Below are 72089 nucleotides of genomic sequence, written 5' to 3' on the forward strand. Positions count from 1 at the left end.
ATGATAAGAAATCAATAAATCAAAATTTTTTTGAGTCAATAAACAAATAAGAAAAGAAAATTCATCAATTCCAATAATGTCCTCATTTTGAAATATTCAATGGAAAGCTCAATGTCAAAACAAATAGTAAAGCAAAATCTTTCCCGAAAGTCAACATCGAAATGAATCACAAATAATATCCGAAATCATCATTAAAAAAAAATCCACGAGGTGAATTGAAATTAAATTTCGAAATCGAATCATATGCTCAAATTATAGTCCAAAACAAAATAACAAGCTCGATAAATAATACGATAATTAATTAAAGCACTGATTCGAGAAGTAATGCAGGCATCATTATTTAAAACAAAAGCCACTCACAGTATACGGCTAACGTGGCACCCAAGCATATGGATCCTCGTCAAGCGATGGGTTGGCACCTCGTTCTGTACAAAATTATATTTTGTAAACAACGATTCGCAAAATAATACCAATTCTAAAATGAAACCCGAAAACCCCTCGTAAACCAACATCTCCATTTCTTCTCGGATTCAACCCAAACTTCACCACTACAATCGATTCGTCAATTTAAAGACTCTAGGGCAGAATCGAGAGAAATCCAACTGTTGGATTCTCGTAAATCAACAACCGAAATATTAAACTTCGGAAATCCATAATCGATATCAAACTTTATCCGATTTTCACCAAATTTGTGCCAACAAGTTCTATACATTACAACCAATCCAACTAGCTAAAACAGAAGGCTAGAATCGGCCCTATGCGCCCCCACGCGTCACCAACAGTGGCCCACACTCCACCAGCCAACCCCCGAACCAGGTATCAACACCTATGCCAAAATATTCCTCTCTTCAAGCCCAACAACTTTCACAACTACAACAAAGCCTAATTTGAAGCCAAAAGTCAAAAATTTACCTCGAAAGCAAAGAGGGCTGATTTGGAACCCTAGAATTTCAAGGCTTTGATTCGTGCTCCACACTTCAAATTGGATCAAGAGGCTTGGAAGGATTGATGTGTGTTGCGAGAGTTCCAAGACCCACTAAGTATTGTTGGTAGAGGTGGCCGGAAACTCCAGTTCCGACCAAAACTCAAGAAAGAAGGTGCTAGCACTTTTTATCTTCCTTGCTGCACCTTCCACAGTTCAAACCGAGCCACAAAACACACTAGAATTTAAGAGTACGACGAGAGCTTTCCAACAGTACCTGTGGTGCCAAAATCCGTCGCCGGATGGAGGAGAAGTCACTGGAAGAAGATAACAGGGTCGGGGAGAGAGAGAGAAAAGAGAGAGAGAAATTGTCGGGGTAAAGTTTCCGAAAATGAAAACATACCATAGTAACTCCTCCTTTTATAGAAAAATTATCATGAACAGTTAAATTTACATTTTTCATCATAAGTTTCGTATACGAACTCCGATTTAAGCGTGTCATATGTCCACAGACTCGGTTTAATGTCCTCTACAACTTTCATGAAGAAAACTTTCTCAAATTGTTATCTCATAAAAAGTCAACTCTTAGGACTCCTAAAAAGTCCGAAACGAAGGTAAAAGTAAAAATAGTTCTCGTTTACCATCCAAATGACCAGTAAACGGGTATCTTAAGATCCAGGACGTATCAATTCTCCCCTCCTTATAAAAATTTCGCCCTCAAAATGTCACACTGTCAAAGTAGAGATGGGGTGTACACGTCAATCCGCAGTAAAGATTCACGAGGAAGATAGCATATCGATCATACAACCGTGGTGATGATAAGGCACAGAAAAGATGTGCAAGTCTGCTCAAAACATGTAAAAATTAGCTTTAAAAATAATCTCTAAGATCCGGCCAATTAGAACAAGGAGATCGACAAAAGGAACAATTCTCAAGCTGAAATCTGGCCAGTCACTATAATCTGATAGATTCCCACAGCTTTCGCGCTGCATTCACCGTCTTAAGAGATAGATTTAATTCCAATCGTTATTGAAAGTCCTTATTGACTAAAGAAGAAAATTGTCAAACCCATATGTTCGAAGCAACTTGTAAATGGTTCGAATATGTGAGCAGAAACACATTGTAGAATTTCGAGAATAAAGACTCAAGGTTAAATCGAAGTCGGTTACTTGAACGAATTACACATTGAATACCGCATAACGGAAAATCAACTCGCAAGTCAAGGAAAACGAGATTTTGAAGCAACGACATAATCCACAAGCAGGAAGAATTTCTTTCATAGCCCCCAAAAGACTTATCGAAGTAAGACCTCATTCGATGCTGCCAGAATCCCGAAACTTGTCGACTCTTCCTTGGGTTAAGTTTTCTTTTACGACCTCAAGTTAACTACTAGCTCAGATGACACAAGGTATTGACATCACAAACCATTCGGTTGGAATAGTCACACGGTGAAGATACAACCCGTTCACCAACAACATTGTGATAATACATCGATCCACACTTAATACATTTTTGATTCGTACACGCGTTTATGGGGAAGTCCAACCGCTATTAAAACACCACAAGATGGTCACTGTTAACCAACAAGTCCAAAACAAGTAGTTTCCTTAGCTACCAGAAAACAACACTTTCTTTTTTGTCTATTTATGCTTAGATTTTTGGTCAAATGTCATTCATGTAAAGGTCCCACAGTTGCCAAGTGTATCATAGGATAGTCTCGATCAAACCGATAAGTTCTTAATCACGTAGCGTCTTTGGCTGCCACAAGGCAACAGTACCCTCCGGGTACCAGGTGCCTTCCAAAAATTTCCCAAACTTACCCAAAAGTTTCTTTGGTAAAAATTAGGTTTTGGACTAACAATCCTCTCGGTGCATCGTTGTCCAGCGAAAAGTGGAACTATTTTGACACTGTCACAAACCCGAAGCAGTTATAAATTTGACCCTTTGCAGAGATGAATTTAAGTTTCAGCTCCCAGGCTCCCAGAATATCTTCGATGGCACTATTCTTCTAGCTTTCACCGTTGGCAAAGGCATGGACTTACACCCCAAACTAGGGCACCTTTACTCTTCTCTTACTTTGATTCCTCAGGTATTTTTCTCCTACTAAGCGATTCTTGTTTAGGTTAAGCATTCTTGTTATTCTTCTTAAGGTCAATTAAATTATTAGACCCAAGTCTCCTCACCGACTGAGTATTACTGAATATATACACTGAATACCACAAAGTCAAGTAGTTCAGAATTGTTGGTTGCACTTGTTTAATCACTAGCTTTAAGGACTAACTTAACCAAGTAAGAGCTTCTGTCTTTGTCAGTATTAAAAACTGTTATTGGGTGCTTTCAAATGTACCGTAGTTTGACGGATTCTTTCCCCTTAGGACTTTGGAATTCCACCATCTTCATACTATTATAAGTTTATTTTTCAGATCAATGCTTTCTAATATATGATATAAGAAGATTCTTACCATTTTATATATTAGATTGATATGTCAGTGTAGACTAACAAAATTGTTCCAAAAAGTTGATATGGAAAAGAGAATGGCTTTGAGATTAACACAGTACAGGTTCATTTTATAAGCACAAGTTGTTTGGTTTTGGTCAAGCCACGGGGAGATGAAATGTGAGAAAGTTAGAAGTTCTCTCAGTTTACAAGAAAAAGACTAGTAGAAGCGAATAAGGGACAAGTTTATAATTCTATATCATACAAGTTGTTTGGCTCCAATTTTGTTGCAGCTGGTCAACAGTCTCTTTTCTGCTCGGGAGTGCCAGCACCGTTCGGGTGCGGTCGTCGGGGGTGTCCCTTGACCTGACTTCTTTCAAGCAATTGTAGACGAGGAGAGCACCAACCTCGTCGTGGGATTCTTTATGCCTCGTGGTGAGGACTTTTGCTAATCTTCTTGAAAATCACAATCGATACTCGATGTTGTAGATCGAGCAGAGCGAGAACCACTGGGAAGTAGAGAGAACTTGCTAAAGCGTGACTTTAGCTTGGCTGGTTTGCGAGGGCGTTACCCTTTCTTGGATGGTTCCGTAACCGTTGTGGTCGTGGTACTACAATCGGCTCCCGAGGAGATTAGGACCAAAGTACGTTGACAGAGGGTTTGGTGGCACTGAAAGTCGGCTTCTGAGAAGACTAGGACTAGGAGTGTGATCACCGGTAAGAGAAAGAGAAGGAGAGGAGTTGCTCTTAGAGAGGTTTGCTCTATAGAGACTTAGATCATCTTAGAGATGTATTGATGAGTGAATTGTGTGTCTAAGTGTTTCATTGTAACCTCTATTTATAGGCTACCATGCCAAGGTGTTTAGCATTAAACAAATGATAGTGGAGCATTAATTAGAGATAAGAAATGATGAATTTTGGAGATAAGGAAGCATAATTGGAGGTAAAGCATGATGAATTTAGAAGATAAGGAGATAAGGAGGCATAATTGGAGATAAGGAATGATGAATTTTGGAGATAAGGAAGCACTTTCTGCTCCTTTATTCCTTCAATTTTATCTCCATCAAGCACTCAGATTTTGACCATGACTTCTTCATAAGAAATGTTCCACTATGAGTTTAGATCACCCTGGTAAAATGTGAGAGCTTTTGATATAGTGGTTGGGCCGAAAACGCTGCTGGACCTCTTACAGGTCCAGTTTTCCAAGCCTCTCTAGACAAGGAAATTGGACTGATTTTTTGAAGGCCTTCCACTCAAAACTAGCTCTGGAACTCTTCATAATAAATGATCCTTGGGATTTCTAGATTTAATCTGGAAAGTTTCAGCTCATTTGAATTTCGTTTGGTTGGTCTGTCGCCCCTCCTTCCTTGTTTAGCTCGGTTTCTCCTAGCCGAAGTAGGAAAATGTGCTAAAGTTGACTTTTCATGCTTTCATGCTTCCATGCTTCCATAGTAGGCTTTATTTAGCCTCTAAATATATATTTTGAACTTGTCGACAATATATAGCTTGAGCCACTGACATTGGCTCAATTTCTCCAAGACGTGCCTTGTCAGGCCAAAATGCTCATTTTGGGTCCAAACATTGCCCCCCAGACCTCGAAGTCAAAGGTCTTCGTCTTGACTGAAGAGGTCTTGAATCAGCACTACTCTTATAATGTTGTCGCTCCAAAACCACTTGTATTGGCTTGACTGTTTCCATATAGGCCTCTAAATAGGCCATAAAGCTTGAATGCCGTAATCTGAAATGCCTTTGTCATGAACTGACGCTTCCTTTGCCAACTTTATTGCCCCCATGGATCTAGCGAAACTTAGGCAGGTTGTAGGCAATCAAAACTTTTGCGTGCCCCCCATGCGAAGGAGACTGCTTTTGATCGCGAATGAGGATCCTTCTCTTCCTTGGTGGTAGCTTCGCCATGTGTATAGCAACAAGTATCTGCCTTGTTTGCTGGCTCTCTGTTGATTTTCTCAAATGTAGGTGTTGGAGCCGCTTTCCTGGCTAGATCAAGGCCTATAGTACTTGGCGAAATAAGATGCAAAATAGCAAACTGTTTGCTTTCATTTAATCCTTCGCGAGTCTTATGCCAAAGAGGATGATTGGATCATGGCTATCGTCATCATGATGTGTGACCAAGTGAAAACACCATATTTTGCTGCAACTTTAGCATTTAAAACCTCATCGGTTTTAATCATGTTTTATTTAAAAAACATCAGGCCACTATGCTGGCCCTGCGGTGGTAGGAAAAGGTGGAATATCTTCACTGTCGCCTTAGATGCGATTCTCAAGATGGAATAATGACTCATTAATTATCAACTAGGGCCACTCACTGGCCCAGCTAATAAATTAATCTCCAAACATATTTGAGCTATAAATCAAGGTGTATTAGAGAAGTATCTTCACTGTCGCCTTAGATGCGATTCTCAAGATGGAATAAAGACTCACTAATTATCAACTAGGGCCACTTACTGGCCCAGCTAATAAATTAATCTCCAAACATATTTGAGCTATAAATCAAGGTGTAATGGAGAAGTATTCCTTGCGACCTAGATGACAGGACCCGCCCCAGATTTCACCCTGAAATCCGAAGAGGCCCTGCGGGGCCCACTTTAGAAGAAATTCTACCAACAATTTGACAGAACTTCCCCTAAAAATGGACAACCCAAAACCTGTAGAAAAACATCCACAATTCTAAATCATCCATCCTTATTCTCCTGGAGCCACCCTGCTCCCTATATCACAACATCTCACATCTCTCATTTCATAAACAATTCTGAATTTAAGAATATTAATCTCATAGGTTATCAGAGCAATCTAATGTACAGGCGAACAAGAGAATAGAAAGCAAGATAAATGACCGATACTTTTATAATGCGGAAGCTATGACAGCTATGCCTCAACCCCAAGTACGCTCGACCTCAAGCTAAACTGGCCTGCAAACTGGGCATTTAAAACCGAAGGGCCCAGGGGAAAACATTTAAAATCCGTTAGAGTGAGTGGACAAAAAAATAAGTAATTTCGAATGAATAAGTAAAACTTAATGTTTTCCCAAGTTATTCTCTAAAATCTCGCATGCAGTAACAATCTTGAAAAATACTTTTAATCATCATCTTTACTGCAATCTAATCGCGTAGAAATAAAACATCTTAAAATCTCTTAAAATCTCATCCTCAATCCTTATAAAAACATCCTTTTCAAGAGGCTTGCTTGATAACTCGAAAGGACTGCTGTCTAGTCATCTCATGCCATCTGGGAGGGACTGCCACCCAGATGACGCATCGGAAGGGACTGCCAACCGGAATAGGAGGCGGTAGTAGAAGGGACTGCCAACTAACCACAGGTAGTAGACGGGACTGTCGACTAACTACCTCATGTCATCTGGAAGGGACTGCCACCCAGATAACACATCGGAAGGGACTGCCAACCGGAATAGGAGGCGGTGGATAGAAGGGACTGCTAACTAACCATCTCATGCCATTTGGGAGGGACTGCCACCCAAATGACGCATCGGAAGGGACTGCCAACCGGAATATAGTCTGGAAGGGACTGCCAACTAGATTATTACCTAGAAGGGACTGCCAACTAGGTAATATGCGCATGCGCCGTAAATAACCTCCTCAATAAACTGAATAGCCTCCTCAATAAACTGGAAACAGCCTCTTACAATTACCTGCTTTCGGAAATAAACTCGATAATACTTCAATAAATCATTAATAATCCACTGAAAGCATAACTCAGGATTATCCCGCTAACTCATACCTCAATATCTCAATAAATCCTCGAAAGCATAAATCAAATACTCTGTAAATCAATAAATGCTTTCGGAAAGAAAACTCAATCTTACTTCAAGGCTGAAAAGCTCAAAACTCAATAAATCTCGATAATTCAACTATGCTCAAATATTTACTAAATCCTTCGTACTCGTATATCATCGTATCAACTGATATTCGAAATCAATAATTCTCATAATATTTTCTTAATCAGTCACTTCCCGAAAATCATTTCTCAACTCAATAACTCCTGAATAACTATCTCAAAAATCTACTAAAAGCCCTCGGGAAGGAATTTCAATACTAATCTCGTAATTCATGAATAAATCCCGATAAATCAACGCTCAATAAACCATAAAACCCAATAATTCAAAACATAATTTAAATCTCAATTGGAAGGAAATAATAATACTGCATGCATAATTAATTTAAAAACAAATGTCCACTCACAGTACTATTTAGGCGATCACGCATACGAGTTCCTTCATCGAGCAATAGTTCGGTATATCGCCCTGTACACAATTATAATTCGTGAATAACTATTCAACAATTAAATACGATTCTCAAAATCAAATCCTCATAAATCATCTCGCCACTTCTTCTCTGATTCAACCCAAATTTTACCACTAATACCATTTCGTTAATTTAAAGGTTCCAAGGCAGAACCGAGAGATATCCGACGGCCGGATTCTCATAATTCATAATCGAAACCCTAAACTTCAAAAATTCATAATTAATTCCAAGCTTCTCCAAAATTCACCAAATTTCATATACAAGCTCTACAATATTTATAGGATTTAACTAGCTAAAAAAAACAGAATATAAATCACTGTTCATACACCGCACTATTCATGCAGCTACACTGTTCATGCGGCGGCCAACTCCTCCTCCGGCCACCAAATTTCAACCACAGAATCATCTCAACATTCTAAGCACTTTTCATAACTGTGACCAAGTGAGAAAATACCTTGAAATGCTCCAATTTTGCCGATGAACACAAACCCGGAAATCTCCAAACCCACAAATTTGGAAATCCTTCAAATTCACCTTCCAAACGTGGAAATTCCAACTAGAAGTCTTGAGGGAAGATGATCAGTGACCCGAGGCGCTCCTAATAGAGCCAATTTCACCGCCGAAGATAGCCGGAAACTGGAGAAGTTCGCCGGAGAAGCAAACTGCTACAGTAACAATGCTTGCATAAATTCGGGGTTTGCCGGCCAAATCGCCGATACCCACTGGTACCATCGTGTAGAGGAGGAAGAGACGGTCCAAGGACAACTGGAATCACGTCAATCGGACGCCGGACGGTGAAGAAATCGGAAGAAGAAGTAGAGAGGGCGACGCGGGGGAAGAGGGAGAGAAAATCGGGGAGAGAGAAAATGACGAGTTACCACAGTAACTCGTCCTATTTATAGAAAGTTACCATGAACAGTAATTTTACCTTTTCGTTTATAACTTTCGCATACGAACTCCGATTTTTACGTACCACATATGCACGCGCTCGGTTTAACGTCCTCTACAACTTTCATGAAGAACATTTTCTCAAATTTTGACCCGAACAAAAAGCCAACTTTTAGGGCCCCTAAAATGTCGAAACGGAGCCAAAAAAGTAAATGTAAATGTCGTTTACCCATCGAAAGACTCGTAAACTGGTAAATTTAGGTTCGGGACGTCACAATCTCCCCTCCTTATAAAAATTTCGCCCTCGAAATTCCATACTGTTGAAGTAGAGATGGGTGCACACGTTAATCCATAATAAACAGTCACGAAGATGAATAGCACATCAATCCTACAGCAGTGGCGAAGATAAGGCACAGAAAAGATGTGCAAATCTGCTCAAATCATGTAGAAATTACCTTCAAAACTGATCCAAGACGTGACCAATTAGGACAGGGAGATCAACCCTTATAAGAAACAACCCTCTAGCTGAAATCTAGTCAATTATTGTGATCTGAATAATTCTCATAGTGTTCTTACTAAATTCAGTGTCATAGTAGGTAGATTTACTTCCATTCATTACTGACAGTCCTAACAACTGAGGAAGAACATCGTCAAAGCATTATGTTTGTAGCAACCTGTAAACTGTTCAACTATGTGAGCAGAAACGCCTACTAAAATTTCCAGAATAAAGACTCAAGGCTAAATCAAGGTCGGTTACTTGAACGAACTACACATTGAAACTGCATAACGAAAATCAAATCTTCTTTGGGTTAAGTTTTCCCTTTGCAATCTTAAGTCAACGACTGGAGCAACTGATAATTTCAACAATCTCAATTACACAAGCAACTAAAAACATATACTTAAAACCCCAAATTTATCAATGTTCCAAGTCGGATACCCTTGTCTTACCTAACTATGTAGTAGTACATACTCACAAGTACACAACTCCGGCGTCAAGAAATTTAGGTCAAATACTAGTCCAGATTACTCATGGTATCAATATCACAAACTATTCAGTTTGAATAGTAGCATTCATACTCTTTTTCATATAACTCGTGCAGTGAAGATCCACTTGTTCACCAACAACATGATGATAATACATCTACCCACACTTAATACAATTTCAATTCGTACACGGGTTTATGGAAAGTCCAACAGTTAATAAAACACCACAAGATGTTCACTGATAACCCACATGTCTGAAACAACCAATTTTCTTAGCAACCACAAAACTGCACTTGCTTTTTGTCTGTTTGTGCTTAAATTTCTGATCGAATGTCGTGCACGTAGAGGTCCCATAGTTGTCAAGCATATCAAAGAGTAGCCTCGAATCAATCTATAAATTCTTAATCATGAAGGTTATGGGGCCACTACACTTCATTTGCGCTACTTTGATACCTAACTAAAACATTGATCAAAGCCTTGGGATGACATCTAAGTCAACTAGAGAAACTTCTTTGATATATACCCCGCTGGCCATAAGGCGACACATTTCACACACCTACTCATGTTCAAAATTGCTGTACCAGACTGCTAGCAAAGTAGTCCATTCTTTCTTCTCCGCGTTTCCAAACCATAATATTCCAATAATCAACGTCAAACTTGCAAGTACTTGAGTATAGCCAACTCTCCTTGCATGGCTCATTGCCGATACCCCCAAGCCACACTGTCTTCGCTGAATTGAGGATAAAGTAGCTGAAGATCCACCCTCTAACAACACTTATTCAATAATATTCCAGCTACAACAACAATTTCAAAAACTAATCTGCGCTAACTAAGATTGCACCAAAATTTCTCAATCCTCATCTCGCTAAGCATTAATCCAACAACACATCTCAACCATAGTAGCTCAACAGTTAATACTTCAAGTGTCGGTTGAAACCTTTGATAAAACCCAAGTCCAAACAATTAATTTTCAAACTCAACTCCAACATCTTGCTAAGTCATCGTACCTATAAACCCGTGATGGTGACCGAATATCAATCGTACCAACAACTTTCTATACTTCTCCAATCAAGGCCACCATACGGTAGAAAGATCGATCAAAGTAAAAATTAAATTTCAAACTGTTTAACCCATTACCACCAACAACGGTACCAAGGTAGTAAAACTCACTTAATTCCTCAAAAGCAAACTGTTAATATACGTATTCAACTCAAGCAACAACCAATTTTCCTAGATGATAAAACACCGTTCACAGAATCTTTCCTCGAACAACAACCTTGATGCAAAATAGACACCCGTCCAACATCTCGTATCACACCAAGCAGTACCTGGATCTGAAATTTAATCCAACCACATGGTGATCCAATTCCTCCATTTAATCACTGTTGAAATACGTCACTGCCAAGACAAACCGCATTACGTTTGACCCACATATAACAAGAATTTTGGTCAAACCTTAATTAGAAGTATTTCCGGAGCCAACTAGGAAACTTATTTCCTCAAAGTTATTCCACTAACCACTCTTACAATATCACAATCCAACTGTCTAGCAAAAACTTCACCAAGAATCTATCACAATTAATCTTCAAGGCTCCACAATTTATAACTCGAATCATACTCAATATCACAAGTAAATTCCACTTGCACTATTATGAATACCCAACGATATCACTACCACTATTCTCCGATTTTAGGTACAACCATTACAGCCAAAAACGGATAACCAAGTACACACATCGGTACAATCTCATACACAAAAGTTGTTTCTAATCTTCTCAATTAAATACTGGCAAAGATCGTAACTCGATTGTAAAGCTCTATGCGTCCAACTAAATACTCAAGTTTCAAACATAAAACTATATCAAACTTAAATTCTGTCTATCTTCTTACTCAATACGATCCAAAACTTCAAAAGGATCAATTATAAGTCAATGTATCTAAAATCAATTTCTTCCAATCCGGACAAAATGAAATCCAAATATCATGGTTAGGTCAAAGGCCCAAGATAACCAGTCGTGATTACCAAGTAATCTCCAACAACTGTCAATGATATTCCAAATGTCGCTTATATAACATATCATCTCATGTAACATAACTCCTGAAACTTGGTTCAACGTCAGAACCACTAATATTATTAGTTCCATTTCCATCAACAATTCTGATTCCAAAGCAATTTATAGCAAACAGAGACAGCCCAAAGCTATGTCCACTCATCTCTAACAATCAAACACAAAATCGAACTCCAGTCTTGCACCTTAAACCTTGCCCCAACAAACTTGTTGGCATCGAGGGAGAGATAACCACCACATTCCCTCGGATCACATTTCGGAGCATAACTCAAACCTGTAAGGTAATCTAACATCACAATCACCAGGAAAAGGTGTAAGACACATAATCAACCTGATACGCAGAGAAATCCCTATGAGGTCGGCGTATAAGAGGCATAGCACCTGAAGGAAAATCACTAACCATGTACCTTACACACTTGATGAATACTTCAGCACCGAAGAGTAAACGATGGGGAACCGCTGCAGTCGGGCCATCACTCGGGAGGTACTGAGCAACATCAAGCATATAAGGTAACTAGATCGAAACAAGTCTACAGAATCTTACAACCTAATGCTCTGATACCAACTGACAGGACCCGCCCCAGATTTCACCCTGAAATCCGAAGAGGCCCTGCGGGGCCCACTTTAGAAGAAATTCTACCAACAATTTGACAGAACTTCCCCTAAAAATGGACAACCCAAAACCTGTAGAAAAACATCCACAATTCTAAATCATCCATCCTTATTCTCCTGGAGCCACCCTGCTCCCTATATCACAACATCTCACATCTCTCATTTCATAAACAATTCTGAATTTAAGAATATTAATCTCATAGGTTATCAGAGCAATCTAATGTACAGGCGAACAAGAGAATAGAAAGCAAGATAAATGACCGATACTTTTAGAATGCGGAAGCTATGACAGCTATGCCTCAACCCCAAGTACGCTCGACCTCAAGCTAAACTGGCCTGCAAACTGGGCATTTAAAACCGAAGGGCCCAGGGGAAAACATTTAAAATCCGTTAGAGTGAGTGGACAAAAAAATAAGTAATTTCGAATGAATAAGTAAAACTTAATGTTTTCCCAAGTTATTCTCTAAAATCTCGCATGCAGTAACAATCTTGAAAAATACTTTTAATCATCATCTTTACTGCAATCTAATCGCGTAGAAATAAAACATCTTAAAATCTCATCCTCAATCCTTATAAAAACATCCTTTTCAAGAGGCTTGCTTGATAACTCGAAAGGACTGCTGTCTAGTCATCTCATGCCATCTGGGAGGGACTGCCACCCAGATGACGCATCGGAAGGGACTGCCAACCGGAATAGGAGGCGGTAGTAGAAGGGACTGCCAACTAACCACAGGTAGTAGACGGGACTGTCGACTAACTACCTCATGTCATCTGGAAGGGACTGCCACCCAGATAACACATCGGAAGGGACTGCCAACCGGAATAGGAGGCGGTGGATAGAAGGGACTGCTAACTAACCATCTCATGCCATTTGGGAGGGACTGCCACCCAAATGACGCATCGGAAGGGACTGCCAACCGGAATATAGTCTGGAAGGGACTGCCAACTAGATTATTACCTAGAAGGGACTGCCAACTAGGTAATATGCGCATGCGCCGTAAATAACCTCCTCAATAAACTGAATAGCCTCCTCAATAAACTGGAAACAGCCTCTTACAATTACCTGCTTTCGGAAATAAACTCGATAATACTTCAATAAATCATTAATAATCCACTGAAAGCATAACTCAGGATTATCCCGCTAACTCATACCTCAATATCTCAATAAATCCTCGAAAGCATAAATCAAATACTCTGTAAATCAATAAATGCTTTCGGAAAGAAAACTCAATCTTACTTCAAGGCTGAAAAGCTCAAAACTCAATAAATCTCGATAATTCAACTATGCTCAAATATTTACTAAATCCTTCGTACTCGTATATCATCGTATCAACTGATATTCGAAATCAATAATTCTCATAATATTTTCTTAATCAGTCACTTCCCGAAAATCATTTCTCAACTCAATAACTCCTGAATAACTATCTCAAAAATCTACTAAAAGCCCTCGGGAAGGAATTTCAATACTAATCTCGTAATTCATGAATAAATCCCGATAAATCAACGCTCAATAAACCATAAAACCCAATAATTCAAAACATAATTTAAATCTCAATTGGAAGGAAATAATAATACTGCATGCATAATTAATTTAAAAACAAATGTCCACTCACAGTACTATTTAGGCGATCACGCATACGAGTTCCTTCATCGAGCAATAGTTCGGTATATCGCCCTGTACACAATTATAATTCGTGAATAACTATTCAACAATTAAATACGATTCTCAAAATCAAATCCTCATAAATCATCTCGCCACTTCTTCTCTGATTCAACCCAAATTTTACCACTAATACCATTTCGTTAATTTAAAGGTTCCAAGGCAGAACCGAGAGATATCCGACGGCCGGATTCTCGTAATTCATAATCGAAACCCGAAACTTCAAAAATTCATAATTAATTCCAAGCTTCTCCAAAATTCACCAAATTTCATATACAAGCTCTACAATATTTATAGGATTTAACTAGCTAAAAAAAACAGAATATAAATCACTGTTCATACACCGCACTATTCATGCAGCTACACTGTTCATGCGGCGGCCAACTCCTCCTCCGGCCACCAAATTTCAACCACAGAATCATCTCAACATTCTAAGCACTTTTCATAACTGTGACCAAGTGAGAAAATACCTTGAAATGCTCCAATTTTGCCGATGAACACAAACCCGGAAATCTCCAAACCCACAAATTTGGAAATCCTTCAAATTCACCTTCCAAACGTGGAAATTCCAACTAGAAGTCTTGAGGGAAGATGATCAGTGACCCGAGGCGCTCCTAATAGAGCCAATTTCACCGCCGAAGATAGCCGGAAACTGGAGAAGTTCGCCGGAGAAGCAAACTGCTACAGTAACAATGCTTGCATAAATTCGGGGTTTGCCGGCCAAATCGCCGATACCCACTGGTACCATCGTGTAGAGGAGGAAGAGACGGTCCAAGGACAACTGGAATCACGTCAATCGGACGCCGGACGGTGAAGAAATCGGAAGAAGAAGTAGAGAGGGCGACGCGGGGGAAGAGGGAGAGAAAATCGGGGAGAGAGAAAATGACGAGTTACCACAGTAACTCGTCCTATTTATAGAAAGTTACCATGAACAGTAATTTTACCTTTTCGTTTATAACTTTCGCATACGAACTCCGATTTTTACGTACCACATATGCACGCGCTCGGTTTAACGTCCTCTACAACTTTCATGAAGAACATTTTCTCAAATTTTGACCCGAACAAAAAGCCAACTTTTAGGGCCCCTAAAATGTCGAAACGGAGCCAAAAAAGTAAATGTAAATGTCGTTTACCCATCGAAAGACTCGTAAACTGGTAAATTTAGGTTCGGGACGTCACACTAGAAATGGCATCCAAGAAACCATTCGTTATCGATCAGGCAGATGAAATCACTGAGAAAGCCGCATTCGCCTGGCGAACTAACATGAGTGTTCGATGTTCTACGACCAGAGAGGAGAGAAGTCGACTGATGGGCTTTGGTCAAGCGAGTCTGGGTCCCACACCTCGCGATCGTTTGCCAGATGATGCTATGGCCTATTATGGGTTTCCCATCCGTCGTCCCATAACGGCTCTTCGGCAGGTGCCTGGTGATTTTAGCAGTTGGGGACCAAGGAGGAAAGTGGGCTACTGGCCTACCGTCGCTCCCGAGGAAAATGTTTGGTATCAGGAGGTCCGAGCGAGAGATTTGGCACGATGGGATGCGGTGGGTATCACCCAAACCATCGATCTATGCTTCTGTCTTCCCAATAATATTAGCCCTGCACCGCTAGCCGCCGCTCTTTGCTTCTGGAACACCTCCAGCAATACATTCGATTTTCGGTTTGGGCAGATGAGCATAACTCTGCTAGATGTTCTTACCATCACGGGGTTGCCCATTGACTTTGACCCCTATGTGCATGGTCAGTTTGATGGCATTCAATTTTCTTTGAGAATGGATATGGCTGTTCGAGGGCATCACAGCAGATCCTACCCATCCTGGCGCGACTATTACTACACCCGGCGTGACCATACAGGAGGTATCGCATTCCTGGAATTCTGGCTTTGCAAATTTATCTTTTGCACTTTTTCCAACAAACCTACTGGGCCTTGGAATTCTCTGGCCACTGCTCTCTACAATGGTATTTGCGTTGGCCTTGGGCAACCTGTATTGGGTGCGTTATATCGCTCCCTTTATAGAGCCGTAATGCGCCTATTTGATACCGACATTAGTGGCCCCTTCTGGATCCTTTCCTTTTGGCTGCAGATTTATTTCCCTCTCTTCCGTCGCGGTGATATTCCAAAGGAACCTCCAGTTGATTCCCTTTTGGGGAACTGGCTTTGCCGCAACGTAAGGTATCGAGCTCCACCCTACTCCGAGTGTTTTATTTACTTGTACTTGCTGGGAGAGATGCCAGACCCAAAAATAGTCCTTTCTAGGCGATTCCCTCCTCCCCTTGATGATGGCTTTCTGCCCAGTGGACGGGATCATAGCGAAAGAGCCCTCCTGGCCTTTCGTCGCGCCATCTCCTGCTTGGATATTCGTCTTGCCACTGATCGCGTAAGTTATGAGCTCTATGCCCCTAACCACTTTGCTCGCCAATTTGGGTTGGCCCAGTTGGTACCCTGGCCTCTGGTTGATTCTGCCAATTACTACACCTCTTGGCGGAGATTAGCCCCACCTGGGTCTGCCCCATTTCAAAGTCGGTTTACTTTGATAGTGATTCCCCCTTGGGTCAGAGCGCGGTACCCCATCAACGATGTAGACGATGATTATGCTGATTGGTGGAAAGAAGTGTCCGTGAACTGTTGGGACCCACCACATGACGAACTCTTCGTCCTGATCTTTCGTGGCATGAGTAGTCCTGGTCCGGAGGACCGCAAGATTCTTGAGCGCTTCTCCAACCCTACAGCACAACCCCCGCGACCTATTCTACCTTCTCGCTCATCGCGACCAGGGATACAAATCCACGAGCCTAGGGCAACAGTAAGTTTTTGTCTTTCTTCACCATTCCTTTTCCTTATGTTGATTTTCCCGCTCTTATTCCAGAGTGTGTTTTGCAGCAAACTACCCGGAGCAGGACAGCCTCTGCTCAAGTCGGGAAACAAAAGGCAATAGCAGAGGAGACTTCTGAGGAAGAGTCTTCGCATGATGAAGATCCCACTGAGGTAATTTGGTTAAGAACGATCCCAAACTTGTATATTTGGTGCTTCCCCTCTTTTTGAGTTATGACTCTTTTCTTGTACAGGCCACTGCTGTCTTTGCTTGCAAACGCGATCGAGCTCAATTCGTCGAAGAGAGTTTTGAAGATGACGAACCTCTGGGAATGCGATTGGTAAACTCCAGCCCTGTCTTATCCTATTTAAATTTTAGAATCTGGGCAGGATTTTCACTATGTATCTTTTGACAGGCGTCAAAGGACCACTGATCCCTCTCGCCTGAGCGAGGCTGGACCCTCAGCCACTGTAGAAGAGCCAACTCTCTTGCTAGTTCAAGCATCAACTAACCCCGTGGCGCCTCTTCCGCCTCCCACATCTACAGACCATCTGCAAGGTCCTACCATTCTAATAACGATCTCTGATGACGACTCCTCGGAGGATGAAAGCGTGGAAAGCCAGTCTGAGACTTCTGCCGTTTATGAGGAACTGATGACGACAGAGATTCTCGCGGCACTAGAGGTCCAAGAGGTGAATGAGGCGGGGCCTCTTCCTCTTGGTGACCACGTACCAGATATTGACCTAACAGCTCGAAAGGTAAGCCACTGTTGGCCAATGCTTTCCATTTCCCTTTAGATCCAACCCCGCTCTCTGACATTTCTGAACCTGACCAGGATTCTGTTTGTACCGAGGAGGTGGCTGCAAACGCTGAGGGTCCTATCGGCGAGACAGTCGCCCCAGAGATGGAAAATGATACTGACGGGGGTGGTGCCCCCCAAGTCTCGCCAATAAATGAGACAACTGTCGAAGCCGAGGGCTCTGTGCTTGAATCTGCTCCACTTGCCCATGGTGAGCCGCGAGTTGAGTTTCCAGATTCTCCTGCAGCTGAAGGGACATACCAACCTGTTGAAGATGAAGAAACTGAGGAAGCTGTCCACCCTTTTGCATTGGTGGTTCGTGATCCTGTGGCGCTTCCGCCGCCTCATCCTCCTACCAGATTCGAGAGATTGATGAGGGTGTTAGAGGTAACTCCTCCTTCTGCTGTGGATGAGGCTAAGATGGTGCTTCATGAACATCTGGGTCCTCGGGTATTGGAGACTGACATCCTCCCGCGAGTCTTGGAAGCTCTAAGGTATCTTCGCCAGGAGAAGGCATTGACCCTGCAGCAATTTAGTGCCATTGACGATCTGCTGAATGAACTTGGTGAGGCCCGCCAACGTCAACCGGACGCGAACGCCCAGGCTCACGACACTCGAGAGACTTTGAATAGCCTCTCTCGAGAAATGGACATCTCTCGCGGTATTCTAAATGAGCGAACCAACCGCCTGCGGGAACTACAAATCCAAAGGTCCGACTTCAAACTTCGGATCGAGGACCTCCATGCCGGTTTAGCCTTTGTTGAAAATGCGATTACTACAGAAGAAGCCCAACTCGATGAACCTCTGGCAGCTTCTGAAGAAATGGGCCGCAACCTGGCCCATCTCAGAGAACGGGCCACTCAGGCCGAAGCTAGTGCTATTGCGGCGAACCTCCGCGTGGAGGAACTTTGCTTGAAATTGAGCTTTGTGGGCCAATCTTTGTAGGCCCCCTTGAAAACCGTTCGGTCTCCTCACATGCTATTAATCCTCTCTTTTCCAAGATTTAAGGCATTAATCACTCGTTGAAAAACAACGATCGTGAAAAAATAATCTCGTGAATAGAACAGTTACCTCCTCGAAAACCGTTCGGTCTCCTCACATGCTATTAATCCTCTCTTTTCCAAGATTTAAGGCATTAATCACTCGTTGAAAAACAACGGTCGTGAAAAAATAATCTCGTGAATAGAACAGTTACCTTCTTGGAATCACTAATCTCGATTTACTGACATCGGTTTTGAAATTGAGCTTCATCCAAGGGTAGGGATTTGCCTGAAGTCCCTATAAATAGTTGTATTTAGGGAAGGGAATACTCACAACAACTTTTCTGGAATATTCAAGAAATGGCCTTTCAGTCCTTGCTTTTTTTTCTCCTTCTTCACAAATCTTCCCCTCATGAAATGACCTTTAGCCTCTAAATTTTAGGCTTTATGGCGTAATCTTAAGCCTGGGTTAGGCCTTATGGCGTAATCTTAGGCAACCCCTTGTTTCGTCCTTCTGGAATTCTGCAACAACAATGCCAGGCTTCAGATTGGTTTAGAAACGCGAGGGGGCTCCGAGTGTGGGATCCACGATCATGCAAGATCATCTTTGTCATAATCCTACACGCTGAGCGAAACGGAGAAAGGGAGGACGGCCACTCTGTGGTTCGTCTTTCCTCCTCTGTTTTCTTCCTTCTGGACCCGGCCCGTGTTGTGCCCTCCAGATGGAAGGGGCTTTGGTTCTCACCTCCTTCTCCCCCTTTCTCTTCTTGATAGAATCTTGGAGGGATGAGAAGGGATGGACTCTTTGAAGGAATGGGTTCAAGCAACAGAATGGCTGTTCCTATACTTCACGTCCAACTAATGGTGGTTACCATGGCTAGAGGGGGTGCAGAGACTCAAGCTGATATTCGGTTCCTTCACTCTCTGCCCCTCCAGGAGATAATGGCGCGGCTCAACCCGGCGTTGGATTCCATAGCTGCTTCCAATTGAGGGGGCTCGGGGGCTCCATTTTCTTTCACTGGAGTCTCCCCTTCTCATGGATAATGGCGTTGGCCAAGCCTATGTTGTATTCCTCTACCGCTTCCATGTAAATGGGCGCGGGGGCTCCGTTACTCCTCTTTTTCCTTTCCTGAAGTCTGCTCCTCCTTGAGATAATGGCGCGGCTCAACCCGACATTGGATTCCATAGCTGCTTCCACTTGAGAAAAGATTCAGAAGATATCCGAAGATTCCTGTTTTGTATTGTAGCCACTTTTGGCTTTGTAATGAATGTACTGCTTTTGGCCGCAAAGCCACTTTATGAATACAATAATATTTTCTTATCCTGATATTCAAATATCCGTGAGAAGCTATTAATTGTGTCTCGCAAGGCCCCAAATATAGGCCCCTATAGTTGTATATTGAAAATAATATGAACTTTTAAAATATGCTCCGCGTCAAAAAGAGCCTCGCGGCGAGGGTTTTGAGAAAATATGTATCTTTTGGATCCACTTGCTGGCTCCCAACTCAAAACTCTTAGCGTCAATAACTCCTTCTTTTCCGAGATTTAAGGCACTAATCACTCGTTGAAAAACAACAGTCGTGAAAAATAATCTCGTAAAAAGAACAGTTACCTCCTCGAAAACCGTTTGGTTTCCCCACATGTTATTAATCCTTTAATAATAGCTAACTCCTCAAAAACCGCTCCTCACATGCTGCTAGTCCCTTTTTTCCCAAGATTTGGAATCACTAATCTCGATTTACTGACATCGATTTGACTCCTCTTTGACCGTCCATCCAAGGATGGATATTTGCATGCCTATATCTTCCTCCACATTATAAACCCAAATTTCCAATCCCAAAATCATTTCATCAATTCGAATATTTCTAACAGCAATCTTTCTTAATTACTCATCATCATCACTCTTCAATTCTCGCATTCTCTCAATCCATCACCAATGGAACCACAAACCCAGCAACCAACCGAGGATGGAGGAAGCAACAAAGCAGCCGGGAGTAGTGCTAACATGCTTTGTAAGCGGAGCAGGTGGAATCCCACTACAGATCAGATAAGAATCCTCAAGGAGCTTTTCTACAATAAGGGAGTTAGGTCCCCAACTGTAGAGCAGGTTGAGAGGATCTATCTCCAGCTGAAATGGTACGGCAAGATCGAGTTCGAGAACGTCTATTTTTGGTTCGTGAACCAAAGGGCTCGGGAGAAGCAGAAGAAGAAGTCCACTTCGGATGTTCATGTGCCCATGCAAAGATCAGGGCTTGTTGGTGATGACAATGTTACCAATTGGAAACATGAGGATCAGTATATTAACTTTGGATCTTCTGCACCTGCTTCTGCTACTTCCGCTGGTGTGATGATTGCTGTTAACTGGCAGATGGGGAACTATGGTGGTTATGGATCTATGAATATGGAGAAGAGTGCTAGGGATTGTTCAATCTCAGCTGGAGGGGGAACTAGTTCTACTTTCTTTGACATGAATGTAGAACAAACTTTCATGGAACAAAGAGGAGAAGATCACCAGGAGATTGAAACCCTTTCACTGTTTCCCGTGCATGGTGAGGACATCTTTGACAACATGAAGACTACTTCCGATGAAGGTGGCGGTCACGGTGGTGGCTCTCACATTTCCCTTGAGCTCAGCCTTTCCTGCGAGGGCAAAGCTGGAAAAAGTTTCCGGGGCCGCTGACTCGGCTTAGAAGCTTCGCGAGTGTAGGAACACTTAAAATTGCCCCCTAAGAGTTGTATTTTATATATATATATATATATATAAGTAGCTGAATTCAATAAGACAATGTGAATCAAGGTTTAGACATGCGGCCCAAGTATAGTCGTCTAGACACAAATTTTCTTTCAAATCCTTTGGGCAACCTTACTGAAATGGCCAGGTGGGGGAGGGCGAACAAGAGAGGCAGAATCCATTTTGGCATGAGCTACTCCCACATAGTGGTTTAAGCCCATTTGCACGCACTTTTGGATTCAAGAACCTGTCATGAACGTTGTCCCCTTTCTAGAAACCATTTCACATAGGCTATACTTACTAAGATGAGAAAGGTCATAAGTGTGAAGATAGTTCAACAAGTGTTAATAAAAGCCGCCCTTAACCATAAGGGACCTGAACTAGGCACCAATAAGGAGTTTAGGCCAATATTAACAAAAGAAACTTCACCTATTCCGTTATGATTGACAACCGCTTACCAAATTCAACTTTTTTTTTTTTTTTTTTTTTTACTATAAAGGTAAAAAACTAAAAACTGACAGAAAATTAACAATAAAGCAAGGAGCTAGCAGCGACACGTTTGGCTAACCTCTAGAAGACCACGGGGGAGGCCATCTATGCTTCATTCCAAGCTCCGATGTATCAAAATTTGTAGGGTAAAAATCCCTCCTGTGAGAGCTTGTAAGAAAAGAACAAAGATACTTCTCGTTGAAGAATTTGGAAGAATTTGGCTCGTGAGAGGGGTAATCTTGCCCCCCAAGTATCTTTGTTGGTTGACGAGGCATGATCTTCATTTGCAATTCGAGAGATGATGGTGTCCCAAGATCGGCTTTGTCGCCAACTGTCGCCATCTTCTCTTGATCAAAGGGATGATCATGGGTCATATCTTGCCCCCCATGCATCTGATCAGTAGCCACGTATTTGGCTTGATCAGTGGAGAAATCAGATATTTGTTCAGAGACAATTGTATTGTCAGAAGAACAATCTTGTTGATGACCTTTTCCATGCACAGCCTCTGTGTAAGGCTGTGACTCACCAGTGAGACCCTTAGGTTGATTTCCACCTATAGGCAAGTTAGTCTCAGAAACAACCTCTTCGCGAGCAGGTTCTTGACGTTCCAATTCACCTTGTATTTGCTGTGCCCCCAACTCGAGCCTCTTAACCGAAATCGTGAACTCATCGAGCCGTCGACGGTCCTCTGCGAGGCCTTTTCTCAGATTCTCATGGTATGCGGTAGAATTGTTTTGAAGGATATCAAGCCGCTCTTCTATGCTTGCATTCTCTGGAATGGGAATGGGCACATAGCCTTCTATCGTCGCCTCGTCATCTGCAGCAGCGGCGTCACCAACAGTTTTATGCGGCTTGTAACTGGAAGCCTTGCGCTTTGAGAAGTTTAGGAATTTGCACTTCTTCTTCTTAAGAAAAACAGGCATGACTTCAAGAATTTGTTTTGGTAAAGATTTTCCTCTGGCATCCCAATGATGGTGAACACAAAAAGACTCTGGTGTAGTTTAGACGTGCGGCCCAAGTATAGTCGCCTAGACACAAACTTTCTTTCAAATCCTTTGGGCAACCTTACTGAAATGGCCAGGTGGGGGAGGGCGAACGAAAGAGGCAGAATCCATTTTGGCATGAACTACTCCCACATAAAGGTTTAGGCCCATTTGTACGCACTTCTGGATTCAATAACCTGTCATGAATGTTGTCCCCTTTCTAGACACCATTTCACATAGGCTATACTTACTAAGATGAGAAAGATCATAAGTGTGAAGACAGTTCAACAAGTGTTAATAAAAACCGCAACTAACCTCAACTCTTAATAGTGGTGTGATTTACAGCTCACAGGATGTCCCACTGGGCGTGCCAAAATGTTTGGCTCCAATTTTGTTGCAGCTGGTCAACAGTCTCTTTTCTGCGCGGGCGTGCCAGCACCGTTCGGGTGCGGTCGTCGGGGGTGTCCCTTGACCTGACTTCTTTCAAGCAATTGTAGACGAGGAGAGCACCAACCTCGTCGTGGGATTCTTTATGCCTCGTGGTGAGGACTTTTGCTAATCTTCTTGAAAATCACAATCGATACTCGATGTTGTAGATCGAGCAGAGCGAGAACCACTGGGAAGTAGAGAGAACTTGCTAAAGCGTGACTTTAGCTTGGCTGGTTTGCGAGGGCGTTACCCTTTCTTGGCTGGTTCCATAACCGTTGTGGTCGTAGTACTACAATCGGCTCCCGAGGAGACTAGGACCGAAGTACGTTGACAGAGGGTTTGGTGGCACTGAAAGTCGGCTTCTGAGAAGACTAGGACTAGGAGTGTGATCACGGGTAAGAGAAAGAGAAGGAGAGGAGTTGCTCTTAGAGAGGTTTGCTCTAGAGAGACTTAGATCATCTTAGAGATGTATTGATGAGTGAATTGTGTGTCTAAGTGTTTCATTGTAACCTCTATTTATAGGCTACCATGCCAAGGTGTTTAGCATTAAACAAATGATAGTGGAGCATTAATTAGAGATAAGAAATGATGAATTTTGGAGATAAGGAAGCATAATTGGAGGTAAAGCATGATGAATTTAGGAGATAAGGAGATAAGGAGGCATAATTGGAGATAAGGAAGCACTTTCTGCTCCTTTATTCCTTCAATTTTATCTCCATCAAACACTCAGATTTTGACCATGACTTCTTCATAATAAATGTTCCACTATGAGTGTAGATCACCCTGGTAAAATTTCAGAGCTTTGGATATAGTGGTTGGGCTGAAAACGCTGCTGGACCTCTTATAGGTCCAGTTTTCCAAGCCTCTCTAGACAAGGCAATTGGACTGATTGTTTGAAGGCCTTCCACTCAAAACTAGCTCTGACACTCTTCATACGAAATGATCCTTGGGATTTCTAGATTTAATCTGGAAAGTTTCAGCTCATTTGAATTTCGTTTGGTTAGTCTGTCGCCCCTCCTTCCTTGTTTAGCTCGGTTTCTCCTAGCCGAAGTAGGAAAATGTGCTAAAGTTGACTTTTCATGCTTTCATGCTTCCATGCTTCCATAGTAGGCTTTATTTAGCCTCTAAATATATATTTCGAACTTGTCGACAATATATAGCTTGAGCCACTGACATTGGCTCAATTTCTCCAAGACGTGCCTTGTCAGGCCAAAATGCTCATTTTGGGTCCAAACACAAGTCACTTGAATTCATAGCTAGAAAGACTTTAGTCTTCAGACCAAAACTAAAAAAAGAAAGACCCAAGACCAATGATCAAAATATCAAAAATTATGGAAATATCGATAGTTCAAAAAATAAAATTCAAAGGAAATACGGAGAAAATATCGAATATTGATGGAAATTTTACCAAAATTTTGGATAAAAGTTGTATGATCAGCTAAAAATACACTACAAATAATATATCAGAAAGATGGTAAAATTAATATTGATACTTGTAAAAAATAGAAATTTTGAGGAAATATCAATGATATCTTAGATATTTTTGTCCTTGCCCAAGACTCATGTTACACGGCTCTCTGCTTTGAGTCATTGCCACACTGTTTTTTATTATTCCTTTTTTATGATCACGGTAAAATAAGTAATAGTGTGTATGGTTCGTTTAGTCTGTTTGTACTGTATTGGGTAGGTGCTACTTCATAGCGCTAAAAGACGTTCTTTAATTTCCCGGGACTTTCAATTCTGTTAATAATTTCCACTTCTTATATAAATATATAGAGTTTAACCGGTTAAATGAAAGTACAATTGACGCTCAGAAGATTATTCTCCTATGATCATGAAGAACCATACAAATATCAATACCATCCTTGTTCCTTACATATTTTTCTTCGTTCTGTTTTCATGGATTTTCACGGCCTTGAGTGCTCAGAACACAACTATTCGAGTGAATGTGGGTGTAATTCTTGACTTTGATTCAGGGAGTGGAAAAAGTGGGAACGTTTATTGGAGTTGTATGAAGCTGGCCCTCTCAGACTTCTATGCATCCAATCCTCACTACAGGACTAGGTTGGTTTTGCATCCAAGAAACTCCAAAGGAACTGTTGTTGGTGCAGCTGCAGCAGGTTCTCTCTCCTTATTTGACTTTCAACCATATATGCTCGTAGCTAGCTATTTCAATTGAGATATTTTTCTTACATAGTTAATAAGTATATGGTTGCTCTATGTCAACGGAGGTATGTTCATCCGTTTTCAAGGTAGAGTTTGTACATGGATTCCATGTGCTGCATGTAGCTAGCCCTAGTACTTTTATTAACATAAATGTTGTGAACTTAACCAAAACTACTAATCCCAGTTAATTCTGATGAATGTACATAGCTCATTAAACTCTTTGAGATTCAGTTTATTGGATTTACTTGGATCGTCATTTTTTTTTATGCAAGTAAATTAAAAGAAAAAGAGAAAACTAACCAACTAGCTATCGGTCTATGTTATATTTCTCTGCAAAATGTCATTAGAATTCCTAAAAGTAAACTACTAGTCCTTCCTATTGAAACTCCTTTTCTCAGCCTTCGCTCACTAGAGGCTGCGTACGAATTTCTAATGAATATCATCCTACTTCTTTAAAGTATCTTCTTCTTTTTTTATCTTTTTTTTTTCTGTCGATGTGCTATAAATTTATTTGGAAGGCATTAAGAAGTTTTTCTTTTTTGAATTATCGATTGATTTAATATAGCTAGTTTAATTATATGATATTATAATGTTGTTTTTGTGGTGTAAATGTGAAATGTACATAAGTTATATTTACGCAGGGTGGTGAGCTGTGATCTATTGGTAAGTTATAATTTCAATATTGTAAAGGTTATGGGTTCGCTTCTCATTAAAGGTTAAGGGGTGAGAATTCAGACAATTTTTATTCAAATTAATCTGCATGTTGTTCCCTTCAATACAGTATTTTGGTTAAGATTGAAAAGGAAATCAGGGTTCCCTAGCTTCCAGTTAGTTATTTTCCAAGCAAAATCATCCGTATGTTCTTCACTTTTTTTTTTTTTTTGCTCGACCGGAAGGCAGTTGTAGTTGAGGCTTAGTTTCTTTGGGTGATTTGTCTCATCATTTAAATATTTATGGTATTTTCTTTTGAGCTTGTGCCCTTTTGGTTTCTTAATAAAAATATATTTTGTATTTATCATATTTACTGTTGTGATTTAATTTATTTTCAAAGTTTTTTAATATTTCAGAGTTAAATCTGTCAAAATTTTTGATTTTGGCTAACAAAACCTATTTTCTTAATATATAAGAGCATCTTTAGCAGACTCTCTATTTTGGGTCCTTAGCTATTTTAGAGAGCATGTTTAGCTTTTTTATCTATTTTAGCAGCTGCACCAAACTCCTAAGTGACTCTCTATTATAACTTTTAGCTATTTCGCTCCTAAATATAGAGAGCGAGATGAGGCTCTCTATAATTTAAAACATTCCTTTTGAGTTACTTTATATAATTTATAAATACATTTAAACAATTTAATATTCCTTTAAAAAATAATATAAATTCAAAATTAGCTAAAATAGAGAGCACTGATACAGACGTATTTCTAAAATAGCTAGTCAAAATGACTTTTTAGCTACTTTAGCTAAAATTTGACTCAAAAATTGCTAGCATTGCTAAAGATGCTCAAATAGTATATGTTTTTGTGGTCTAAATGTAAAACATATGTCATATTTACATAGTTTAGATATACTTTTTATCTAATTTTTTTTTCTTTTTTGAAGTAAAGATGAAATTGTATTAATGATTTATACGATTACAATCGTACTGTAGAGCATCCAGAACAGACTCTGGAGCTTGAAAGAACCATTCCATATGAATGTCAGAATCAAAACCAAAACTTGCTAATCTATGAGCAACATAGTTAGCAGTTATATAAGTATGATGAACACCTATAGAATGCAATTCACCTAACAAACCTTTAATTTCTTCAACAATAGTTCCCAAAGGAGAAAAATCTTGGTCGTCTGCTGTCACATCCTTAACAGCCTCTAAACAATCACTCATTGAAGCAACATTTGTTATACTAAGTGCCTGGATGATCTCAACCCAAATTTAATAGCAAGCAACTCAGTATGATAAGCAGAAGACACATTAGGCACCCTATAAGCAAAGCCAGAGATAAACTCACCCTTCTCACACTACACCAATTTTTCAATCAGACGACAGTTTTTCACTGTCGTCTGAGTATTGTCTTTGCTGTTGTCTATCTCAATGCCGTCTGATACATGGATCAGAAAATACCAGAAAACTGTCGTCTGATAAAATTTAGTACAACAGCAGTTACTACCCAGTCTGTTGTCTGAATACCACAAAGAACAACAGCGGCTTATATACTTACTGTTGTCTGAATTCTGTGCCAGACAACAGGGGCTTATATGCTTGCTGTTGTCTGAAGGCTGTGCCAGACAACAGGGGCTTATATGCTTGCTGTTGTCTGAAGGCTGTGCCAGACAACAGGGGCTTATATGCTTGCTGTTGTCTGAAGGTTGGGTCAGACAACATGTAGTTGAAATTCCCATTGTCTATCCATTATTGATATTATAGGTTTCTCCGAAAAACTGTTGTCTGTTGTTTTGCTAGACAATGGCTTTCTCATTCTTTTAGTCCTTAATGTATTATAGTTAGATAGCTCATACAACAGTTTTTGCTAGGCATTTTATGATGAATAATTATTAGACAATAGTTTTTAGCTGGAATAGAATGGTCTAAGAGACATTCAAAAGACCAACATTCTGCATATATGGAATCCAAATGACAACACATTCAAAACAAATTCATTTATGTAAAGATCCGATACATTCATCCATATATTCAACAAAGTTATTCCATCCCAACATTAACCCTAACCATAAACTTATACTTGTCCATAAATGTGATGCGCATTAACGTCCTAAACCTCACAAATAAGTGAAAACAATGCACCATGCCAGCAGCTTTAAGCCTTAACTCCTTTATGCTTGCTAAGATAACCATATTTACAACATCAACTGGCAAAGCAACAGGCAGATCATCGACCAAATTGCTAGCTGGAATGGCAATATCCTCTAGACCCCCAGTTATGTCCTCGCACACCAACCTTAGACAATAAAACAATAGAAAGTATTAAGAGCTGAATTGCAACTCAGATTTCAATTATTTGTAACAAATTATTCTCCAAATACCCTCGTATTTCTGATATAGATTGTGGTACACGTCCATTAACAAATTGAATCTGTCAGAGTTAAAAATCATATTAAAGAGAAACCAAAATCTCACCCAAAGGTAAAAATGCTTACTGGTTCACCATACCAGACTGGACAATATGAAAATGAAAGCGAGATCACAAATCCATAACTTAGGACATAGATAGCATATAATATTGGATCTAAAGCAAAACTAATGAAAATTGAAAAAGAAAAACGAAAAGTGGAACCAAAATGTTGGTGAAAAATAGATAGAGGAATTAAAGCAACTGCCATAGAAAGACAAATAACATTAGAAAGAGTGCAAAGCCGTATTTGGCATAATTCAAACTAGTATCCAAAGCAAAACAGATAGTGCAACACATTCCAATCACATTAAATCGAAACTTACCACTCAAAAGTTACCTGCCAATAGATGATAGCCCAAGGCCCCTTGATCCTAGAAACCACTTTGGAAACACATACTCAAGACCTCAAGATACCACATTTACGAATGAAAAATGCATTACCCTTAACAAATTATCTAGCTTGTCAAGAAGGTTAACAATCTTTTGAACCTCTTCGGTAGCATTGAGACCAGGATCCTTTAAAGCAGCAGCTTCAAATCCAGTAAGGGCCATTTCATAGTTTTCTAGATATTTGTTTACCTGAAATAAGAAACTCAATGTTAACTCGTCTGTAGCATGAGATACAGCTCAATAGATTAAACATATCTACAAAAGAGGTCTACTGAAAATTGCTCCTCATGATATAGTATAAGATAAGGTCTACTGTTCCAGCTTTCAAGCATCTCATAATAGCAATTGTAAAACATGGGACAAACCTTCTTCAGCTTCAAAGCTGTCATGTTTAGTTGACAAGATAAAGTATCCCCCAGGCCTTAAAATCCTATTCATCTCTAGAAGATGCTTACTCCCTGCAAATGAAAGAATATCATGAAAATGTTACTTAAAGTAGGATTTGAAAATTTAATAAAGAAAAAAAAATAAAGAATTAGAGGCATGAAGGCAGAAAGGTATTGCATCATATTAATGATAACGAAATCATTATAAATTGCAATCATCACAAATATACAGCAACGAACATGTATATTATAAATTGCATCATATTAATGATAACGAAATCAACAACCACATCAACAAACACAACAACATATATTATAAACCTATATGCTACACTAGTACAAAATAAGAGAGAGCTTAGCAACACTCACCAAAAGTGCTTATCTAAGCTAGTTTGCCACAACAATAAGCTTATCTACCTCCACCAGCTTCCTTAGTTCATCCGCCGAAAATAATACAGAAAATAGCAAATGGTCTTGGCAACCAATCCATACCTATAAAAACCATACCCAGAAATTGACAACCTTTGCTTTTCAGATCCGCAGACGTTTGCTGCAAAAGCAATGCAAGAAAAAACATGAATCAGAAATCAAGTAGAGGTAGGAGGAAAGTTTTACAAATTAAATGAAGGATTTCCACTTTATAAAACGAAACACTTATTGAAGAATTTTATTACTAATTGTACGAAAATAACATTATAGACAAAAAAAAAACACTAATGATGCTTTGTAACAGTTCACTAAGACTTCCTACAAAGCAAAAAACACACACCCGATCTCTCTATGGATCGTTCTTTGATATCTCTCTGGATCGCTCTGTATGAGCAGAAAAGCTATGAGAATTAGCTTAGAACAAAAGGCAGTTACTTGGTTGAACCTCAGCAACACCAGCATAAGAAATATCAACTTTGGAGGAGCTATATATTTTTTGATGTATTGTGGTTTCTATACATGCATCAGTTATAGCAGCAACTATGCTAGTAGCAAATATAAAAAAGCAGAAGTACAAAAGAAAATTGAAAGTAAAGTCCACGGTCTTTAATCAATCTTTTCTTAGTACAATATACTTTAGTACAGCTATATGTTTAACGTTCTTTCGACATACACCCTTTAACCCCATTTCATGACCTATCTTTAACTAATTAACTACCCTGTTGTCCCAACCATTTCAGATAATTGAGTATTGCTTTGAAAAAGTCCAAATTGGAAAACAAAATAAGGGAAGCCAACTGAATCAAAGTCCAAGTCATATCTATGTCGAACCAAATTTGAATATCATTTATGTCCTCATGACTGAAATTTATATCCAAAAAAAAAAGAGAAAGAACAGTAGTTAATTGTGAAAAATGTTGAAATTGTAATCTTGGTTGTAGTAACACTTCAAAAACCCAAGATTCTAAACCCTATATAATTTTATTCTATATTTGTGGCTGATGTAGTAAAGCATAATGCCAAAACCCCCATTAAAAATAGAATAGCGAAAGACTGAAAGCCAAATAGGAGACAGAGCATTTCCATGATGCTACAAAGATGGCCATAAGCTGTGCACATCTGATTTCGAATAGGGTAACAATCAAGTTGACAAACTAACTCAGAAAGTAATTACTTTCTTTTATCATTTAGTTTTTCCTTTAGAGTCTGCTAGCACAATTATTATTATTATTATCCAAACAAATAAACTCTTTAGTTTCTATTCTATAGGAAAAACAGAAGGAATAACAGCTGGTTATCCATGAAGAATAGAACTGATTGAACTCTTTGAAACTAAAGTCTATAATCATCGATGGAACAGAATAGATCAGTAATATAATGATTTAGAAATACAATGTTAAGAACTCATTCTTGAAAACAGAACACCTCACAATCTTAAATTGTTCCATGAGGAGTTTAAAATAAAATCTGAAAACTCATGATCATTAGACAAAGATTTCGAACAACTGGTAATGATAGCACAACGATCATGACAAGCAAGTAGTATAGGCCACTATGCACATAAAGAGAAACCACAAAAGTTCCTTCAATTTGATAAAGCCAAATAAACCCTTTTCAAAAACAATTACTACTACTTAGGGATCCATAAACTCCCAACCAGTCTCAACTGTAAACAATTAGCCCAACCAAATGCTAGAACTAAATGGTCCGTAATAAATATGCAAAATCTGGAAAAAAAAAAAAAAAAAGGGGGTGGGGTGGGGTTAAGATAGCTCTTCTGCTTCAGATGGAATCAACTTCATCAATAGGCTAAAAAGGCTAATTACACCTACTGTTATAAAACAGATATGTAAATGTTAATGATACAGCAGCCAAAATTTCATTCTTTCTTTAATATATCAAATGGGTTTATCAAAAGCTAATGGGTTTATCAAAAGCTAAGCATATAACTAAAAAATATGCAAAATTTGAATGACAGCAACCAAAGTTTCAATCTTTCTTCTAAAATTTATCAAAAGCTTCAGACTTTAATCACACAAATGGCTATTCAGCAATACCCAGAGAGTAAAATCAAACAAAGTTGAGTACCTAAAGTTCAGAGGGAGCGGGGTGAATGAGTCGGAGCAGATCGAGCTTGGGCAACCCAAAAAAAAAACACATCTAACACTTCGCACTTCAAGCCTATTTGCCTGAAATCTCTTAACAACCTACTGGGACATGATATCGAACAGGATTTCAGGATTCACACTAATTTTTCTTCTCTTTTCTCATGGTTTCCCCATCATCCATACAATCCCTGACGAACTCCGGCGGGTTCCAGACCATGAAGCTGTTGTTGATGGAGGTTAAGTTTGAGAGGATCTGCCTTCAAACTGCTTAGTAGAGACGGGTTCGTGGTCTGAGAGCGGGCTGAGGGCGGGGCTGATCGAGAGAGACGGGTTCGTGGTCTGAGAGCGGGCTGAGGACGGGGCTGAGAGAGACGGGTTCGTTGTCTGAGAGCGGGCTGAGGGCGGGGCTGAGGGCTGGGCTGAGGGCGGGGCTGAGGGCTGGGCTGAGAGCGGGACTGAGGGATGAGAGTGAGAGAGAGTGATTTTCAGCTGGAGGCGGACTGGGTGTTTTGCTCGATGGAATGGAGAGGGAACGAGTTGAAAGAGTATAAGTGTTAAAAGTATAAGTCAAACCCTAACTAAAGTCAGCTATTCATTGTATCCAAAAAAAAAAAATCTAAAACTCAGACGACATCAAATAAAGTGCATTGTCTGAAACTCATGTAACAACAGACAAATTAAAAACCATTGTCTGAACCACTTAAATCAAACAACATCTTTCAGTAGCCATTGACTTACAAGATATCAGACAACAGACACCTAATAACAGTTGTGTGACTGAAAATAATCAGACAACAGCAAAAATCAACAATTGTATAAATGAACCTTGGACAACATCACATAATAACTGTTGTCTGAATTAATTCATTCAGACAACATCAAAAAAATAAACCATTGTCTGAAACGCTATTGCACAAGAGCCAAGAAAAAACTGTTGTCTAATTCGAAAACTCAGACGACACAATATTTCTTGCTGTCGTCTGATTTAATCAGACGACAGTTAAAATGTTTGCTGTCGTCTGATATGTGTTGTCTGATTCCGAAATTGGTGTAGTGTCATTACGCAGAACACCTCCAATGCCTCCATGCTGTAATGAAGGAACATAAGCACCATCAACATTCAAACACAACATACCAACCATGGGCGGGGACAAGGATGCATTAGCTTTCGTCCTCTTGCAGGTTACCGGTGTCATGCTTCTATTAGCTTGAAGAAACTCTTCATACCAAGCCATAGTGCAAGCAACAATTAATTACTGGTGCTTGTTTAGCATTATCATTCCACAATTTATCATTCCTATTTTTCCAAAGCCCCCATAGGATCATTAGCAGCTTAGAAAAAATTTCAGATGAGAGACTGGATGTCTGTTCCAGTAACCATTCCTTGAAAATAAAAGAAGGAGTAATGGGAACCTGAATAGAGAAAGGAGGAGCTGCAAGGATTTCCTGCGCAGTAGGACAACCACATAGCACATGTCCAACACTCTCTACCTGGTGCGAGCAAAGCAGACAACCCATATCACCAGTATAGCCCTTCTTACTTAAACTCTCTCTTGTTGGTAGCACGTTATGACATGCTCTTCAAATACAGATAGAAACCTTCCCGGGATATTAGCTTTCCATAATGTCTTCCAAAGAGTACTGAAAGGGTCACCAAGAGAGGAAGAAGCAAAGAAACCCCCTATAACCAAATCCCTAGCTACAAAATAGGCGGATTTAGTAGAAAACCTGCCTCTCTTCTCAAACTTCCAACTCAAGCGGTCTCTCTATTTCTACTATTGAGAGGAATACACATAATAGCATCAACAACTTCCTGAGAAAAGAGAAGGTGCAAAACATCCACCCTCCAACTCCTAGTATTTGCATCAATCAAAGAAGAGACAGACTCAATGTCACAAGCAGTCGGTCTGCGCAATTGATGATGAGAGATATTTGGAATCCACTGGTCATTCCAAATATTGATTGAGGTGCCAATGCCAACCTGCCAACGTAAACCAACTTGAGCACAGTTCTAGCTTCCATAATGCTTCTCCATGCAAAGGAAGGGGAATCCCCCATATCCGCATCCAAAAAAGAACCATTCGGAAAGTATCTAGCTTTAAGAAATTTAGACAATAATGAGTTAGGATTAGTGATCAGCCTCCACCCCTGTTTTGAAAGCATAGATAAATTATGGGCATGCAGATTCTTGAAGCCTAAGCCTCCCTCACTCTTAGTCAGACACATCCTTTCCCAAGACCTCCAATGAATTTTGCGATTAGAATCTGAACCTCCCCAAAAGAATTGAGCACAGAGTTGATGCATGTCATCACAGAGACCTTTAGGAATCATATAACAGCTCATAACATAATTTAGAATAACTTGTGCCATAGCCTTAATTAGAATCTCCATACCAGCAGAACTCAAGATTTTGGTGCGCCAGCTGATCAACTTCTTTGTCAGTCGTTCCTTTAAGTAAGAGAAAATTGCTATTTTTGATTTCCCAACATGAAGGGGTAGCCCTAGATATCTGCCATGATCCTCAACGCACTGCATCCCTAAAATAGCAGCTAAATTAGCTTTAAAATCAGGATGCACATTCTTACTGAAGACAACACTGCTCTTCTCCAGGTTAATCTTTTGACCAGAAGCACGCTCATAAACATTCAGGATGGACTTGAGAGTAGCACATTCTGAAACAGATGCTTCTCCAAATAAAAAGCTGTCATATGCAAATAGCAAATGATGAATAATTGGGGCCCCAGGACTCATACGTAACCCTTTCAGTGATCCGTGAGAAATTGCATGAGAAATAAGAGAAGAAAGGCCTTCAACACACAAAATGAATAAGTATGGAGAGAGAGGGTCCCCTTGTCTAATTCCTCTGGATGGAGTTATATAACCTGTAGGTGTACCATGCAGAAGAATAGAATAGCGCACTGTTCTAATGGAACACAGAACATTATCAATCCACTTTTGTGCAAACCCCATCTTAGATAAAATAGCCGTTAGAAAAGTCCACTCCAATCTATCGTAAGTTTTACTGATATCTAACTTGAGAGAGAAAAAACCCTGATTCTGATACCGAACCTTATGCATAAAATGAGAAACCTCAGAGGCAACCAAAGTGTTATCAGATATCAAACATCCTGGAACAAAGGCACTTTGAAGAGGGGAAATTATTGCAGGTAATAAAACCTTCAATCTGTTAGCAAGAACCTTAGAAGCAATTTTATACACCACATTACATAGAGCATTAATAGGCCTGAAATCAGTTGCAATTTTAGGCTCTTTAATTTTTGGAATAACAGTCAAATGAGTAAAATTGCACTCAGAATCCAAAATACCTGTGTTAAAAAATGTCTTCACTGCTAAGCACACATCATGCTGAACAATAGCCCAGTGCTTCTGAAAAAAAACAGGAGACATACCATCAGGCCCAGGTGATTTTATCTAATTAATCCGCATGTTCTTTTGGATATTTTGGTTTGATAAAATTTTTTTTTTTCGGCCAAAGGAAACCTTTGAAGTGACGTGGTGGAAGGGACACCTCCAGCACACATGCCTGCAAAACTTTGTAAATTTCTGATGGGCCATGCAAATGCTTCTTTTTTCTTCTCTTTTTGTTTAGGCCAACCTAAATATAGATTCCTATAATTACAAACACTTCTTACGTAACTAGAATTTTTTGTTTCCTTTGCCTTGTCATGTTGGAATGTTGTAGGTTTCTATTCCTACCACAAAGTACTGTTGTATTATTCTGGCGGTTTGATCTTCCACTTTTGATTTTTGTAGACGTGCCATCTTTAAAGTACAATCTTCTGATATCTAGTGATTGGGTGCGGCTATTGCCACCCTACAATTTTCTTAGTTCACCTTATAAATATTTAAATTATTAAAAGACTATATTACCCAATTACAAAATGACTAATAAGTACACTAATTTTCTAAAATCCAAATCTGTAAAGAAAACTAAATACATAACCAATTAATTAAATACAAGACAAACTAATTTCTCATTACGTAACATTAATCTTCATCTTCTCCACCCAAATTGAATTTATTACTAATTTTTTTAGTCTTTTGTTGCTTCCTCATTAATAAATTCAATTCACAAAATCATTAGTGTTAATTTCATCAAAATCTTTGCAATACCTTTGTGAACACCGAAAGTAAAAATTTAAAACACGAAAAAGAAAAAAACTCAATCTTCAGCATTGCTCAAAGTTGTTAACTTACTAATCTTTTGACATCGATTGAAATAGATGAACATTGAAACTGAAAGAAAAAAATGGAAGTAAATCATATTATGATTTTATTAGGAAACTTTAATAAATTTTATTTTTTTATTCGTACAAATTAAATGAGAGATTTTATTTTTAAAAATTCTTTTTTAGTTAGATATGTCATATAAAAGGATATTTTTGGAAAGAGAATTTGGTTAGATAAGTAAATTTAATAATTGAAATTAAAATGCAGGGTGTAATGAGCAAGTAGGGTGAACAAAGAAAATGATAGGGTGGCAATAGTCGCACCCGTAGTGATTTCATGTTGTTGATCTTGAGCATAATATTTTTTTTTTTTTTTTTTTTTGAATAATGGGGTTTGGAACTCAATCAAGCAGGACGGCTCATCCCCACGCCCAGCGCTGAAATCTTAATTGTTTCCAAAACCTTGAGGGTTTGCAATTTAAGGGATTACTAGCTTGTTTGAGATTAGGATCTTCACATTTAATAATAAAATGGATAGATAATTAATTGACTACAATTTTGGAATTGGTGATCTTCTGTCTCTGTCTCTCCCTCCCTCCCCGCGTAAATTTTTCTCTTAATATAACCTATCTAATAATATGTTCTCTTTTTCATCAATACACAGCTGTAGATCTGATAAACAATAAAGATGTCCAAGCAATCATAGGGCCCGGAACATCAATGGAGGCAAACTTTGTTATTAATGTGGAAACCCAAGCTAAAGTGCCCATTTTAACCTTTTCTGCATCAAGTCCTTGTCTCACTTCACTTGGGAGCTCCTTCTTTTTCCGACTTACACAAAATGACTTGATCCAAGTGAAAGGCATAAGTGGTATCGTTCAGAACTTTGGATGGAGACAAGTTGTTCCCATCTACGAAGACAATTCTTACGGAGAGGGAATCATATACCTTTTCTAATCGATGCCTTGCAAGAATGTGATGCTCATGTTCCCTACAGAAGTGTAGTCTCTGAATCAGCCAGTGATGATCAAATTGAAAAAGAGCTTTACAAGTTAATGACGATGCAAACTAGAGTCTTCGTTGTTCATATGATGAATCTTGATCTGTGCTCTAAGTTATTTTCCAAGGCAAAAAGTATTGGAATGATGAGTACAGATTATGTTTGGATCATGACTGGTGGGATATCTAATCATATAAACTCGATGAGTTATTCAGACCGAAATTCCATGGAAGGTGTATTCGGTATACAAACCGACATTCGAAGAACACCAAAGCTTAAGGAATTTGAAAGGCGGTGGAAAATGAAATTCCAACAAGACAATCCAAACATAACTTTGGATGTTTATGGATTTCAAGCTCATGATGCTATCTTTGCACTAGCTATGGAAGTCGAACAATTTGGAAATACAAGCATCGAATATCAAAATGCGAGTGATTCCTTAAAGGCAACAGATCTTGATGCTCTTAAGGTATCTCAGTATGGTCCAGAACTTGCTAAAGCCCTATCTCGTACTAGATTTGAAGGCATAGCTGGAGAGTTCAATGTCGTAGAAGGGGAGCTTCAGTCGTCAACTTATAAGATAATTAATATAATTGGTGGTAATGTAAAGAGAATTGCATTGTGTACTCCACAAAAAAGAATGGTTTCAGCAAACACAAGCAAAGTCTTTACTAATTCCAGGTGATTCTTTCTCTGTTCCTAAAGGATGGGAGATCCCAACGAACAGAAAGAAGTTGAGAGTAGGAGTACCAGTCAAGGATAGTTTGACTGTGTTTGTTAAGATCACAAAAGATCCTAACACTAAAACAACGGCTGTCACAGGGTTCTGTATCGATGTCTTCGATGCTGCATTGGAATTTTTACCGTATGATCTTCCTTGTGTGAAAATACAAGGACAGAATATGATTTTATGGAAAATAGGAATTGCAATGCACGGATTAATCCTCACTGGGCAGCAGAAACCAAAATGACAAATAGAACACCAGATTTTGGTTACGCAGTGAAAACCTCAAGTATGAGATTAAAAACACTGCGGGGCTCTTACTCTTGAGAACCCAAAATAAAGATTTTTTTTGACTTTGTCAAGGGGAACCCAAAGGCTTCCTAGGCCCAAGATAAACCCCTTCGGCGCATGTGAAATGCTCCAACTGTGCATTGCAGTACAGTGCCTGGCCACTTTGACAGCTTTGGGGTTCGAACCTAGGTTGGGGAGCACACCCAACTAGGCAAGAACCACTAGGCCACTTGCAGTGGTTAACCCAAAATAAAGATCATCATATTAAAAAGGATATGTTCTTTTACAAACTTGAATAGCACTAGCTCGGCTATAAGATTTAGACAAAATCTAACTCAAAGTTTGTCTTCCTTCTAGAACTCCTTTTGTTGAACGATCACCAAATCTCGCTCTTCTTTCTTCACAGTCTCTCTACTGATCTCAAGAGAGGTTTATGCATATGAGAACACAATCAATGACACTTATACATGGACCAAGTGTTTGACTCTTTGTGAAGACACAATTTAAAACTAACATGCAAGACTCCACTATGTCAAAAAGGCCTTCAGACGACAGAACTGTTCTGTCGTCTGAACGAACCAAAATGTGTCGTCTAGTACGATGTCGTGTCTTGGGCGTATCGAACGACAGAAGAGTTCTGTCGTCTGAATTTTCAGACGACATAAAAAATGTGTCGTCTGATGAGTTTTGCATTTTGGGAACATTGTGATCTGTTTCTTTAAAAGCATTCAAACAACGGTTTTGTATTGTCTGATAAACAAAACAATGACAGTATTTTTTGAAATACTATTCTGTGAAGCATATTGCAAGACTTATTTGTGTGGTCTGAATGCCCTTAAATAAGAAATATGAAGACTCATATGTAGTGTCTTCTCTCATACAACGACACTTAAAGGTTGTGCTAATTTACTTTACACGACAATTATATGTGGTCGTAAATTGTATCAGAGGACAATTAAGTGTCGTTCTATGGTTAATTTGTATGACATTTAAGTGTTGTGTGAAAGATTTTGCAATTATACATATGTGATGTTGGGAAATGGTTTAGACAATAGAATTCTGTTATGTCAATCTCATTACGACGACAATTTACTGTCGTTTGAGATTATTTAGACGACAAATTTTTGTGGTCTGAATATAACAAGGACCACTAATAGTACGTGTTTTATATTATCTGTAATCACGTCCAATCACACTTATTTGTTGTTGTTATACACTTTAGCCAGTACTTTGAACTAACTTATGTTGTTGTTTTGGCTTTCAGACTACAATTTTCTGTAGTCCCCTGTACAATTGGTATGCATGCATTCTGGAAATTAAAATTGGCTATTCCTGAAACCATAAAATCCACATCCAAAATCATTCTGAAAATAAACCATCATCGTCTTGTGTACACAAGCCTAATCATGAACATTAGTTCAAATGCTTAATGAATGAAAAATTTCTACTAGACACAAGTTAATAAAGGAACTAGCTAGGTGTACTGCTGTACCAGTTTCACAATATGATCATGAATGGAAACACCCGAATCATAGAAGTGATCATAGAAAAAAGAATGGCCAGTGAGCCTGCAGAGACACAAACCTACTGACCCATTGGCGCTCCACCATAAACAACAACCACCTTTGCTCCATTCTAATAATCAAACTCCTCAGCTTCCTTATATATCTGCCACAGAAAACATTTTATAGCATCAAGCTCCGAACAAAATCAACACCAAAGCTACAACACATCAACACCTCTAAGTCATCGAAATATGAGAACCTCATTAGCCAACTCTCTCGTCAATTAAGATGCCGGCCAGTCTTGCAGAAATGAACTAATATAACATAACCAAGCATACTTGGGGTACTCATGTGCTTATATTTAGCAAGTGTGAGAAGTAGTTCAGTAGCTGGTTTTATTGCCATGGCTTCAGAAATTTAAAGCAAAAAAAAAGAAGTGAAGTTACTGATAACAAAATAAAAGAAAATGATCTTAATGGGATCTGACCGATGTCTAGAAATGGAACTAGGGAAATGATCAAAGGCCTCCATACTTATGGGGTCCAATTTTCCTTCAGCAATTGCAATGGCTATTGATGAAGGGATTTCTCTAGTTCAATTTGTGGTCAAGGAAAATAAATGTGATATGAAACAGGCAAACCTTGTAGGTAAGAATAAATTTAACCTGACAACAAGAAGAAATAAATAACAAAAAAATACGATCCAAGGAAATCAAGTTCTCCATCAAGGGACTCCACAAGCTCTTGTGGTATGGGTCTCATATGCTTGACAATTTTCTTGTCAGAGTCGTATCTGTATGAATGCAAATAAGGTGCCAGGAATCAATAATGAAAAAAACACCAAAAGTTCGAAGCCTTAACAATAAAGTAAGCTATTCTCATATTACTCACACTTGAGCGTGCTGGAAAACTGCAGCTGCTTCTCTGAAAGATCTGGGGTAATCTTCAGGCATTTGATTGCCCTTCTGCAATTTCAAAACTGATAAAGCCTGCAACCAAAAGTAGAAACATGAGACTTGATCTCAGTTCTAAAAGAACAAGAAAGCAAAACAAAATAAAAAATAAAGTTTCTAAATAAGCAAAATTTTATAAGAAAAAAAAAATGACCCTATATGTCATTGCCCCCAAAAATTTTAAGCTTGTCACCTGTCCTCCTTCAACATTATATCATGCAACTCTCCACAGTATAATGTCTAGAAAATAGAGATCAAGTGAAGTCCTTTACAATGTGTAAGGTTACATCAACACCCCTAAGTCACCAAAACTAGCAAACTCTCTCGTCAATCAAGATGCTAGTCTTGCAGAAATGAACCAATATAACATGACAAGCATATTTGGGGTACTCATGTGCTTATATTCAGCAAGTGTGAGAAGTAGTTCACTAGTTGGTCTTACTCATAGCAAAGAACTAAATATCATAAAAGAAAAGTTAAAAGTTCCTTTCGTATATGCGCAATCTTTCAATCTCATAGTAGATGATATTCATTCACAAAGAACACACTACGTACCAAGAATAGCTTTGATAACAAAAAGGTGCAGTAAGATTCCTTGATATCACTTAACAAGCTGCCTTAAACATTACCTACCCTTACGACTAAAAGAATAGACAAAAAGAGTGCTGTATACTCTGCAAAGTACAAGCTTGTGTGTCTCAAAAGCTTTAGTCCTACAAACGATATCTTGATACTAAGGTTGCACATATTTCTGAGTTCCTGCCAAATCACACCTTTTTGATAATCTGAACAATATCCTCATCTTCGAGCAGATGCTCCTATTGCCAAACCAACACAAAACATGCATTTGATTGACACAAGGAATATTTATTAATTTTAATAAATTAAGCACAAGCAAACGGAAGAGATAACATGCTGGATTCAGAAAAAATCAACCTTTCCAACTCTTTGGGGCTTGTGTTTTGCGCTAGACCCCCAAACCAGAGCACTGCAACAAAAAGTGTGATGTTAACTTTCATGACTAAAGATGGGGTATATTGATAGTCCCTAACCAAAACTCTGTCAGTTTTAATGTTCTTATTACCATTTTGGATACCTAATAGTGATAGTCCTCAATGACTTCAAACCATACCTTCTATTTAATATCATTTTATCAATTAAGAGAGAAGTTTGACTACCATAGTCTAAGCGGATATTGTAATAACAGTAATCTGGTACCGCAAAATCGACCATCAATATATAGGTTATTATGGTTATGAACCAAAAGATAACAACAGAAATGAGGCCACTTTGAACTTTTGCATACGATATGAATTACTTGTTGCTTATACCAAATGAGAATTACTAACATGATTAGATCCTAGGCCTGACTCCCCATGGAATAGCTAGGCAGAAGCCAAATTAAGGCCATATAACTATCTAGTGAGATCATATAAGCATGTATTTTTGAAAAGTTGAAGAACTAAAGACCACTTGAAAACAGGAAGGTCTAGAGATATACATATTGACAACAGAAGATTTCAACGTTATTGGAAAAGAATCCAAGCAATTTAAAGTGACCACTGCAAGTACTAGAATCCGATTGAAACTCAGAAACCACAACAATACAGAGATCCTAACTTTGTGCTCAAATGTAGACCTTCTGCTCAGTTTATTAAAGAATCATGCCAACTGGTGAAGGATTGCATTTAACTAGTGCAGAAAAACAAATGGAAATATCCATTTCCATAAACCCACAAACCTACAACCCCAACTTAATTAACAACAATAACTAGGATGCCCCATAATCTATCACAAGAAATACCCATCAACTTATAAGCATTAATCATATGAAATGCAACCTGCTTTAAATTCTGAACTAACTGGCAATCAAAATAACAGGAACTATAATAATAAACAAGCAGTCAACCCAAAATTTCAAAACTAGAATGAGAAATGATTATAAAAGAAGAGACCTGAAAGACGGGGATGGTCAAGGATTCATAGCGAATGGGACAATCAAGCACATCCAGGTCGGTCAAAGTGATGGAAATAGACCTATCCGTGGTGGAAGCAAGAGCAGTTTCTTGAGCTGCCGAGGCGATTAGTAAATCAACAAGAAGTTAGACTTGACTGAAACGAATAACGTATGCATGCAATGGTTATGTTTATTTCCAAACAATAAGTTTAGTTTTTGCATGAAGGTTTTAGTATATCATGAATTATTGGTGACAGCTAATGGGGAAGAATAGTGCCTCTACAAACTAAATTACAGAAAACCATATGCATGTACACTTCCAGTAAACCAAGCATTCAAATACCATATATAATTATCCTGTGTTCAAAGCAATTAAAACTTGATGTTTATTAGTAATGATATCCTCTGTTCAAAGCAATCAAAACTTGCTGGTTATTAGATATGTACTCTCTCGCTTTCTGAACCACACACACGCAAGCAAACATACTCATTTTTGTGGGGGTTGAATTCCAAACTAATACCCATTAACAAGGTACATTCACTGTTGGATAGCTTCAAGTTATGCTTTTCCCAAATAATCTGCTCTCTGAAAGAAAGGGAAAAAAAAATAGCGGTGGAAAGGTATCCTAGTTGAAAAAAGTTTTTATGGTTTCTTGAACAGGAAAGACTTTTCCTCTATAACACTTTTGGAAGAAAATGAGCATTTCCTTAGTTTCTTCCGGCAATGTTATGAAATATAGTCAAATAAAAATACCAGAAAACTTTTTCATCACCATAACTGAAGCACAGTGAAGAAATTAAGTTCTAAAATGTAATATTCAAAAATCTACTAAACAACATTTTCATCAAAACAAACAAGGCAACAGCAAAGCAGTTCATCAAGTCCTTAGACATACAAACAATAAACCTGATACTGAATTGTAGATGCTCCTGCAGATACAATGTAGTTGTAAGCTGATATGAAATCGACAGAGTAGTGAGAAGTTGATATGGAATTGACAAAGCATCTTCAATTCCCCAATCTAAACGTTAGACTAATATGCAAATAACCCATGATTTATAGTTGAAGACCCAATTAGCATCTTTAATGAAAACCCAGATAAGCTCAGCCAAAACAACAAATCAATGCAAAAGGGCAGTAAACATTAAAGCATACAGTTCCAATTACAAGAACAATCTTCCAGCTACAACCAAACCGAAAAAGATTGTCAACAAAATCAAACAGTGCGCCTTAGCTAAACTAGAACATAATTGACATATGCAGGATACTAAGGTTTTCTTGGAAAAAAAAGGTTGATTCTTATAGACCATAAAATTCTGTTTAGATGACAATTATAGCAGAATCACAACTAGAAAAGCTCTGATCCTAAATCTACTAAACATACAATGTGGGACAGTGATATATATATATATATATATTCAAAGCTAAAAGATAAAACAGAAAACAATGTGCATTACCCTTTCATTCCCCTGCATGTTTGAAAGATGTGCAATCCCATTGCTTATCCCATTCCCATTTTGTGTATAGACAACACCATTCTATTTCTAGTGTCCAGAGTAGCTGGTTTTTGCTTGACCTGTCAATCTTTGTTGTCGGTTGGGTGACTGATTACTACTTCCCTGAACAATCCAAGCTTACTTAGTTAACTAACATAGCTCAAGCATTGTGTCTTATTGATTAATAAAAAATAAATATAAAAGGGTGCATCCTCACTTAGTTGATGCAGAATCAAGACATGCTAAAAAAAAAAATTAATAAATAAAAACATTCAAGTGCTAGGGATTCTACCATGACATTGCCAGATAGCTAAAATGTTGGTTCAAACCAGCAAAACTAGTACACAGTTTCTTAGTGACATACTTTTCTAACTACAAACCCATGTAGATATGATAGTAGATATCTCATCAAGAAGTTTGACGCGACTTGAAGAAGAATTTAAACAATGGCAAGCTTGCAGCACATATTGAGTGGAATTGATGTTAACTGATGCAACTTAATTAACTTCATATATAAGCCACTACCATGTGCAAGTTGGTCCCATTTGCTGCCGCTTTGTAGTTTTCAATTCTAGAGGCATTTAGAGATGCAATAGCTGTGTCCAGATTTTGTTTCAATGAGCCATTCTCTTTATTCAATATAGAAATTTGATAATGTCAAATGCCAAAAGTAATGTATGGCAATAAAGTATCAAAAATGGCAGGGGTGTAGGATTTACAAATCCAATTACCTACCTGAACAAGTTAAACAAACAAATAAATTGAACACTATAAGTTGATAGAAGAGCAAACAGGTACCTCTTTTTTCCTTTAGCAAAGCTGCATAGTTTTTTGATAATGCTTTAATTCCTGCCTCAGATTCCTGAAGTCTCTTAATCTCAGCTCGGTATTGTTCAATCTAAAAGGACATAATAGAACACAATAAAATTATTAGTCACAAAATACTCCATCAAATAAGATAAAACCAAACAACAGCAGCAAGAGGAGACAAAGCATAACAGAGAACAAAAGACAATAGCAATGACCAGCATGTAACCCATCAAGACTATAGCCAAATGCATACACAACTCAGAGTCTTCACAGGTACAGATGTCAAAATTAACAAGGATATACATGCAATAGACTACTGCCTCGTTTATAAAAACTATCTATCATTTATATCCATACTGATAGTCATGCTTTTGATTCTTGTAGTTGATACACACATCTCAAACCAACTTTCCAACACCTAAGTTCCTAGAAGTTAAAACAGCTACTGGTAGTAAGATAAAACGCTAACCATCATTGGGATCTTCTTTCAGAATCAAAACACAAACAAATAAAATGTTAGATAATGTTGATAAATATACTTACTGGAAACGTACATCAAACCTCACAAATAAAATACAAAACCCCAGAATCAAAGAAGAGAGATCATGCAGAAACATATTAAAGCAAAAGGCGATTGGCATTATCAAAATCAAATCTTGAATCTTTGTACCTAGAAACAAGAAGATTGAATCAGATAACTCCAAATGAATTGCAGAACCTGGAACTACAGATAAAACCCTAAAATCGATCGAAGACTGAACCATAAAATCAAAGTTTTGGATAATAAGCAACCTAAAATTTGTAGATAAAACCTTAAAATCGATTGAAGATTGAACCCAGTCGAAACCCTAAACTACAAAACGATTGAAACCCTAAATTGCTTACCAATATCCGAATTGAAAACAGCTCTTGCTGGAGAGCTCCATTAATCCGAACATGAAAGATGAAGTAGAGACTAAGAAGAAGAATCGAGAGGGTGAGAGGATGAAGGAAAGAGTGAGAATCGAGATATGAGAGAGCTCGGTGAGAAGGAGAGAGGCTGGTGTTTTGAGTTTTCCAGTTTTGCGGGTTCTAGGTCGAGCAGAGAGAGCTGAGTGAGGATGACAGAGAGCGCGGGGTGGTGTTTGGGTATCTAGTCGTGGTCGAGCTGAGTGAGAAGGAGAGAATGACTTTGAGGTCTCTCTGTCCAAAACCAAAAGTCAAAATAACTTGGAAAATTTTAAAACAAGCTCCACACTTACACAACATTTAAATGTTGTCTGAATGTCACCATATTTTTTAGTCAATTAGGGCTACGCTATTTGAGGGGGAAACAACTTTTGGATATCCCTCCAAATTTGAGATAGGAAATCACCACCTTCTACAACTACACAAATGTGTGGTCTGAATGCTCACCATTTATCCAAATTTGAGATAGGAAATCACCACCTTCTACAACTACACAAATGTGTCGTCTGAATGTTCACCATTTTTCCAAATTAAACCAGTATGGTTTTAGTGTATATTCAGACAACAGAAAAAAAAATTATGTCGTCTGAAAAACTCAGACGACATAAAACAAAACTTATGTCGTCTGAATGTCGTCTGAAGGCATTTTTGGCATAGTGCTCTATCAAAATTCTTGCCTCTCTAGATGTGTAAGTCTGACCGTGTATATTTCAAACTAATATAATAGACCAGCGGCAACCCTTCAATAATTTGGAAAGAAACTTCCCATATATGAAATCCAACAAATTTTAAGGAAAATCAATTAGGAACAGACACATCCTAAAAACCCTAGGACATCAATACCATGATTTTAACAATCAGAAGAATCTTTAAAAACGTAAATACATAAAATCCAAACCCTACTTAGGGATGACAAAAATCCCCAACGGGGCGGAGCTCCATTGGATACCCGCCCCTAATGGGTGGAGAATTCGGGAACAAATGGGGAATGGGGATGGGGATCCCCAATCCCCGCTATATAAGATTGGGGATGGGGCGGGGATGGTATTGTGATCCTCATCCCCAAACCCGCTCCAATAATATATACATATATTTAACTTATATATGTTTTAATTTATTTTTTATAATATAAATCACAAATATATACATTTACTACTTTACTTTAATGGCTACACTTTTACTTTAATGGTGTTTTGACTTTTGCACTCACTGAATTATGATTTATGAATTTAATCATGTTTTAAATTTATTTGTTGTAGATTTTGATTTTAAAAAAGGCAATATGAGAAAAAATTATTTTATTTATTAAATTCTTATTGGCGATGTGGGGCAGGTTTGGAGGCTTAGTCCCCAATGGGGATGGGGACGGGGAATCCCCAATATATTTTTATTGGGGATTGGGGCGGGGATGGGGGTAGATAATGACCCCGGGGAATCGGGGATGGGGATGGTATTGTAATCCCCATCCCCAACCTGCCCCATTGCCATCCCTAACCCTACTTTCCAAAAACGGACTCCACATGAAACTGACTGCAGACTCGGGGATTGCAACACATGTTGCAATCCCATGCTTATGCAAATGCATTTACCTGATTCTCCGAGATCAGTAAAGAGTCTTTGAACTTTGTATGGGAATGCCAATACGACATGTACAAGAATTGTACCTACAATCTCCCCCTTTGGCATTCCTATACAAAACCACTTTATCTCATGTAAACTCCCCCTCAACAAGTACTTGAGGGATTTCACTTGTGAAGCAGCCAACTGATCCTGAAACACTTATCACGCACACATTGTGAAAAATACAAACAGGCATAAAACAGAAAATTAATTGCATCATTTTAACACTACTCCAAAAACAACCACTAGCTTAAAAGAAAAGGAAGTCTAGCCAAACTAAGCAAACTAATCCTAACACGAAACCCAACACAAGTTCAAAAGTCAAACTAACACTAGTCAAAATAAGTCAAAATAAGTCTTCTTCTCCCCCTTTTTGGATAGGTATGCCAAAGCTCACGAAGAAGCTGCAATAGCGTCGCGAAGAGAGTGAAGCTCCCCCCCAATGTGATCCACTCTCTGAAGAAGAGCACCCACATCAGTTTGAAGCTGATCCAACTTGCGGTTCACCACCGTGAAATGGTCAAGCAAGGTCCGAGAGATGGAAGTGGTGTCAACAGAAATACCCTTGGTCTTGCTTTGACTAGAGCTGCGAAGGAGAGAACTCCGGGAGAAAACTTTCAAGGGAGGTGCCATTTCATCAGAATCTTCAAATACAACCCCCTTGGCTTTGCAGACAGCAGTGATCACAGTGGGAAAAACTAAGGCGGCCTTTTTGTGACGACGACCCTCAACAGCAGCTTTCCGGATAGCTGTATACATGTAATGCTCAGGAGGAAGATAGGGGCCCTTGGCATTGAGAACATAGATTAGACGGGCTTCCTCCAAGGTAATATTGCTGCTTTGAGTGGAAGGATAGAGCAAAGTACTAACCAAATGCCCCAACAATCTACAAAACTCACTGAGAGCACCAGCTGAAAGCTCCACGGGAGTGACATCTGGACGATCCTCATAAATCGCAGCCATAACGGTATCAACAGATAGAGCTGCAAACGCCTTATCAATCACAGACATCTCAGAAACAGGGGCAATGAGACCCAACGTTTCGCGGATGGTGGTGGGTGTGAAAGGGACCGAGACACCGCGAATATCCACATTGTATCCAATCAGAGTAGCAACATTAAGCAAGGCAGCCTGCGCAGGCATATTTGGAGAACAACAGGCATAAAACTCTCTAACCACAGTAAGATTAGGAGTAGGCAACACATCCAATACAGATTGCCATTGAAAAATTCGCACAGTCTTAGCAAATAAGGAACCTAATTCAGCCACATTAAATCGCTTTTCATAAACCACAGGACGCAAGCAAGTATATTTTTCATAATCAACCCTTTGAGTATGCATCACAAACCAAGAATCCTTACGGGTTTTCAGAGGGTTGGTGGACCTGGAGGAGGACGGGCAGAGCAGCCGGAAAACCGAGGCCTCTTGGATGGCGGAGCAGGCAAGGGAGGACTGGGCGAACGGCGCTGTAATGAAGGAGAGGCAGGTACAGGCTCAGAAGCAGCGGAGGAGTGCTCGGACCTAGAAGGAGACGATGGAGCTGGGGCCGGAGACGGAGATGGAGAATCCGGCAAATCCTGAGGATTCTCAGCGGAGGTAGGAGGGCCAGAATCCCGAGGTCGGTGGAGGCGATTTGAACGCCGAGAAGGACGAGTGGCCGGAGGCAAGGCGGTGGCCGGAGCTGAAGGACGCTTGAAGGTATGCTTGATGCGAGCCATTGAGAGAGAGAGAGAACGAGCGGCCTCGAGAGGGAATGGAGAAAATTTGGGGAAAATTTGACCTAGCTAACACACTTAAAACACATGGTGAAAAAGAAAAAAAAAAGCAAGTAAAATTATTTTTATTTTTATTTTTTTTAATTAATTTTTTAATTTTTTAATTTTTTTGTGTAATTTCGAATAAGACTCAGAGACATAAACCCACAAGAAAAAAAAAAAACTATAAAAGCACAAAGTGAAGCAAATAGAATGCGTCGAAGTGATCAAGTCCAGAAACTCCCTCTTAATTTAAGATGATATGAGTAATGCAAACATGCGATGCAAACACACAATGATGTTGGACTGTATCCACGGGCAATAACAGACTGAATTTGCATATCTTTTCCAAAAAGAGCAACACCACTTAACCATAAATAAGAGTGCAACAAAATGAGTTTACACGAGTGAAGATATTCTGACAACCACAAGGTAAACTAGAGGATGAGCGAGTATTCTATACCTCTTATGGTGTAAAGTGAACATATCTCAAGATCGGGTGTGAAATAGTTGTGGAAACCTGAAAAGCAAAGCTCACATACGAAACACATTTAAGCACATAAATTTTATTCCCCCTTATAACACCGTGTGGGCATGATTTGGAATTTTTCTTTTTTCCTTTCACACAACATAACTATTTTTTTTTTTTTGTTTAATAAGACTAAGACCCATGTAACGAGTATTACGCTAGCTGCTCCCAAGTCAGATGACTTTAGGGTACTAGATGTAACAAGAACATCCCAAAGAGCACATCTACTCGAGTCAATAGTCTCACAATCCACCGGGGTGACCAAACCATTCCCGTTTCTTCCCAATCCTCATATCGTTCTTCACGACCGAGGCCTGTGTACTTTGGGAATAGCCTGGCCATGCTCCATAAACCAACTACATTTTTTTTATATATCAAGGAGCAACCAACATGAGTAATTTCGTACATGAGCAACCATCAATTAAGACTTACCACCACTTAGAGTATGTGTGATGTGAGGTTTCAAGATTGTAGAGAATATGTTGTTCAAGCTCACAATTACAAGGTGATGTAAGTACAAGTTCAACATGTGCTAGGCACCTTATTGCACACAGATTTAAAGAAAAGTGCATGACCCTTGTCAATCTAAGTTCAAAATCAGCTGTCAGACACTTGGGGATACAAGCCAGCATTTCAATCCTGAATTTCCAGAAACTGAACCTAACAACGCAGAAATGTAAAGAGAATGCACCTATGCTACCATGAAGACATACAAAATGAATGCATGCTGTGATATATAGAAATTAAGGAAGAGTTTCAGAACTTAGAACACCAATGGCACTTCTAAGTGATTCAAATCGAGCATTATCCAATGGTTTTGTGAATAAGTCTGCTAATTGATACTCAATGGGAACAAATGCAAGTTGAAGTTTTTCTTTCTCAACTAAGTCTCGGATAAAGTGATATCTCATGTCAATATGCTTAGTGCGAGAGTGCTGCACTGGATTTTTGGAAATATTGATAGCATTAGTTATCACAAAATATGGTCAACTTACCTTGGGAAATTCCGTAGTCACGAAGCATTTGCTTCATCCATAACGTCTGAGTACAGCAGCTACCTGCAGCCACATACTCGGCTTCAGCGGTGGAAAGTGATATGCAATTTTGCTTCTTGCTATGCTAGGCCACCATGTTGTTTCCCATAAAGAAGCAGCCACCAGATGTACTTTTCCGATCTTTCAAGTTTCCTCCCCAATCTGCATCTGAATAACCTGCAATTTCAACATTAGTATCAAAGGTAAAGTAGATGCCACAATTCACTGTACCTGAGACATAATGTATAATCCTTTTCACTGCCTCCAAATGAGATTCCTTGGGATTTTCCTGAAAACGAGCACAAACTCCAACACTATAGGATATGTCAGGCTTACTAGCAGTGAAATAAAGAAGACTACTAATCATACTCCTGTAGAGAGTTTGATCAACAGACTTACCTGTGAGATCCTCACTAAGTTTGGTACTTGTACTCATTGGATTAGAGACAATTTTTACAGATTCAAGTCCAAACTTTTTCACAAGATTCTCAGCATATTTAGTTTGGGACAGAAACATACCTGCTTTCAGTTGACGAACTTGTAGACCCAAGAAATAATTTAGCTCCCCACACATGCTCATTTCAAATTCACTTTCCATTATGTTAGTAAATTCTTTAACATAAGTATCAGACGTAGAGCCAAATATGATATCATCAGCATAAACCTGAGCAATCATGACATGTTTTTTATCCCTTTTCACAAACAAAGTTTTATCCACTGAACCTCTAAGGTATCCTTTACTCACTAGGTAGGTGGATAAACGCTCATACCAGGCTCTTGGAGCCTGTTTCAAGCCATACAAAGCCTTTTTATGTCTATACACATGATCATGTTTACAAGGGTCTATAAATCCCTGAGGCTGTTCAACATAAACCTCTTCTTGCAAGACACCATTCAAGAAGGCACTTTTTACATCCATATGATACAACTTAAACTTAAGATGACAAGCAATAGCAAGAAGAAGTCTAACAGATTCAAGCCTTGCAACTGGGGCAAAGGTCTCATCAAAATCAAGTCCTTCAACCTGAGTGTACCCTTGAGCAACAAGTCTAGCTTTGTTCCTAGTAACATTACCATGCTCATCACTTTTATTTCGAAAGATCCATTTTGTGCCAATCACATTTAATTCACTAGGCCTAGGAACAAGATACCACACATCATTTCTCGTAAACTGATTCAATTCATCATGCATGGCATTTATCCAATCATCATCATTCAAGGCCTCTTTAACATTCTTTGGTTCAATAAGTGAGACAAAACCACAATTCGAAATTATGTTTATGTTTACTTCATTTTCAGTCAGAAAACAAACAAGTGTAGAATCAATACTTACCTGGGATGCAGCTTGTCTGCGAGTTTGAATTCCTTCATGTAAGTCTCCAATAACATCCTGAGTAGAGTGATCTTTCTGAACTTGTTTGAACCCTGTTCTCTGAACTGGTGGAGGATCAAAAATAGGATCATTTGAGGAATCATCCGTTTCTTCATTCAGTTCCACATTTACTCGGCTTCTTGAGGGTTGATCCTCATCTTGATTAACCTGAACAGTACTCACAGCACAATCATCAATAGATACATTATAGGATTCCATTACAGACATGGTTCACTTGTTGTACACCCTGTAAGCTCTACTATCCAAAGAATAACCAAGAAGTATGCCTTTATCGCTCCTAGCATCAAATTTACCAAGATATTCTCTATCTCTATAAATATAGCAAGGAGAGCCAAAAACACGAAGATGACTTACATTGGGTTTCTTACCTTTCCATAGCTCATATGGAGTTTTGTTAGTACCTGGTCTCAAGAATGCACGGTTTGCAGTATAGCAGGCAGTGCTAATTGCTTCGGCCCAAAGGTTTGGAGTAAGTCCAGCTGAGTGTAGAATCACTCTTCCCATGTCTAGCAATACCCTGTTCTTTCTCTCAACTACACCATTCTGTTGTGGGGTAATTGGAGCTGAAAACTCATGTGAAATTCCATGCTCAAGGAAAAAATCAGCAAACAAAGCATTCTTAAATTCAGTTCCATTATCAGTCCTAACTCTAACAATGCATAAGTTTGAGGAATGTTTTTCATTAGTTATTCTTTTGCACAATCCCTTAAGCTTTCAAATGTATCACTCTTCTCTCTAAGGAAATTCACCCAAGTAAAACGTGAGAAGTCATCAACTACAACCAAAATGTATTTCTTACCACCCATGCTTTCGGTTTGTGAAGGTCCAACAAGGTCCATATGCATAAGTTCCAATGGATGAGTTGTAGTGGATGAATTAATTGCTCCATGTGAGGCACGAGTTTGCTTACTTGCTTTGCAACCGTCACACATCTTGTCTGGCTTGCCACTCAGAGAAGGCATACCTCTTACACTTTCCTTGTGTGAAAGTTTCCGCAAGTCTTGAAAATTTACATGCCCCAGACGCCTATGCCACAGTTCAAGAACATCATCCGATGTCTTGGCTTTCAAACATGTCTGCACTTCAACAGATTTATTAGCAAGTACATGATAACAATTATCTTTTGAACACAAACCTCCCATAATATTTTTGCCATTGTTATCAGTCACAATACATCTTGTTTTATTAAAATTTACATCCTCATAATCATCGGTTAATTGACTAACACTTATGAGATTTGCATGAAGCCCTTCAACAAACAAGACATTTTGGAGATTAGGAATACCTGGTGTATTTACCGTTCCCTTACCCATTACCTTGGCCTTTTTTCCATCTCCAAACGTGACTGATCCAGTTGTGAATTCGCTTGAGAAAGACACAAACCAACTCTTTTCACCGGTCATATGTCTTGAGCACCAACTATCAACATACCAGACAGCACCTTTCTTATCAGCAAGTGCAGTCAAGGCCACGAGACAAGTAGCTTCCACATATTCAAATTCATTGCTAGAGCTGCAAGAGGAAAGCAAACACGTGGCATCAATATATTCAGAAGGTATGTCACAATTATCAATCTTAGCTGTGAAGCATTTAGGTCCTTTCTTAACCCAAGTCGATTTTGTCTTTGTTTCCAGATTCACGGGGATTGAAGCCAGCTTTGCAATCCTGGCAATCAGATTCAGTCCCTCTTTCAACTCAGCTTGCAACGAGGCATGTGAGTTAATACCCATCGTTTTTCTCTGATTTTGAGTAATTAACCCTGCGAAACATATTGCACCTAGGACGTATGTGTCCTAATTTTCCACAATAATGACAAGTAGGAACAAAGTTTTTGGAGTTGTGAGTATACCAGGGCACAGAGGTGTGCATGTCAGAACTTACCGAAAAGCCTTTCTGAGGTGATTGAATGGTTTCATGAGGTTCTGGTCTTACAGTCAATTCGGTGGCAGACTTGATGTCACTAGAGCTTTGTGCCTGACTTGAGGAATTCTCACCTCCCACACCTTTTACAAACACTAAGGGTTTGCAGGACTCACCATTATACCCTAATCCTTCTTTATTACCATGAGCTTTGCCAATTCCCATCATCTTCGAGACTTTTTCAGACCCTATAGAGAATTTGTTAAAGCTTTCCTTGACCCTCAGTAATTCTTCCTGCAATTTTTCATTCTCATGGGTTAGAGAAACATTTAAGGTGGATTGAGCCTTAATTTCAACCTGCAAAACTTTGATTTTGTTAGTAATCTCATCATGCTCCTTGTTCCAATCTTGAGACTTGACCTTACCCTGCAAAACTTTAATCTTATCAACAAGGTTAGTACGCTCATCTTCCCATTCTTTCAAAGATATTTCAAATTTTTGCTCAATTTTTTCTTTCTCACCCCTTCAGAATTCAATTTCTTCTTCAAGTTTATTATTTTTCTTAAGAACACTTCTTGAGGCATTATACAATTGCTTGCATTTTTCATTTGTTTCTTCATCAAAAGTATCATCCTCTAAATCAGAAACATCAGATAATTCAGAATTAAAGGAGGAAGTAAGAGCAAGATTTACCACTTCGCCATCTGATTGAGTGCTTTCATCACTGTCACTCCAAGTAGACTTTAAAGCCTTATTTCCACGCAAATTGTACCTCTTGTTGCCACAATCTGCAGCAAGATGTCCAATTCCACCACACTCAAAATATTTTGGCTTGTCAGGAAAATTCTTCTTTTGGGGAAATTTAGCAAACTTAGAATTTTTATCAAATCGATTTTCAGATATTTGACCCCTTTTTGAATCAGAAAAGTTTTTTGAAGTATTTCCTGAAGATTTTTTGCTTTTCAAAAAAAATTTAAATTCTTTAGTTAGCAAAGCTAAATCAACAGAATCATCAATAGTTTCATTCTTTTTTATGGAAGAAAAAGCAACACTTTTTACCTTCTTTTCAGGTTTGAGTCTCATTTCAAAAGTTTTGAGATTTCCAACTAGTTCATCAAGGGTGTATGTGTCAAGATCTTGAGCTTCTTCAATGGCAATCTGTTTGGCTTGAAATTTTGGAGGAAGAGTTCTGAGAAATTTGTTGACAATTCGGTGCTCCTCAAATGGGTCATCAAGGCTGCGGCATTGGCATGTAACATTGAGAAGTCGAGCATGAAAATCATCCACCGATTCATCTTCCCCCATGGTCATGTTCTCAAACTCCAGTACAAGTCTTTGAAGCTTCTGACCTCTAACCTTCTTATTTCCCTCATAATTAACCTGAAGCAAATCCCAAGCTTCTTTGGCTGTATCACAGTGGCTAATTCTCATCCTCTCATTCTTAGACAAAGCTGTAAATAGTGAATTTCTAGCCTTAAAATCACAATTTCGGTCACGAACTTCCTCTTCAGTTCATTCCTTCCTAGGTTTAAGAATTCTTGTATATGACCCTTCTGCTTTCTTTGATTCTTCTGCCTTGGGTGGGTGTTCCCATCCATTCTCAACAACGTTCCACATGTTTTCGTCTTGAGAATAAAGAAAAGCCCTCATCATAATTTTCCATTGTGAATAGTCTTCACCATCAAACAAGGGCGGGCAATTTATAGAACTGGAGGCTCTGTCACGTTCACGTTCCATCCTTGACCACGGATCAACTAAAAAAGCTTTAGAACCCGCTCTGATGCCAAGTGAAAATACAAGGACAGAATATGATTTTCTGGAAAATGGGGATTGCAGTGCACGGATCAATCCTCACTGGGCAGCAGAAACCAAAATGACAAATAGAACACCAAGTATGAGATTAAAAACACTGTGGGGCTCTTACTCTTGAGAACCCAAAATAAAGATCATCATATTAAAAAGGATATGTTCTTTTACAAACTTGAATAGCACTAGCTCGGCTATAAGATTTAGACAAAATCTAACTCAAAGTTTATCTTCCTTCTAGAACTCCTTTTCTTGAACGATCACCAAATCTCGCTCTTCTTTCTTCACAGTCTTTGTACTGATCTCAAGAGAGGTTTATGCATATGAGAACACAATCAATGACACTTACACATGGACCAAGTGTTTGACTCTTTGTGAAGACACAATTTCAAACTAACATGCAAGACTCTATCAAAATTCTTGCCTCTCTAGATGTGTAAGTCTGACCGTGTATATTTCAAACTAATATAATAGACCAGCGGCAACCCTTCAATAATTCAAAGATTCTACCCTAATTCCCAATTAATTTGAAAAGAAACTTCCCATATATGAAATCCAACAAATCTTAAGGAAAATCAATTAGGAATAGACACATCCTAAAAACCCTAGGACATCAATACCACGATTTTAACAATCAGAAGAATCTTTAAAAACGTAAATACATAAAATCCAAACCCTACTTTCCAAAAACGGACTCCACATGAAACTGACTGCAGACTCGGGGATTGCAACACATGTTGCAATCCCATGCTTATGCAAATGCATTTACCTGATTCTCCGAGATCAGTAAAGACTCTTTGAACTTTGTAGGGGAATGCCAATACATTATGAGTTCATTCCTTATGAAAATTCTAATGGCTCGATGGCTGGGACTTACGATGATTTGGTCTATCAAGTATTTCCTGATGTAAGTTCTTTATCCAAGTCAATAGTTTCAATTTTGACTTAACTCTATGGAGTTTCAATTAATTTCTTTTGTTCCATTCGACAGAAATTGTTGTTGGAGATACAACAATTAGAGCAAACAGATCCTTGTATGTTGACTTTACAATGCCATACAGTGAATCTGATGTAGGAATGGTTGTGCCAATCAGTGACAGCAAAAGCAAAAATGCATGGATTTTCATGCAGCCTTTGACATGGGGCCTTTGGTTGACAACTTTGTGTTTCTTCATCTTTATTGCTTTTGTTGTCTGGGTGTTGGAACATCGAATAAACGAAGATTTTCGGGATCCTCCTTCACATCAAGTTGGAACAAGTTTCTGGTTTTCTTTCTCAACCATGGTTTTTTCACATAGTAATTATCTATGACCTCTCTAGCTAATTGTGAATTTGAATTCATAATTTGTTTTTTTTCCTTCAGACTTGAATATTGATTGATTTTTAACAACTTTTTGTACACCTTTAAAATTTACTTAACGTACAGGGGAGAAAGTGGTTAGCAACTCAGCTAGATTTGTGATGACTGTATGGGTATTTGTTATGCTCATAGTGACACAAAGCTACACAGCTAATCTATCATCACTATTAACAGTCCAACAACCCCAGCCCACTGTTACCGAGTTAAATGATCTTTTAAGGAATGGCGATAATGTCGGCTACAGCAAGAATTCTTTTGTTCGTGAGGTCTTGATTGAAAAGGGTTTTAAAAACAGGGTCAAAGAAATTACATTGATGGAAGATGGTGACAAAGAACTCACAAAAGGTACTGCAAAGGGTGGTATTGCTGCTTTTGTTGGTGATACCCCAGCCTTGGAGTTTTTTCTTGCAAAGTACTGCTCCAAATACATCATGGTTGGACCTATCTCCAAAATTAATGGGTTTGCCTTCGTAAGAATTTTCTCTCCTCGTACTGTTTTTGTTATCGTTATGCAAGGTTTAAAAGTCCTAAAAGTGGAATCTTATAGTGTCAACACTCATGTGTAATCCCTTTTTTTTTTTAATGTGACTTTGTAGGTGTTCCTTAAAGGTTCACCTCTTGTAGTTGATATGTCAAGCGCAATCCTAAATGTGACCAAAGGGAAGAAGATTATGAAGATTGAAGCCAATTGGATTAAGAAAGAAAACAATTGTCAAGGTTCAAGTTCCAGCAATATCTCTGGCCCCAACAGTCTTGGCCTTAATAGCTTATGGGGACTATTCCTCATTGCTGGGATCGTTTCTGTATTCTCTCTTCTCATTTTTTTCACTTCCTTCATTTACAAGCACAAGCATGTCTTGATGTCCCCGGATTCAACAGCTTCTACATGGAGAAGGATTCGTGCCATATTTGAAACTTTTGATGATAGAGATGCCAGCTATTATATAGTTCTACAAGTAGTCAACATTTGAAGAAGTTCAGTGGTGTTGGCGATCATGGACCAAATGCATCACTGGCTAGCAACTGGCCAGAAACTCCATTCAGCTATACAAACCATGGTTTCTGATTCTGTATTTGGAGGTCAACAAACACCATCTACTAATGTAGCATCTCCGGAACCAGTTGCAACTAATAAGCTTGCTATCACTCTTTAATAAATGCATGCATCGAAGTGAAGGAAAGAAAAAGAAATAATTAAAATTCTGAACCATGCATGTGTGGATGTTGATTAATTGCTATGTTGCTTGGCTTATGTTAATAAACGAGTTTGTGTGTGTTACATAATTCATATCATTGTCACATTTGTTCAAGTCTATATCCCAAGACAACTAGCTAGGAGAAGAAGAATGTTTAAGCTCTAAACTATCACTACTACACAAAGTGAATCAGACAACAGTCAAAAGCCTGTTGTCTGAATGAAAATGGAGAAGTTGTAAACTGGCGTGCCGTCTGATCTCCCCCATCAGACAACATTCTTTTTTAATTGTCTCTCTGGTCATTCACACAACATTTGTACCTAAATATGTGTTGTCTAAATTTACCAAATTTCGATTCATGACAGTAGTCTGTTGTCGGGTATGAACTCAGACAACAGCTTACTGCCGGGGTGTTGAGTGAAATTCACCAAGCACAACAATCTTTCCAAGCCAATGTTGTCTCCTAAATATCTTCAACGGCAATAATGTACGAGACCTGATATGTGAAGTAAACATCAAACAAGCATTTTTGATTACCAGATGTTGTGTCAAATGCATTACAAATATCAATTTGCTCGAAATAGTGTTGTCTTGAATGAACCTCAGACTACACTTTCGATTACCTAATGTTGTCTGCATCTTATCTAAGATAACAATTATATGGATTCCGGTGTTGTCTGAAATTCAATTAATATGACTATCTCTTGGATGCATGTGTTGTACCGGATGAATTTCAGACCACACATTTTATTTTTCTTGTTGTCCGAATTAACGTTATATAACAAGTTTGAGGATGCCAATGTTGTCTGAATGTTATTTAAGATAACATTGACGTTGATGCATTTGTTGTCTTGAATGAACCTCAGACCACACTTTGCTGGATGCCAATGTTGTCTGAATAGTTTTAAGGTGACAAGTTGCTAGATAATGTTGTCTGAATTTTCCTCGGACAATATGTGTTATGTCTGTTGTGTGATAGTTTGCATTACAACAATTACTAATCCTATACATGTTGGAATCGAATCTGCACAATTGATATGGAAATAGGCTGATATGAAATTCGAAGTTCCAATGTCATTTACTACATTCTCATACATCATTCTCACAAATCTTACATTATCAATTCAAAGTACTAGCATCAACTCATGTCCAACCAAATCTAAAGAACAAAGTCTCAACTAAACTAAAAAAATGCTTACATATGTCTTTGACTAATACCCGATATAATCGACTCAAAACACACTCCCCTATTTCACATTTTTGGTACAAGATACTTTTCATTGCAAAAATATAACTCAAGGCCAGACCTTTCATTGCAGGGCCTTCTAAAAGAAAGAGAGAACAAGGTCCATATGTACAGTAAAGGGTTGAGTGTCCACGGAAAGCTGCATAGCAATAGGGGGAAAAAGATATATCAATAAGCCTTCAGCTTTATACCATTCAATTTAAAGAGCACCCAGAATAAGCATTGAAGCAAGATTACAAATCACTGTCAAAAGCAAAGAGTACGGAGGTTAGTATCGGGCGTAATATCTACATGAATTAATTTAAAACTTATATTATTCATTGTGACATCTTACTGGAGTCATTCAAAAATATAATACAGAAATCAACACCATCAATTCTTGACCAAGGCTGTGGCCCAATTTCAGAAAGATGAACTGGGTTGTGTCTCTTATTTATTTTCTTTTGGCAATATTAATTTTAGAAATCACAAAAAAGCTATAGTATTTTGTTCATACATGCATGCATTTAAAACAATTATATATATATATATATAGAGAGAGAGAGAGAGAGAGAGAGAATACAGAACAACTAGCAAATTCTCCAAGTTAAGACGATAAGCAGTTTAAGTATGATCACAGTCAACATGAGAAAATGTCAAGGAACACACCTTCATAAATGGTCGATCACGACTAGGAAATGAGTCAATGAAACTCTCTTTCAGAAGTAGTGACACCTCTAATTGAAGTGTGTGTTAGATCTACAGCACTTAATTTGATTATTTGGTAAATCAAGTACATGATCATAGTATGAATATGCCTATACATAGTGTTCACTGCATCTGCAAGTTGACAATTTTCACATTCAATCGGAATAGGCTATTTGATCTGCATTTTATTCTGTACAACATTAGGACCCAAACAACTGGTATATGCAAGATGCCAAGGTTCCATAAACTGACACTCCTCCATGATTATATATGCCTATCCCCGTGAAACTTTACGTCACAAAGTAAAGCATAGAAATGTGCCTATCCCCATGAGTTGGAAAACTAGCAATATTAGCCAACTCTACTCTGTAAATATAGCCTAAATACAGAACATTGCAGTACATTGCCAGAATGTCATATATAGCCTAAATACATCAGACAAATATCATTATCGTGGAATTCACCTTATTGTCATTCGATTGTACATTTGTAATTGTGTGTGAACGAAGATTAGAGCAAAGAGAACCCAAGTAAGTTCTTAAGACTCCTAGGAAACCTTTGGCAGCTTCAACCTACACACAACAAATAAAGGCATTAATGAAAAGAAAGGCAATACTATTGTGGTGCTACTGCTAAGTTTTTCTTTCTTCTTTCTTTGGTGTTATTGTTGGTATATCTAGTGAGTTCTTCTCCATGGATATCTTTTCCACTCTGTAGATTTTATTTTTAATCAGTAATAATCTGCACCTTCAAAACCCAAAAAAAGAAGAAAGAAAAAAAAGGTAGTGTAATCTTTGACAAATTCATTAATTGGCCCGGTACTAGGACTATGCAAAGTAAAACAGTCATTGTACATAAACATGAATATTGGATATTTGCAATTTCACCATTTCAAGTTTTCTCAAAATATGTTGACACCAGAATGATGCTCAACTATCACAGGACCAAGCTTGTCAGTAATGATGAAATATAGCAGACTTACTAATCAGGACTCAAACATGGTTGAATTGCTTTGAACCAAACTATATCGTTTATGACATTAAAATTGATGTTCAAGATAGATATTTGTACTATGAATACCATGGAAAATTAGAACCAAAGTAGCTACTTAGTGGACCAGTGATGAAGTGCAAACCAATACTTGACCAAAGCCGTATTAGCATTAAAAATGCTAAAAAAATGCTAAATACAGCCAAAGAATCTCCCAACATCGCATAGAAATCTTGACCAAGGATGGTGACATTCACAAAAACTAATTTCCAATATAATTAGATGCAATATAATCCCAAATATTCAACCGCAATCCTGAATCCATCTGTAGGTGCACTTTACCATTACATCAAATATCCCTATTTCCACTAACATCCAATTTGCAAAAAAAAAAAAAAAAAAAAAAAAAAAAAACCAGACGACTTAGAAAATTCTCTAATTTCATCTTCCTTTTACTTAAATCAAAAACAGAATGTGAAGCAAGACCCAGTTCCATTTTCTCTATAAAATCCAACCAAGTGCGAAACCAAAATCAGAAGAAGAAGATGAAGACAGACAAGAGGAGAAGAACAGAGACAATTCACTTGAACAAGAAGTGGAGTCTTTACCCCTAGACTTCCTAAACACCACCCAATTCATGTTCTGCAGAAAAGCTGAACAAATAAAAAAATAAAAAAAACCAGAGCGGCAAAAAGTTGCTCCATTAGCACTTGTATCAGCATACTCATCATATTCAGATTCAATTGCCAATAGTCGAAGATCACGTAAATCCAACGGGGTACCAGAGATTGTCCATGCCTCACTGCGAAGCAAAAGATAAAAGGTCAAAACAGACAATGTCTACACCATATTGGCCTGAAGATTGTAATACAAAGAGCACTATCATATATATACATCCTGCCATCTTTCCAAAATTTAATTCTGAAAAACCAAAAGAAAAAAAAATCTCATAATGTAAATTGTGGGATTGTGAACCGAGTTAAAAGGCCTATGTAAATTGTGAACTTGCCTGATGGGGCAGTATAACCAGGTTGGTAAGGCTGCATCAAAAGAACTTTTTCATCATAGAGAACACAAACTGTGCAATTCATGACTGGAGAAGATTCAAATAAACCATTTGAAATCATCAAAGTTACCAGAAAATGGTCACATGCTAGAATAAATTACATAGATGCTAGTTAATTGATATGAAAAAATATATTCTCATGATACATCGAATCGCAATAAAAGAAGTGGGAAAGCATGACAATGATAGCTTCTAAATAAACGAAGCTGCTTTACTTATATGAATATAAGGAATTTCCAAAATTACTAATCCCTAACTTAGAAATGGAATCAAACAGATTTTATAAAAGATCATGAAAATGACACTTGCATATGCAAAGGAATGAAAGCATTCTAGCGAATTACCTGACGACAGATTTCACAAATGATATCTCCCTTCTCATTGCACCACCTATGGACAGATTTTCTATGAGCATTCTGGAATTGTAGAAGAAACAGTTAGAGGCTTGGATAAAAGATTTATATCAAACGATTGATTTGTAATACAACAAGGCAGTGCAATTGTTCAGTAAATATAGGACAAAAAGCATAATATCCAGTGGATAGCGAAAAACAAAAGGAGAAATAAAATCAGGAAGAAAAGTACATGAGCTAAGATCCTTCAGCATAACCAAAACATAAAGAAAAAGGAAATAAACAGCAAATTTCAGATAGTACCTCAAGCCCACAAAACTGATTCCAGAATAAAAGATGACACTAACTACCAGGGAGAAAAGAATATGTGAACTAACAACAACCAAACTAAAATGCTCAAGAACAACCTACTTCAAGAATTTATCTCTTGAAAGTCTGAGTTACTGACCGATTATTGTAAACGAATTCCAAATTTAAAGTCAAAGGAATCAAAAGAACGTGAAGCAAGACCCAGTTCCATTTTCTCTGTAAAAGTTCAACCAAGTGCGAAACCAAAATCAGAAGAAGAAGATGAAGACAGACCAGAGAAGAGGAAGAAAGACAATTCACCTGAACAAGAAGTGGAGTCTTTACCCCTGGACCTCCCTAACACCACCCAATTCACGATCTACAGAAAAGTTAAACAAATCAATATTTTATAACTAGAACAAGCAATGACATCAACATCTCAAAATCTCAAACTCGAATAAAACCCAAACCCAATCATACCCAACAAACCCAAATTGAAAATTTCCAAACCCTAATCAAACAAAGGCCCTATTAAAGAGGGATATAGTACCTGTAGACTAATCAATTATCTAGCTCAACCGTAGTTGATGCGGTCTTAAGTTTCGGCGACTTCGAGCTGAGGCGGCGGAGAGAGTAAACCACCGGACCAGGTAGCGACTTCGAGCTGGGGCGGCGGAGAGAGAGTGAGAGTGAGAGGCGGAGAGAGAGTGAGGCAAGAGCGAGAGAGAGTGAGAGCGAGAACGAGAATGTATCGATTTCACTCTCGATAGGCTGGTGAGATGGTGAGAGCGAAAGGGAGGGAGAATGACCTAATTTTTTTCAACCAAGGGAGGGAAGTTTTTGGTTTTGATACGACCAAGGGAGGGAATTTAGCTAGATAGGGATTTCAGGATTTGTGTTTTGGCTACAAAAATAAATGTAAAATAATTTTTTTTTGTTTTTTCTGATTTCTCAGACAACACATGTCCTAGTAACTGTTGTCTTAAAGTTGTCAATTTCACCAAATTTCAATTGATTACAATGTGTTGGCTGAGTTTGAGAACAGACGATAAATATAGCTAATATGTCGTCTGACTAACTCAGACGACACCAAAATGTCGTATGTCGGCTGTTACATGTCGTGTGATTCACTTTGTGTAGTAGTGTATGTATGTCACGTCGCTTATCTTAATTTTAATTACCAGTTTACTAGTCATTTAGACAGTGAAACGATGATTATTTACCCTATCCCTTTCGTTTTGGTACATTAGGGGCTTTCAAACTATTCTTGTGAAAACTTTATTCACGAAAATTGTAAAGGACGTTGAACCTAGTCCGTGGACATGTAGTACGTTCAAATCGGAGTTCGTATGAAGAAGTTATGGTCTAGAAACTAAAATTACCATTTCCGAAGTATAAATAGAAATGATTTTCCACTTAGGTTAGTTTTCCTTTGAGAATCACCAAACCCTAACTTACGTTGCCTCTCAACACAACTCGTTTCCCGACCTGACCCACGCCTCCACCCGAACTCTAACCCATTAATATCTCCACCATCCGGCCACCTGATGTCGCACCACCGCCTGTGCTTTGGAGCCCTCACTGTCACGCCCCAAAATTTAGAGGTGAAAACTGTACTTTTATTAAGTCAAATTGAACTAAAGAAAAGCTTCAAAATACACATTAGTTAATTTGAGAATAAAAACTTTAAATAAAAAAAATTAAAAAAAGTAACGGAAACTCCATTCTAAAATCTAGAACAATCTTAAACAAGAAACTTGAATTTTATTCTAGGGAACGCCAACCCAACCACTAGCTGCTACCAAGTCTTCTAAGCATTCAATTCATCTTCAATACCTGGAACCACAACAAACTACTAATGAGATATAAACTCAGTAAGTAACTATAACACACCACGTATAACAAATAGGAAGGCATTCCATACTTATATACAATATAGTAAAATGCATGGTACATGGAGTGCACTCAAAACAAATCAACTGAACTTTCTAGGTCCCTCTAGACACACCATACCAGTGAGACCCAAATTTATCAGAGGTGGAAGACAGACATCACCCATCAATGACGAACCCACTATGTGGGCCATATAACAGACAATGCAAAACCTGCAAACACAAAACAGTGCATAATTTGCACTTACAGAACATATTTCTACCTAGACAGCCTACTGGTATTGATATGCCAAGAGAGTACCTAGCAGAAATCTCTTTCAAAACTTATCAAATTTTGCATGATGCACATGTACTAGTATAAGACAAAGCATTCACAACAGAAACAAAAATGGTCCACTCAAAATCGTAAGTGTATAATAATATATATATAGTAACGTATCATCAATAATATATTTATCATGGTTCCAGAGCAAACAAAAGTTACTTACCTCAACTAACCAATCTATACAAGCAACTGGTACCGTGTCCTAAGTTGCGGTTTCTCGGCCTAAAGCAAACAAAAACTCAAAATGAGACACGAGCTAGAACCTTATAACCTGCGGTAAAAGCAATTTGGCAGGGCCTATGTCCGAAGGAAAAATCTCACTTACTACAGTCGTTAATCAAATCCCTTGAAAATTTACAGCATTAAACTATACATACTCAAGTATCCAAATAATTTTCCAAAACCGACATCTGTTGCCGCCAGGAAACAAAACCTTCACCAACAATGACTCTTCCAAAAATTCCACGGGATTCAATATGTACTAAAATTTGTTGAAATTTGGCAAGTCTATTCAAGGCTCAATATTTAGCATATGATAAAAATTTGGGAGCGAAATCAGTTTTTATAGAACCCCAAAAGCTGTCTTCAAAACAGAACCCAAAATAAGCCTCTCGACCTAAACAGCTAGATTCAAATAGTTAATGAATTTTATAAAAATAATTATGAATGATAATTTCACTAAAATTTTACCCCCAGAAATTAGACAAAAATAGAAACGTTCCTAAAAAATTTGACGGCTAAAACAAAGAATTTGGCTCTTCAAACAATGACTGTAACACGTTCCTAACTTCGGTCAGCAGAAAACCTGTTTCCTCTATGTCAACTTTGAAAAATCACCATAAATTCAATTCTTGATGTTTTTCTGTGAAATCAACGCCATAATAACCCTTGATAAGTCTAATTTCAACTAATGAAAGAACCATAATATTTTAAGTAAAAATACCTGATCGAAATTGTAACAAAACACCTGATCTCAGACTTGATACTTCGTCTCAAGCCTCTGTGGTCAGCGCAGCCTAACCTATTTTCTCCTTTCTCTATCCTTGCACGTACGTAGATGTTGTTCTCTCTTCTTTTTCTACCTTAAACACGTCTAAAAGACTTTTCTTCTCTCTCAAAACTCATAGGTTCAGTTAACTTATTAGAAAATATCTGATAAGTTTCAGACTTCTAAGTAGACACAACCTCTTTGTAACAACTAGTTTAAAATTCCTATTTTCCTTTTTACTAAAATAACAAAATTAGCTTAAAACTAACTGTACAAAATATAATAACTGTACAAAATATAATAAAAATAAAGTCTCATAAAAATATAAGATGATCCAACAACAAAATATTTCACAATACCAAAATAAATAAGGTCTGCAAACAACAAGGCCACAAAACAAACCAAGTAAATTGGTGTAGGGGTCATCATGGGCCGGGCTAGGGCCGGCCCTACCCTAAATTTTAGGGCTTAGGGTCGGGCCGGGCCGGGCCTAGTCAAAGTCAAAAAAATTTAGGGCCAGGTAGGGTCGGGCCGGGGCTTAAATATGATAACCCTTACCCGCCCTAAAAGCCCGATCTATTAGGGCCGAAAGGGCCGGGTCGGGCCGACCTTCCGAATAGGGCCAAATAGGGTCGAATATGGCCAAATAGGGCCGAAAAGGGCCTTATTTTGTTTAATAAAAAAAAATTACATTATTTTTTTTTCCTCAAAATGTGGCTCAATGGTTATATAGGTAATATAAAACATTGTTTTTAGTTGATCATATTTAATATGTGTGTGTGTGTATAGGAATTAACTTATAACATTTATTAATATTAGTTAAGGTGGTTATATTCAATTAACTATCTCTCTAAATCTCCTAATATTAATTGTTATGTAACAAAGAAAATAAAAACTAAAGAAAAAAAAGCTTAAGAAATCAATTACAAAGAAAGAGATAAATTGCATATTATAGAAAAAAGAGAAACATAATTAAAAAATAGAAAAAATAGAAAATTATTAGGGCTTATTCGGTTGGGCCGGGCTTGGCCCTAAAGGGCTCAAATGGGTCGGGCCGGAGGGCCGGGCCGGGTTTCATTCTCATGGCCCATACCCTACCCTATTTTAAAAAGGGTCGGGCCGACCCGCCCTAGTGCAAGGGTCGGGTTGGGCTTTGGCCCTACGGGTCGGGCGGGCTTAGGGCGGGTTTAGGGCCTAAGGGCCAAATGATGACCCCTAAATTGGTGGATATCACACTCACGCTAGTGCTCACCTTACAACTCAAATCAATCGGAAAAGGGAGATTGGAAGATCGACTTGAAGAATTTTGGGTTCCGAAATTGTGCAGTTAAATTTCGATCTCCTCCCTTAGACTTCGTGGTGTTGGAGAGGAAAGATTCCACATTAGAAAAGTGAAAAAAGATAATATAACTTGTAAGTGGGTGACTCTTACCCAACTGTACCGAGGCCTTTTGTTTTGGGTTCCGAAATTGTGCAGTTAAATTTCGATCTCCTCCCTTAGACTTCGTGGTGTTGGAGAGGAAAGATTCCACATTAGAAAAGTGACAAAAGATAATATAACTTGTAAGTGGGTGACTCTTACCCAACTGTACCGAGGCCTTTTGTATAAAAATCCAACACCTACCGGGTAGTTAAGTTAGGACAATATCGGTACAATGGTGGGCCACGCTTGTCGCTGTTTAACATGATATCAGAGCGGGTCCCTCTTCAATTACATCGCTATCATGGACCCGAATTTGGGTTTATTAATTGATTCGTCAGTCTCTTCTCCAATCATGGGCCCGGTTTGGGTTCATTAAATTGGCCATCGAAAAATTTTGATTGGATTATTACCAAATGTCCGATGTAGGCCTTGGATTGTTATGTGATTGGCCAAGTCTCTAACGTGGGACTTGTGACCCGATTTCCCATGTGGAATTGGGTTTGTCAATTAATTGCACATGCATACCTCGAGTTAGGTTACACGTGAGGGGGTGTGTTGGAGAGGAAATATCCCACATTAGAAAAGTGACAAAAGATAATATAACTTATAAGTGGGTGACTCTTATCCAATTGTACCGAGGCTTTTTGTAATTAAAACCCAACACCTAAAGGGTGGTTAAGTTGGGATAGTATCCGAGTATCGGTACTGTACCTACATGTACATTTGCAAGCATAATTAGCTACAATGAGCTACGCTCATTGTACCGCTAGAAGTACCAACTCCCACCAAAGTAATGTCCTACGGATAGACGGCCAGGCGGGCTACGGCCTGGGCACAGGATCGTCCCCAGATCACCGCCGACACGCCGCCACGCACTGCGCCAAGACAACGTCAGAAGCTACTGAAACTAAGAACTGAAGCATATCAGTCCCACATCGAAAACAGAGAGAAGATCAGACCTCTCCTCAACTATAAATAGGTCCTCTCTTCTCTCTTCATTTTTACGCATTCACTACTCATTTATTATTATGCTGCCTATATGTGTTGACTGACTTAGGCATCGGAGAAGTGAAGACCGCCCAACGCGGTCTCCCTCTGACGCCCTGTCTTTCATTTGGTAGCCAGCGAAGATCATCAAGTATACAGAGTAGCGGTCCGCCCACCGGACCCGCGTTAAACGGAGGTTTGGCTACCGCCAGACTTTGAGCATTAACATTGGCGCCGTCTGTGGGAAACCCTTGAACAAAAGGTCATCCCATCACAACTACCATGACTAGCGGTAGCAGGGGAAACGCTGAGGAGCAGGCAGACCAATCGGCCATCCCCCAACCCTCCAATCCGACGGTAGGTGTTAACCGCGCACTATTCACCACCCCGCCCAACCCCGGCGGTGAGACAAATCCAAGCAGCAGCCGCCCACCAGGCTAGGACCTCGCCGCCATATACGAGCTGGCACTGGCAGACCTTCACAAGGCAAATAGAGAGCGTGAAGAGGAGCGCAGAGAGAAGACTGAGGCCCAAAAACAGGTGGCTACGCTGATGTCACGTTTTGATAACCTGAAAAGGACGTTGGAAAGAACCGCCAATCCAGCGCAAAGCGAGCATTCACACAGCACCAGGCGTAGTCAGCCCAACACTGGCACATTAGCACCAGGACCAGTCATACGGATGCAGGTTCCGCTGGACCCACCTGAACTATTGGGGATGGGACCACCGCCCATCCCCCAGCACATGTTAGAGCAGGAGGCAGAGTCAGTGCCGCGCACCAACCGCTCGGAAGCTAGGGCAAGAACTGAGGGCAATCCGCCTGCGCCAAGGCGTAGGCAGGCCCAGCGGAGTACATATGCCGGATCCGCCGGCGACGCAACAGGCCAAATTCTGGAGAGGATGCAACAGTTGGAACAGAGGTTGGTATGGGCTGAGTCGGGCGCCCCGGCGCCAACTCAAAGTCCACTTTTCACGTCCAGACCAGGGCCCTTCACCGCTGCAATTCTGCAAGCTATCAGACCTGCGTACGCAAAAACTCCAAAGATGTCACACTACAGCGGTACGTCCGACCCCTTCGTCCACATGGACACCTTCAAGAAGGTCACCAACAACAAGGGATTTGACGACCCCACCCTGTGCCACTTGTTCAGCGAAACACTGGACGGAGAGGCAATGAATTGGTTCTTCGAGTGTCCGCCGGGATCCATTGACTCATTCCATGCACTATCACATACCTTCCTCTCCTGGTTCATCTTATTGTCCGCTGGACATCATAACACAAGTCAGCTATTCGTCGCAAGGTGGCGGGCGGCAGCATCTCAGTGCCGCGATCTAGACAAATCGATGGCATCGGCGGCCTTCAAGCAGGGACTCCTCAAGGGACTGTTCCTCTATCACCTCAACTACAACCATCCAAACGCGGCATATGACCATATCATGAGTGAGGCGGTCATTCACGCCCAGGCGGAATTCATTACATATGGAGAAGCCCCACCGCCACCGGCAACGCCAGGAAAGACAACACAACCCACCTCCAGTCAGCATGAGACCGTTAATAAAGCACCCACCGCACCGCCAACTGACAAGAAAAGGGAATGGCAACAGGGCCACTACCAGAACAAGCGGCAGAAGGACCAATACCACAAGGGCAACCGCCCAACCCAGAAGGATAACCGCAACAGGCAAACGGAGTCTTCTCAGCGGTATGCAGTGTTCACGGTCCTCACGACCTCGTACGAGGAAATATACAATCAGTGTAAGGATCAAATCCCGCCACCGCCCCCAGCAAAATACCCAAAGACGGGCAAACCTAGAAACACCGGCAGGTGGTGCAAGTACCATGAAGACAGCGGCCACAATACCAACAGCTGCAACGCACTGAAAACGGCCATTGAGACCTTGTACCGTGAAGGCAAAATGGAGCAGTTCAAGGTGCGCCAACCGCCACCCGTGATCGCCAACGTAGAGACCTTGGGCCGCATTAACACCATCGACGGCGGTGCTCCAATCACGGGCATGTCTCACAGAGCAAGGAAGCGTTATGCACGCGCTAATCACCCAAAGGAAGTCTGCCATATCCGCTACGAGAGATCCGCCAAAATCCCAAAGGCGGGTTGGGAACCTATTACATTCTCAGAGGAGGAGGAGCGCGGGGTGCATCTACCCCATGATGACCCCTTCTTGGTCGACGCCATTCTTGGCAAATTCTCAGTGGGAAGAATATTGGTAGATAGTGGGTCCGCTGTCAACGTCATCTTTAGCGGTTGCTACAGCCACCTCAAGCGGAATAACAAGTTGCTCCAGGACCATGAGCCACTGCTCAGCTTCTCCGGTGACGTCACACAACCGCTCGGTTCTGACTACATGGGGTTGACTATTGGCGCTAGTCCATGTATGGCGGAGGTACATACAGAATTCATAATCGTTGATTGTCTCAGCTCGTATAATGCCATCCTCGGACGACCGGCGCTCAACAAGCTTAAGTGCATCATCGCCGGATACATGCTTCTCATGAAGTTCCCCACACCTAATGGCACGGGCAGTGTGAGGGGAAGCCAGCAGTTGGCACGCGAGTGTTATTCAACGACTATAGCGCGGTCAACACGCCGCCATGATATCCTGACAGTGGGAAACCAGGCACTGCCACCAAATATCTTCGAGGACCCTAGGGATGAGGAGGAGAAGTATGTAAGGAAGGAGCCGGTCAACCCGGACACATCCTTGAAAGTTGTCTGCATCTCAGACGAGCACCCTGAGCGGACAGTCCGCATAGGCGCCCAACTAGACCCAGAAGTCGAGGCAGAACTCATTCAATTCCTACGTCATAACGCCGCCGTCTTTGCATGGTCCTACGCGGACATGCCAGGTATCTCCCCTGAAATTATCACTCATAAACTGACCATCAAACCCTCCTTTTATCCCATCAAGCAGAAGCGGAGGGCCTTCGATGAGGAAAAATACCGGGCAATCGGAGAGGAGGTCGCCAAATTCCAGGACATTGGATTCATCCGCCAAGTCATCTATCCCCAGTGGATCTCAAATTTGGTTATGGTCAAAAAGCCCAGCGGCAAGTGGCGGATGTGTGTTGACTTTAAAAATCTCAACAAGGCATGCCCAAAGGATAGTTTCCCGCTACCTCGTATCGATCAGTTGGTCGATTCAACCGCCGGACATGAGCTCCTCAGCATGATGGACGCCTTCTCCGGATACAATCAGATCAAAATGCACCCCAGCGACCAGGAATGCACCACCTTCACCACCGACAAAGGCCTCTACTGCTACAATGTCATGCCTTTCGGTCTGAAGAACGCCGGTGCAACTTACCAGCGGTTGATGAACGCCATGTTCGCTGAGCATCTGGGAAAAATCATCGAGGTCTACGTGGACGACATGCTAGTTAAGAGCATAAAGGCCAGCGGACATGTGACAAACCTCAGGATCATAGGAACCATTCTCTTGGCCTATGGTATGCGCCTTGTACCTACATGTACGTTGCAAAGCATAATTAGCTATAATCAGACACCCTCATCGTACCGCCAGAGGTACCAACTATCGTCAAAGGAGTAACCCACAGATAGGCAGCCAGGCGGGCCACGGCCTGAGCACAAACGTTCCCCAGGATCACCGCTGACGCGCCGCCACGCACTCTGCCAAGACGGCATCAGAAGCTACTGAAACTGGGAACTGAAGCATATCAGTCCCACATCGAAAACAAAGAGAAGATCAGACCTCTCCTCACCTA

At 39.4% G+C, this 72089-nt stretch overlaps 1 protein-coding gene, 3 long non-coding RNA genes and 1 pseudogene across 4 annotated transcripts; 1 reads left to right on the top strand and 4 right to left on the bottom strand.

Annotated features, from left to right (window-relative positions):
- Positions 1-6042: 6042 nt before the first annotated feature.
- On the bottom strand, positions 6043-8477 carry LOC133741359 (uncharacterized). The gene is made up of 3 exons (XR_009861839.1): positions 8091-8477; positions 7574-7635; positions 6043-6293 (listed from the first exon to the last, which is right to left on the bottom strand). It is a non-coding gene; the product is annotated as an uncharacterized LOC133741359 (long non-coding RNA).
- Positions 8478-12464: 3987 nt separating this feature from the next.
- On the bottom strand, positions 12465-14706 carry LOC133741509 (uncharacterized). The gene is made up of 3 exons (XR_009861976.1): positions 14320-14706; positions 13803-13864; positions 12465-12532 (listed from the first exon to the last, which is right to left on the bottom strand). It is a non-coding gene; the product is annotated as an uncharacterized LOC133741509 (long non-coding RNA).
- Positions 14707-24906: 10200 nt separating this feature from the next.
- Positions 24907-58060, top strand: LOC133737430 (glutamate receptor 2.8-like; annotated as a pseudogene).
- Positions 28138-29282, bottom strand: LOC133741280 (uncharacterized). The gene is made up of 3 exons (XR_009861781.1): positions 29119-29282; positions 28275-28942; positions 28138-28189 (listed from the first exon to the last, which is right to left on the bottom strand). It is a non-coding gene; the product is annotated as an uncharacterized LOC133741280 (long non-coding RNA).
- LOC133735659 (uncharacterized) lies at positions 39863-41427 on the bottom strand. Its single transcript, XM_062163056.1, has 4 exons — positions 41275-41427; positions 40972-41156; positions 40277-40374; positions 39863-40178 (listed from the first exon to the last, which is right to left on the bottom strand). The coding sequence occupies exons 2-4, from the start codon at positions 41083-41085 to the stop codon at positions 40046-40048; spliced, it is 345 nt and encodes a 114-aa protein (XP_062019040.1). The 5' UTR covers positions 41086-41156; positions 41275-41427; the 3' UTR covers positions 39863-40045.
- Positions 58061-72089: the final 14029 nt, after the last annotated feature.

This window comes from Rosa rugosa, chromosome 3 (assembly GCF_958449725.1).
Source record: "Rosa rugosa chromosome 3, drRosRugo1.1, whole genome shotgun sequence".
Lineage (NCBI taxonomy): Eukaryota > Viridiplantae > Streptophyta > Magnoliopsida > Rosales > Rosaceae > Rosa > Rosa rugosa.

What these genes read in the sequence shown, in the direction of transcription:
- LOC133735659 (XM_062163056.1), bottom strand. Translation starts at nt 41,085, where the DNA reads ATGTGCAACCTTAGTATCAAGATATCGTTTGTAGGACTAAAGCTTTTG. An exon ending in CTATTCTTTTAGTCGTAAGG is followed by an intron (nt 40,375 to 40,971) that starts GTAGGTAATGTT and finishes TTTTGGTTGCAG; the next exon opens with GCTTTATCAGTTTTGAAATT. An exon ending in GTTTTCCAGCACGCTCAAGT is followed by an intron (nt 40,179 to 40,276) that starts GTGAGTAATATG and finishes GCATTCATACAG; the next exon opens with ATACGACTCTGACAAGAAAA.